General features: G+C 34.3%; 1 protein-coding gene across 1 annotated transcript; it reads left to right on the top strand.

Moving 5' to 3' along the window:
- The first annotated feature begins 17,373 nt into the window (after positions 1–17,373).
- On the top strand, positions 17,374–32,779 carry LOC149961086 (uncharacterized). Its single transcript, XM_090167583.1, has 6 exons — positions 17,374–17,391; positions 17,868–17,983; positions 18,157–18,223; positions 29,868–30,035; positions 31,755–31,966; positions 32,683–32,779. Exons 2-5 carry the CDS (start codon positions 17,979–17,981, stop codon positions 31,815–31,817), a joined length of 303 nt encoding a protein of 100 aa, XP_090023709.1. The 5' UTR covers positions 17,374–17,391; positions 17,868–17,978; the 3' UTR covers positions 31,818–31,966; positions 32,683–32,779.
- The last annotated feature ends 39,310 nt before the right edge of the window (positions 32,780–72,089 follow it).

Genomic DNA, 72,089 nt, shown 5'->3' with positions numbered 1-72,089 from the left:
TCATTAGAAATAGATTCATTTGAATTGAGAAGCCAAAGAGCCGTTCTTTTTCTTATGTATATCGTTTCTCCTTGAATATTATAAGACGTAAATGGAAAAGAACTTTCCAATTTAACTTCAACTTCGGAACTTGAAGTATGCAAGTTGAGTTCGTATTGTGGTAGGCCACTTTTTCCATCGCGTTGCTTCTTGACAAATTGCCCAACCCTCGACTCAACCTTTCTCTCGTGGAAAGCAGAAATGGTTTCTAAGTCTTCGGCAATTTCATCATTAACGTCAATTAAAGATTCCGGCATGTCTCTGTTGTCGTCCACGGGTTCCTCAGCCTCCAAAATTTCTGATAGTGACAGAGACTCTGGAGTTTTACGCAAGAACACCCCAGTCAATTCCTTATCTGTCACTTTAAGTACATCAGACATTCCAAGAAGACGGACCGATTCGATGGCTTTTAACCTCGCATCTTTAATGGTTTGTAAAATTTCAGAAGCACTGGGTATGGAGATAACGTCGGATGTCTTTTGTTCGACAAAGCGACTCCAATCCTTTTTTTTTTAGGTTACTGAAATATACCCTCGCTCGCTAATTGAGCTTGAACGTCTAATCGGTGAATTTGGTTGAGAAACTCCAAAAGTGAAAAATTCGTTACTGTAGAAAATACCGTAGACATGCTTTTGCACGAACGAAACAACTTTTCACAAGGCTGGGAGCCGGTAAGGTAAGGACGCAGCTCGTTTTTACACTCGTTGTTCGTCAAACATAGGCAAACGAGATTATGGGCGTTTAACTCAATGCAAGTATAACAATTAAGAGTCAGAAAGTTTTCGTTAACATTATAAAATTCCGATTTTTCAATCCATAGTTTCCAAAATCTAAGGAAAAATACAGTCCACCAAATTTCACGTATTCTTTCAACGAAAGACGTCGCTTTGTTGAGGAATGCGCAAGTTACAGTTCTCATTATCTTCAAATATATAATTGTGGGTTGACTATTAGGAACTTTTTCTTCTAGAAGGTTTTCAGTATTTAGAGACATTATACTCTCGACAGCGGCAAAATTCTGCTTATCCTTCGGGTTACAATATGCCAACAACAATTTTAAATGAGAAATTGAGCAAACGTCTTTGCCCATTGGTAATATTATCGACGGTTTCAATAATCTGCACCGTAATTTTGTACCCACATGTATATGGTCTTGAAAATAAAACGGCGGTTCCAGTTTTACATTCAGAAACCATTCCCAGTCTTGTGGACGAGCTTGTGGAACAAAGCTTGACAATGACGATGGCTCTAACCATTGTCGATGCTCTAGAATACCCGATTCATTGGTCATTGCTTTCAAGAGCCTAGGATCACCGTCGCTAGAAAATGACACCACCGTGATTCCCAACTTTGCGCACTCTGATTTCAGATAGTTCCATCGTTGTACGACGATAAGGTACGTAAACTTGTTGTCAAATCCAAAGACGCATAAACATATCGACGGTGTCCCAGGATGAAGCGGCTGAGCCACATATACGTAGGCAACGTTGGCTTTCGTTTCTTTTGAAAAGTAGTTTTCCACTTCTTCATAAGTGTTGAATAGCATTGTTTGCAAATTAGGGAAACCGTTCTTGTTCAGAGGTCTAACAAATCCAACGCAACTGTTAGTGCACTGATCGTAATCGATTCTACTTAAAATACGAGTTCCGTCTTCACTTACGGCTACGTATTTATGTGGCACTTTATAACGTTTCAGGTGTTCAAGCAACTGGATCGTTCGAATTTCACCTTCTTTTATCGGTCGCCTTTCTTCGAAAAGATACCTTCTTACTTGACGCAGAGAAGGTAAAGCAGAAGGCATATTTTGAGACCTGAATGTATATGCCAACAATCCTGCAAGAATGAAAAACGCAACACTGAACTTCTTTACGCTATCCGTGTGTCACCTTGTTTTTGAATAACAGTTTCGCCAAAGCTCTTTAAGAAAACCACCCATTTTCTGCGGATCAGTTTCAATTATGTGTGTGATTGAGCTACAACTAGCAATTGAATCACTAGCAAAGTTCTTGGTTAAATTAGAACGAAAATCATCGAAAAGGTTAACATTTTCCTTCGCAGAAAATTCTATTTTGTCTAACACCTGATAAAAGTCATTTATTTTCGTTTGCAATGGGTCCATACTATCGATTTCTAATTTACGACGTTTGCGCTCAGTTCTTGAATAATTATAATTTGGTGATTTAATTGCTAATGTAGGCTCCACTGCAGTATTAAAAATTGACGAGTTACCTCCCTTCACAAACGCAACTTCGGAAGTGAGGTTTTCTAGAATCCTCCTTACCGACATTTCTGGTTTTCATTTGGGTAGAATCTGCTAAACTTGAATGTGTTTCATTAGCTGTAACCTCGATTGTAACATGAGTCGTAATATCCTTAATTTTAGGATCGGTAGAATCTTGGCTTTGTCTCTTTTCATGCTGATGGTTAGAATTTATTTGGCCCAAATAACTATTTTCCCAAAGTTTGGTTTGACGGAGCGAGCTTTGTAGTTTGGTTAAATATTTCTTTATATGTCTATAAAAATTTTAACAGCTGTACCCAATACCAGTAACAGTTTTATTCAAAGTTAATTAAGCCCCACAATCTAAACAATGGATTTTATAGACACCTCCACCACTTGCGAGTTCAAATTCGAACTTGAAAAATTAACATTTTCCAGTAACAATGACGTTTTGTTGAAAGCAGCGCTCTGTTTGTACTTGTTTACTTGATCGCGAAGCCCTTTAAGTATCTCCAAATTTGAGACTGCCGGTGCATTTTCCTCAGGAGTTTCCTCGAGAGTTTCTGATGTTTTGTTTGCCTGTTTATTTGATGTTAAATCGATTATCGAGTCGACTACAGTGATCTTGTCCAATTGATTTGCAGAGGAAAAACTACGTTTGCGCTCAGGCCTAGTAGCGAGACTACTACATGTTTTATTATTTAACGGGTGTAACATGTTTTCGACGTTCAGCTTCTTGGTAAAAGACTCCAGCTTATCAAAGTGCCCAGGAAGAAATCGAAATTTCTCTTTATATTTAATGAATCCACCAAACATTACTTTAGCAACAGATTCTTCAAAGATTTCATTATTCTCCTTAATAAATTCTTAAATTTGCTGAATTTTCCCCTTCTCGGTAAGTTTTTTAATAGAGTCTGATGTCATACGCTTTAAAAATAAATCCGAACTGGAGTCTTGATTGTCGTTTACAACTTGTTTTTCATGTGGATTCGCCATGAAGATGGAAACTGTCAAACTAAATCTACTGGAAGAAAAAAGACGTCAGGTAAAAACATTTTTACTGAAGTCGAGCGACCGAGGTCCTCCGAGTATTCTTTACTATGATTTGATAAAATATAGGACTTGCGTTTGATTTAATTTTATGTGCGGGTGGTCAAGAATATAAAATACAACTACAAAACGCAATTTCCATCATAAAATACCTAAGATGTTACTATTATAACCGCAGTTTGAGGTTTCAAATATTTCCGACAAAAGTGTCCTAGCAATGGGTGTTTAATCACGATCAACGTTTAAATAACGTCACAAATTGTAATTAACTTTTCCTAGGAACTCATAAATTACTTAGAATCTTCTAAAGGCTAAAACGCTCAAATACGTACTTTAAATGAAGTGATTTCCTAATGTAATTGGTGACTCGTCTAAAAATATACCTGGGTGGGAAACTCATAGCAGGATATTAAAAAGAAACATTTCTTAATAATTGAGAATAGGGAAATTTGAATGGCTTAAATCACCTCTATTCAAAGTCATCACATATCATTAGGTAGAAAAGCTTTGATACATTTTTATGATAAATAAGAAATCAATGAAATAAATAAGTAGGGAAAAACAATTACATTCAACCGTTTTACTCAAATTTGTTATTGAATAAATAAAAACTAATGCCAAAAGACCAAACGTCTGTTTTGCTTTTGAAACTCAAGCAGAAAAATTTGGGAAATAGGGTGACGGCAACGATCAATTTATCTTTGTGAAATCTGGCACTTAGCCCACTACCACCGCCCAGAAAATTGTAAAACACAAAACATAGGCGCCATATAGCGTCGTACTAGAAACAGCGTATCTTTCGTGTACCTTCGTCATAAGCGTTAACCAATTCTAATTATTATTTTTACTTCCTTTCTTTTCCAAATCATAAAAAGGCTTTAATTATTATTGATTCTTAAGTCATATTTTATGGTTATGTTAGTAAAGAAAATAAACGAGCTTTGGAATAGGTACGTGAAGTTAATATTTCTCACTGCAAGTTTTAATATCTCTTGGATATACCCCTCTTTGTACTTAAATATCAAAGTTTGTAGTTTCGTTGAATGGATATACATAGATATATATATATACATACAGGATGTTACGGATAAGAGTACCGAAACTTTCTATATGTCTTCTATGGGTCTATATGAGTAAAATATGTCTCCTAAACATGGGTCCTAAAGTGCTTCGTTCCAGAGATATGGACTCCCATAAAACCGGACACAGCCCTAAATCTGGCACAATATTCTTCCTTGAACCAAATTGTTTTCATTAAACTATCAATTGTTTTTTATCCGTGAGGCTCGAAACTTTTTTAACAAGTAGCAAAAGTTCATTAATGTCCTTTTAGAAGTAAAATGATTTTGAAGGCAAAGCCATTTTAATTTTATTGACTAGGTTCCAAATAAACTTAAACATTTTGTCGTTACGAACGATTTTTATTATCAAAATTTAAGACACAAATGTCATAAGATTTCTAAAGGAATGCTTTTAAGTTTGTCTAATTCATTCCGTGGTTAATATGGCACGTCCAAGAACGCTTATTGGGTTAGAAGTTCAAAGATTCAATCGTTCGTCTATTTGGTAAAACCAGCCGAAATATTATTTGTATCTCTCTCCAGGTTACATGGAAATCATAAAAAAAACAACGTTAAAACTTTGTATTTTGTACTGTTTTCAAATAAATCAGTATAAAATGTCTGATTATTTGGCAGACTTATTTACTTTTTAACCACAATTGCTATATTGATGGCACATTTTTCTAACGCTGCATACGCGGATATGCACTGGATGTACGGACGAGCCGAAGAAAGAGGAGATGTGTCCCGGAAGTTGTATCAAGAACACTACCCACTAAGAAGGGTACCGAATAGGTGAACTTTTGTAGCTGTAGACGGGCGCCTACGAGAGAGCGGGCAACTTCAACCGTGTCGGGAGAGAGTGCAGAACATTCCACTTGACGTGGAAGAACAGGTTTATAACTACTTTTTAGCAATGAGTTTTTTAATATTTTTCTGTTAAAATGTTAGGTACTTACAATTTCCGATTATGATCCGGGAATATTCAAGTACCCACCAAGTCGGAAGACAGGTACGTGTCAATCATGTTATGGTCTGGAGAGTTCTACGTGGTCCCCCTTTCCATATTCATAAAGTCCAAGACGTGAGCGACGCCGACTATCGTAAACTTTTTATTGTGCAAGAAGTGGATGTTGTTTTTTTTAAGTTATCCTAGACGTACCAACTTCTGTCAGTGGTTTGGGGGCAGAGTACTGAATGACCCACAGTTCGCAAGTATTATACTAACAGCCCATGAGGCGAATTTTTCCCGGAACGGCATAGTCAGTTAGCACCATAATCATCAATAGGGCCAAAATAAGCAACATGGAACTATAGTCGCAACTCACCATGAGCGCTTTAGCCTCAACGTTTGGTGTGGCATTGTCGGAGACTATCTAGTTGGACCATATTTTCTTCCGCCTAGGTTAAATGGAGAGTCATTCCTACGATTTCTTCAGAAATCGTTCCCAGAGCTATGGAAGACGTCCCGTTGGCAACTAGAAGTGCGAATGCGGTTCTTGCACAATGGAGCGCCACCACTTTTCAGCCGCGCAGTGCGAGATCACCTTGACGCAACATTTCCTTTAAGGTGGATAGGACGAGGAGGAACTATTTCGTGGCCGCCTCGATCTCCCGATTTAAACCTTGGCGATTTTTTTTGGGGATATCTGAAGGACCTTTTTTATAAAACAGATGTCCGTGTCATTTATGAGCTTCATCACCGTATTATTGATGGATGTGAGACTATTCGGAATAAGCCTGAAATCTTCGAAAAGATTCGTCAATCATTTTTTCGGCGTTGTCATTTTGAGCAGTTATTGTGATGTTTTTCAATTTATTAAAAGACAATAAATATTTGTAACTGGTTTTTGCGTATCACTGCCGAATGACGGATTATTTACACTTTTAGCTTTTAAATTTATTCTACATAAACACCAATTCCCCCCATACCACCTACAACACGTACAAGCTTCAACAAGGCTGACTATCCTTGTAGAATTGACGTTTGTCAGTGCCCCAGCAAACCCAACATCATCCCTCCGGCGTCCTATGGACAGTACGTCGGTATCTTGCATTTGTCCGTATGATGTCGCGAAAACCGGATGAACATAGAGATATTGACGTAACTCAGAAGTTAAAAGACGAGCAAATGTCTGATTTTCTCAGAGTCAAAGTACATCCCGAGGACAAGTACTAAGACGTCCGTCGGGTTTTTAGTGAACATTAGGGTGGCCCGAAATTTTTGTGTATTGATTTCCTTAACGCAAGACCGCTTAAAATTTGTGTAAAAGATCGTACATTACCAAAATACTTATAAAAATTAAATAAAACTATATCTTTAGGGTTCTACCGACCTTCAAAGTTTTGAAAAATTTTAATTTTTGTTGTAATAGTTATGAAAACAAAGTGTTTTTTGGAGTCATCTGAGAAGCTTTTCGACGTTGCTGCTTGTAAATGCACCTCATTTGAATCTGGTTCATGTTTACAACCTAAGAAAGTTCCCATCTTTAAAAATGTTTTTGTTGGATCAAAGGAATGACAGGAAAATGGTTATAAGCAGGGTTGATAAGAACGAAACGGCTAGATTAAAGAAACGACAGCAGAGACAAGTTGAAGAGTCAATAAGGGCAGCAAAAAAGTCAAGTTCTACTCAAGAAATCGATTCTGTCTCAGCTAATTGTGATGAAGATTCGGTGCATGAATCTTCCCCAGAAACGTATCTGATAACAGAGGCATCGCCGACCAATACGCCTTCGACAGAGACACCATCGACTTCAACGGCAAATCGGAGCACATTGTCAATGCCAACAGTTGCTAAGGTCTGTGACAGATACGGATTATCGACGTGATCTGCTGCTGCTGTTACTTCTGCGGTTTTGGCTGATATCGGCTTGGTTTCTACGGAAGATTTAACTCTGGTTATTGATAAAACAAGATACACAGAGCTGTGTCTAAAGTCCGGAAAAAAGCTTCAAAAGATATTGGAGGTATTTTTATAAAAAGCATTAACTTTGATGGAAGAAAAGACGAGACTCTGATAAATGAGAAAATAGGGGTTCGTTACCATCGCAAAGAAGTTTCAGAAGAGCACATCTCAATTTTAGCAGAACCGGGATCAACTTATTTGGGACACACAACGCCAAGTCGTGGAATTCTAACTTCGATCACAACTTTATGAGAGGGTCAAGGTTGGAACCACGGTGTATTGTTGTATGGTGGCTGGTAGTTTGTCTGAGTTGCCGAGAAATGTGGTCGATGCACTAAGCACGGATCAAAAATATCTTTATGAGAAATGTCAAGCTGTATCAACTGGTTTCTGTACTCTTGAGCTGGCAAACCGCCAACCTGGAAAAATGGTGCATTCGAGATGGCTTACTTCTGCTAATCGTACACTCAGACTTTACGTAAGTACTCTTAATCCATCAGAAAATTTGCAATTGCTTGTCAACTTCGTGGTTAAAGTATAAGCTCCAATTTGGTTCCTAATCAAGCAAAAGACGTCATTTATGGACGGAGCCCAACATATTTTTCAACTGATTATGTACTCTCGATTTGTATCAGAAAATCTGAGATCTGTTGTGGAGTCTGTTATCGAAAGAAACGCTTTTTTGCGCCCCCGGAAAACCTACTGGTCAGTTTGTTGTTTGATGATAGAGACCACATTCGGGAGCTGGCATTGCGAAGAATAATAAAAGCTAGAGAAGTTAAAAGTAGCACTAAACGCAGGATATTTAAACCACCAAAAATTAACTTCTCTGCTAGAGATTACACCGAAATTATTCTGTGGCACGAGTGTCAGGTTACAGCACCGCAGGTTCTTCGACATATTTCTTATGAGGACCTGCAAATCATGGCAAAAGATAACAGCTTGGAAATGGTTGACTTTCCTTGTCACACACAATCTGTGGAAATATGTGTGAAACTGGTAACAGAGGCCTCACAAAGTGTAGCTGACGCTACTTCTAGAGATGGCGTTATTAGAAACAGGTTTCAATCTCGAGCAGAAATGACAAATTTTTAACACAAAAATAAGTTTAAATTTAAAAATAAGTTTTTGCCATTGATTATTAGCTATTTTTGTTGTTTATTTTGTTTTCTTGTGCTTTGTTTAATTAATTTCACTAATAAAATACCTTTTGAACTTTATTTATGTATTATTTTAGGCATACGGTTTGGTGTGTATAAACGTAAAATTAACATTATTTCAAACTGCGGTAGAGCCCTCAAGATGACACGCAATTCTACCATTTGCGTAATCTATGTAAAATTACGCAAATTTTGATACCTCTTGAGGTAGTGTAGCTCGAAAATAACATTTATCATACATGGACGGGACATCCTAGTGTACCTTAAGCCAAAAGACGTTCGAGAGTATTTTGTATAGTTAAATATCAGCTTAATCGGGACGTATCCAGGACGTTCATTTGATGTCTGGTATTTCTCTTAGCCGTCTATCTACAGACTCAAACGCCAGTCGATCTGACACCATTCTTTTAGGAATCTACTGTCGGTTGAATCTTGGAGCTTTTAACCCATTTTTCTTGAGCCCGTCCGTGCAATAAGCATTGTAGGACCAATGTGCCATATTAGCTATAGAACGAATTAGACAATTTTAAAACCATTCTTTTAAACTTTTTATGGTATTTGTATCTTTAAATTTAATAATTAAAATCGTATCACTAAATTAAAATGGCTTTGTCTTCAAACTCATTTTACTTCTAAAAGGACATTAATGAACTTTTGCCACTTGTTATTAAAGTTTATCGCCTCACGGCTAAAAACAATTGATAGTTTAATGAAAACAATTTGGTTCAAGGAAGAATATTTTTTGCCAGATTTAAGGCTGTGTCTGGTTTTTTTGGGGTAGTTTTTTGGAGCCCATATCTCTGAAACGAAGCACCTTAGGACCCATTTTTATTAGACATTTTTTACTTATAGAGACCCATAGAACGCATATAGAAAGTTCCGGTACTCTTATCCGTAACACCCTGCATATATATATATATACATATAAAACACCACTCCCCCCAAAAAAAAACGAACCAACCTACCTAAAAACTAATTTAAAGTTAATTTAGTTATTAGCTTGGTTGATTGGGGAGTTGTTTTTTTGCGCTCATCCCGACTTCATGTTTTTCTCGCCCACGTTCGACATTGCTCGGTGGTGGTTTTTTTTTACGTGGACAGTTTTTTGGTTGTCGGGTAGGGGTTTGTTCGCAAGCATTTGATATTTGGTTCCCTCTCCCCTCGTTTTCCTTTCGTCGTTTCCCCCCTTTAATTGTTCATCACGCTTATTGTGAACATTCCTTTTTTATGACATTCCCTTTTAAGCTTTTGTAGGTTTTTCCCCTTGTTGTCGCGTGTTTATGTCTCGCGCCTCGCGTCTTTATTATATTCATAAACGTTTTCCAATCTCTTTGTCGGTTAGTATTTATTTTTATTTCGCCTTGAAGGCCTATCGGCTGAAGTACCGTATATTCTCCCCATTAAAGCTTAGTTTTCTTCCCCACTTCTTTGGTCTCATTACTTGTTCGAGTTTTTAATATAGACTCTCTTGACCATTGATGGTTTTTGTGTTTTGCTCTAAAATTTACAAATTACGAAGCTCCCTTTCCAAATAATAAAACCTAAAAACGTTTGAACTTTATTTTCGTAAGATTTTGTGAAATTGCCTTGTGCGATTGGTTGCTGTTTCATAAGTTGTTTCAACAATCACTTTTATAAACGAAATCAAATAAATTATGATACGTAAAAAGGCAATAAAATAATTACATTTTAAAATACAATGTTTTACAAGAACAGTCGGAACACAAAAACAATTCATTTAACCGAAAGTTTATTATTTTAGGAGTCCTTAATTTAACACTTCTTAAAGCTAAAAAAAACCTGAAACTTTTATACTTTAATTATTGTTTCTAAATCTGCGTTCGGTATTGTAAACGGACAGTCCAATATTGTAAGTTAAACCACCGCAATAAGACCTCTTCAGCTATGACACTCCATAAATTGGCTGCAATAGTTAGTTAACTATAAAATAAAATATTTTATCAATTTCGTTATGAAATAAGAGTGTGACAGAACATTAAGGACCGAAACAGTCAATGCGAAAAACGAAGCTCTTGCGTTCGAGTTCCGTCATTGTCCGGGGATGGAAATCAGAATAATCAAAAGTCGTTTATATTTGCAAACTGTATCGGGGAAGCGTAACTGGTTTTCGAGTTAAGACCATGGCTGAAGAATAAAGTTAGACATTAAGCCATACCCACCATCAAAAAGCTTCATAAGAATCAATTTAAATTATTTTAAGATATACAATCCAAAAGAAATATTTTATTAACATCAAAAATATTTGTTGGCCATAATATTTAATTAAAACATGTAATCAATATCAATAAAAGTGGAATTTAAATACTTTAAATAGTGAGATAAAATGAAATATGCTTCAAGTCTTTTTTAAATTCTTGAAAGGATGTTTAACGAAGCAGCCCAAAGAACCTTAATATTCAACGCTAGTTTTCTTAAGGTTCAAAACGCTTCATTGGATTATCATTTTATATATTTATATTGGTTATTTTATTGTTTTATTCGTGTTGATAATGTGAGGGATAATTCTTACGTTGATTTTAATCGGCTTAGTTGGGTGCTCGTGGTGAGCTCACGCAATTTTTCACTTATAGTTTTTTATCGCTTTAACTTTTGTTTCCCGTATATATTCGATTGTTTAAGACCTATAATACAATGGGTTGAAGTTGGTCGTAAAAATAGTTTATCGCACGTATATATTTAAGTTTCGTGAGCGTTTTTATAATTGTTAATTTTGTATTTGCTATTTTTCATTATTGTTGCTTTGTTAATTTAATTACATTTTTGGTCTAAAGTTGGTTTTTTCTATTTCTATTTGAAATTTGTTTAAGGCAAAAACATTTTAATTAATTATAATAAAAATATTCTACTGGTCGGGATAGGACCGGGATGACGTTGTTAGGAAGACGCACTGAATATGGCGGGATATAGTTGAGTGCCGTGTCCAGTAGTAAAAACGCCCAAGGGTAAACTCTGACGAGGAGAGGTATATTTTGGCTTGCAAACTTTTTAAATCTCCGTTAAGCCTAATACAAAGATTTGCATCAAGAAATATATCTACTTAACAAATTAACGTGCCTTGAATATAACTTAGAAATACTTATCACTTGAAATAAACTAAATCGTGTTTGAATAGTTGGATATTGCAAATAAACAAACCAGCAATTTATGTTTACCCTCATATAAGCAAAATATCGTGGGAAATATTTTTATAACTGGTTTTTTTAGGAATTGAAGGTACGGCATTTAACATGGTATACAATATTTCGGTCAGGGGAAAGCACAAAAACAATCAATTGGTCGAACAATTAAACTTCGAAAACACCTGCAACGCGACAAAAATTAACCAATCCCTGATTTCAAATTGTTAATTTTATTAATGTGGTTTTTTCTCCGAATAATGAGAAAATAAACGATACACTTAACGGGTGGTTGGGCATCTCTTTAATTAGGTCGAACATACATCGCAATTAGACTCACTCAAACGGTTCGATATGTGTCGAGGTTTTGGCTTTTGCTGAACCAGAAACGCAACAACGCATCGAACTCGAAAGAAGTCTAAAATATCTATTTAAAAGCGACTAAAATCGAAGACCACTTACCTTCAAACTAGTCGGTACGTATAGAGATGTAAGGTATTATGGCTAACAATTCTAAGTAGGATTTACGAAATAAAGCCCGACAGGCACTGATAAATAAAAATCGAACCTAGCTTACTGGTTTCGATCTAAAAAATATCCAGAAACATTTTTTTAAAAATCGTCGAAAACTTTGAAGAAATAAGGCAGCTATGAAACCGTCCCCAGTTGACTGAAAAGTACAGTCAAACTAAATTAAAATATTAACGACAAAAACTCATAATAAAGTGGGTTGAATAAAACTTTACATTTCGTAACCTTAGAAAAAAACCACGTATCGTTTGAACTGTGATAAAAATTTGATTTAAGAATTTTAAGGAGTTGAGCAGAGACGAAAAATGTTTTTCGTGCACATACTCCAGATAGAAAGCTACAGTTTTTGGACGGGTAGAATATACATTACTTTTTAACGCAAAAATTACGTTACTCATGCTACGCGACTAATAATGCATCGATTACTTCGTTTGAAATGAATAAATAGTGTAAATAAGCAGTTTGGAATGAAACTATAAGTCTATATTTGCAGTAGGCTAAAGAAAGGACAGAAAGACGTTAGGTTTTTCATATGCAACAGTGTAAGGCTAGACAGATATACCCATTTACTGTCTTGCCTTAAACTATTATCTTTAGAGGTTTGGGTCCAATTGCGCAGTTCCCATTTGCGCAGTTTCTGTTTAAGCACTTTTCCATTTGCGCCTTTCCCATTTACGGAATTGCCATTAACGCAGTTTGTCAATTGCGCAACCATTTGCGCAGTTTTTCCCGTTTGCGCGGATTATTATTTGCGCGGATTTCCCATTTGCGAAGATTTTCATGATTTAAATATTCATTATTAAGCCTATTTGCCTTGACAAAAGGGTTAATTCTGGCAGATACTTTTTAACATTACCTTGTTTATTATCCAGCTGCACTGTTGGTCTATGTTTAATATCCGATCGCGCTGTAAATACCAAAAAATTTCTTGTTTTGCTAAGTTGAACTATCATTTATTGAATTAGTCGCTTGAAAATATATAGCCAAATGCGAGTACGTTTTTAAAGATTTTGCTGTGAAGAAACAGAAGTCGCGACTCACGAGTAGCTTACCAAGATTCTAATTAAAGTCATGGTTGCACCAAAAACAAGGTTTGTTAATGTTTTTAAAGTAATTGATTTTAAAAGTAAATAAAGAAATTTCAAATTGAGTGAATTGAAAATAGTGTTTTAAACGTTTTTTTTAGGAAAGCACTTAAGCCAAGGCCTAACATCAGTACAGCCAGAATTAGAGAAATAATTCCCAAAGGAAACTGGACCAAACTTCTGAAAGATATCCCCAAAGATTTTTCGAATGAAAAGATAACGCAACATCATTCGAAAAGTAAAAAGCACAAAAATAAAAGCTACATGATGTTCAAGTCAAACCGAGTCACCAATGTTTTCCTATCTAACCATATTAGTCAAAAGGTATTGTACAATAACGCGAAGTTCCGTGCTTCGTACAAAGCAAGCAATAGTTATAACTGTTATGTTTCAATGAATGTTAAAGGGAGTATTGTTTCGGCATTGTGGGAATGTCCTTGTGGCCAGGGAGGTGTTTGTATTCACGTTGCGGCTCTTTTGTGATACATTTTAGATTGTACGGTGGAAGGGCTGAAATTTGTACCAAAATATTTGTTATGCACTGATAGGGCACAGAAGTGGGGACATCTGAAATCTATCAACCAAAAATTGTCAACCACATACTTTAGCTCCCTGAAGTTCTGCAAACACAAAATTAAAAAAAAATACAAAAGAAAGCGTAGAAAAACCTGCTTGGAAAATTATTCGTCCTTTTCAGAAGAGCCAAATCCAATCACTACAGAAGATCCAATTATCAAATCTGTCGCAACCTCAATGAAGGATCTTGGTATTAGGCCAATGTGGGTGAGAATAATGGAGGAAAATAATTATCAAGCTGTTAAATCTGAAGCTAACAGTTACGCTGCAAAACCACAAAGCGAGATTGAAGATGTGGTGAAGCCAAGTTTCCACGCAAAGAATTACCAACCCAGGTCATTACTCTCGGTTTATCAAAGAATTTAATACCAAAATGTTGTGAAGTAGATTTAGACGAGACAAAAAGCGTAGAAGAAGCCACAAGGGATCAATCGGGATGCCAGTTATGGGACAGTGAACGATTAAAACGCTTAACAGCATCCAATTTTGGTAAAATTGTAAAACGCAGAAAAATTGTTTCCCCAGAATTTGTGAAAAGTATTACTGGTGGTGCTTCCATTAGTCATCTTATATATGTGAAGGAGGGAATCAATAATGAAGCAAATGCAGTGTCAAAGTACTGTTTACTTAAAAACCAAAAGATGCATGTATATCCTGTGGGCTTTGTTGTAAATCCTGGCTTCCCCAGATAGACTAGTTTTTTTTTAAGAAAAAAATTAATATGGCCTTCTTGAAATCAAAACTTTCTCTAAAGCCAAAGAAAAGGGATTAACTCTGGATTAAATTTCTGCACGAAAGCTAACAAAGTGCCTCAAAAAATATGCATTACTTCAGGAAAAGTTACATTGAAAATAATTCATGATTATTATTTTCAAACTCAGGGTCACTTAGGGATAACTGGACTTTTATGGTGTGATTTTTACGTTGACATAGGAAACGGAGGATTTTGGGAGATAATATTATTTGATCCAGATTTATTCTACAATACCATAGTTCCTAAAACTAGATGAAATTTTCTTTAGTCATTTTTTCATTAATGAATGAACGCAATATTCCTTTGGGATATTTTTTAATTACCTGTTGTAAATAATATGCTATTTGAGTTAAATATACATGAATGAATTTGCTAAGTGAGATTTTTCCAATATCAGTATTAAAATGAAATTTGCTCAATATTACAAAAAAAAATTTTATTTCTTTGGATCTAGAAGGGGTTCGGATATGAAATTTATCAAATAGCAACATATTTTCCAAATTTTATCAAGATTATCAACCATTGAATTTGATAAGGCAAATTTAAGTATTCTGAAGTCCTTCAGCACTTTCAACAAGAATTCGTACGGAGCCTATCCTTCGAGTTATTATTTCATCACTTTTAGACAACTGGGGCTTTCCTCCGAGGAATGGTGGTATGTTAAGCTCAACTCTCTTTTCAGCCAATGCTTCTTTGATTAAAAAACCTCGGTCAGCCATAACTGAGTCCGCTGGTTCAAGTAAGCTTACCAGACCACTGCCTTATGTCAGTTCTGTATTAGACATTCGGCCTGGTGCTAAATGTGTGACAAAAGATACAAATCCATTTGGAGTTATTCCAATTAAGCCTTAGGCGGTATTGTGTCTTTTGTAGTTTTAATAAGTGTCACTTTGCACTGAGTAGTCATCTGGAGTCTCTATGAAGAATTCCGAACAATCGATCACCAACCGTGTGGTGGGGAATGTAAATGCTCTTGGCATAAAATCATCCACAATTTTCCTTGATGGCCAAATAGGTACTTTTGTTAGGATCTTATGGAATAAATCTAGCCAATTTGTTTTATAGTTACTCGTGGTGGTTTTAGAAACTTCAAATCGATACGATAAATCTTCATTGGCTAATCCAACCATAAGTTTGCACAAAGTTAAAAAACGTTTTTCTTTCAAATCGAGAGACATTGGTCAACCAATTGAATTTTTGCTGCCACTTGGTCTATCAGTACTTCTTTCGTATCCGCAACCATTATTATACACTTTAATATTAATTAGTTCTGGCTCAATACTAGCATACAGAATATTAAATTAAGGACGCAAACCCTGTGTAGTATTTAAATATTTGTTGGTTTTTAGATATGTTAGATATTATAAAATGAGTTTCTTTTTTAGAATCTTTTTCCATATTCTCACGTTGTAAGCGAGCAACTTGAACCCTAAGTTTAATATTTTCTACCTTTAAGGTTTCAAAATTAATTTTTAGATTTGAATATTTTTGCTCCAGGTCCTGTTGTTTTGCAAGAGTGGAATTTAATAGTGTTTTTGTTATTTAATTGAGAAACCTCATAATTGCAATAGGTGTGGTCTGTAACGAATAGGCAAATTAGTTAATCATCCCTTTAATTCCAAAATGATAACAGTCATTATTTACGTGAATGCTCTACAGGTTGCAAGGGCTCTTAGTTGTAGAAGTTAGATTTGGCGGGAAGCTCTCGGTACTCTGTACTCCAACAGTAACTTCAGAAACAATATTCTTTAGGTTCATTGTCTAGGTTCTCACATGAGAGTAGCAATGTTGGTGGATAGACATTCTTGCCAATGAATATAGGTAACATGTCTTCCTTGTTCTTTCTACCACTATTATTAAAATGTAGTCCACATATTACACTATTGTTCGTAGGTTGCCAAATCATCACAATCATAGCTACTTTGAATTCGTTTTAACCATTCTTTTCTTAATATCTGGTCTTCAGGGAGTCGATAAAGACTAGCTTTTTTCTCAACATGTGAACGCTGACCACGACTAGAGCTTGAACAATTTTTAACGCAGCAAACTGAACCTCCTTTTCCAGTTAAACGATTAATTTCTAATTTTTAAATCTTTTAATTACCGTATTTAATTGTCCGCTTCTAAATAAAGCGGTTGCCAAAGTCACAAATTTACAATCCTACAAGGCTGCAATAGCTGTTAAGCAGACGAAAATATTCTAGTTTACGTATTTTATATTTATGAAAATATGTGTAGTTGGCGCCGCGGCTAGTTGTACGTCACGAATAACTTTCCCCTACCTTCCTCTTTTTCGAAATCCTCTAGTATTGCGGGTTAGCAACAAACTTAGGCGAAGGATTTTTATCGGCCTATTCGCAACCTGGCTACTTAGCATATTTCTCCAACTTTCCGTCCTTTTTTACGTCCCATGTAGTTGGGCTTCGTTACTCCTGAAGGGAATCCCTCCTATGCTCTTCAAGCTCCCACTGTTTGGTTGAAAGTTGATTCCTTAAACGCTTTCATTATGGTTCGCCGTGACCGTCTCCTTGAAAGCGCACGCAATGATCTTCCCGATCTTTATTTTTTTCTGAACCAATGTTACAAGCCCTCTCTCATCTCGTTTATGTCGAAGCGGTGCTATCCTCTTAGCGGGGCGTTCATCAATGTGGGTTTTTCAATGCTCGTCTCAACGGGTATACCCTCTCGAATGCAGCTTGCGCTAAGTACCTGATAGCAGCATTTTTCTATTGTTAATCAGTTACAATTAATTAATCCCATAGTTTGTTTATAAAAACGTTTTTTTCTTGAAAACGATTAAATAATATTTCGCTCAATTTGCAGGTTCAACGAAGCTATGAACCAAACTTTAAAGATTTTATACCGAGATGTAAGTTTCCAATGATAAAATTAAGGAATGTGAAAAATAATTGTAATATTAATTAGATAATGAAATCAAATGCCCATAGAAATCACGTATTAAAAGTAATGATATCGTTTTTCTGATCAGACAAGTGGTTTTTAAAAATTTATTTATACAATAAATTTTACTGCTGATAATTGTTTGGTGAATTTCTAAAATAATCAATATAATTAAGTTTTTCGATCAATTACTTTTCACTAGTGGGTCTTAGATCACTAATATCTGAGAAAAAGGTTTTGTATAAAATAGAGCCAATTAATATAACTTAGAATGTCCGGTAATTTTTTAAATCTGTATTTTATTTGAAGGAATATTAATCTTTAATAGAAATGCTTTTTAACTTATAAGGAATAAACACTTAAACGACAATTCCTACAAAAATAGGCATAAACATGTAATGTGATGTTTGATACATTAACTTCGTTTTGATTTCACGTTTTCAGCTTCCATCTTTACTAGAATTTGATCGGGATATAAACACATTTACTAAAACGTCATTTAGCGCACCCTTTATTTATACAGATGGCTTTCAATATATCTTACGTCAAATTAATATGAGGTAAGAAGTTAAGCAAGTGGTTAAATTAATTAAAAATTAATTTTGTTTATTTTAATTGTTGATTTAACGCTTACGGTTAAATATGCACTTTGAAAACATTATATCTCACAAAACCCAGCATTTTAAATCTGATTTTTTTAAATCATGTAATAATGTAAATACATTTTGGTCAGTTTTGAGGTTGTGCCTTTCGATTTCACACAGAACTGGAATTATTACAGCAATATGGCAGCTGCAAAAGTAAGTAACGTTTACGTTTCCAAGATAAATAAGAAACAGTGGTTACGTTCAGTGTAGCTCAACGTTAACAACTTTTTTTCACTGAACGGTTTCTGTTATTTCCGGTTTTGACGTCACGTAGGTAACGTTAGCTCAACAAACTCAATGATTGAAAGAGCAGGTTTCTTTGTTGTTTAACGGAATCGTGACGTCACAGCACACGGGAACGCTAGCTGCGGACGGCACAGCAGACGATATTTTATAAAAATTACAACAATCCAATAAAATCGTTCAACAGGACAGGATAAAAAGTTTCAACGGAATCAACGCAAACGTAAAACGGTGTAAGACCGTTAAGCTTCACTAAACGTAGCCATTGACGTCGATAAGATGTTTTAGAAGGCTTATATGCAGCAGAGGATGATAAAATTAGCGAATAAGTAGATAAGTCCATTATGAAAGGGATAATAAAACTAAACCCTAAACAAATTTGAAGAAATTTAAAAACTTACTTGAAATTTCTTCAAATTTGTTTAGGGTTTAGCTTTATTATCCTTTTTATAATGGACTAATCTATTTATTCGCTAATTTTATCATCCTTTACAATGCAGTCCATAGGTGGTTCCTCTTAACTTATATGCAGCTGACCGTGATAAAGATTTGTTTTTATATTATTATCAATTGTTTCATTTTTTATTGGTAGGCTCAGGCATTTTTAAAACTTTCACTGTTAAATTTTCGGTCTTTGTTTGTTAGTAAGCTAATTGTTTCATTGGTTATTTCCTGAAAAATAGAAAAATATTTCATGAATTTGAAAAATTCACCAGTATTACCTTTTTCATTGAGGTAAAGCAAATTATTAGACAAAAAATTTCTAGTGAATAGTATAGAGATTCGGTCTACTATCAGAAATTGCACATTTCAATTTAAAAATAGACTGGTAAATCTTAAATAAATAAAAGTTTAGCAAATTAAATTAATTTTGGACCAAACCAGGAAAACATTTTTATGAAAAGCAACTCTGAACGATTTTGTGGTATTTATGATAAGATCTGTGTTGATTTTTTGCTCATAATGTCATTTCCCTTACAAAAATAAAAGGCTGTAACTTGACTGCAGATGACATGCTTTAAGACTGTTGGTCTGTAATTAAATTACAATTTGGCTAAACTGAGCTGCAATGAATTTCAGTAGAATTTCAGTGTCAAACATGACGATTGTTTTTTTACTGCATTTTTTTTAGATGCATAATGACTTTAATAGCAGCAATTTTACCATATTAGTCCTTTTTATGGTGACTGGAATATTACTACAATTGCAGATTATTGATATTGAAATATGACTGCATTGTAGCTGGAAAAACATATTATCTTTAGAAGATGTAGTGTGACTGCATTTAGTCTGCAATTTGTAGCCTTAATGCGAGCTGTAATATTATTGAATGTTTGCTGCAATAGAAGTACTTTTCTCAATTATTTCAAGTTCATAAATGACTGAGCTGAAATGAAGTTACAATTGCAGACTTACAAATGCAACTATATTTTGTCTGTAATTGAGACATTTATATATTAAAATATCCAAAATTAGTAATTTTAGAATTTAAATAAATTTGCGACTTAATTACTTTACAATAGTAGCGCATATATAAGTTTAGAAAAAGGGCTACCTTGTTTATGGGATAGCAAACAGTCCTGTTATTTAATTGTTAGAAATTCAACTATATGGACTGATCCAGTTAATTTTACAAAATTGGTTATGGTTGTTTGGAAATTATTCGTTCAATAGCAATCCGCAATCAACTATTTCAACCCATACGGTTACAAAGTCGTGATTTCCGGAAAGGTCTCAAGCCCTAACTCCTTACTAAAGGATCTACTATAGCAGTTTTTTAACGCTGAATCAGGAAAAAGTATCACTGATTTGGAATTCTAAATAGGTGGCATTGTATCCATAACACCAGAATTTCGTCAAAACTTTAACATTACCAGCCTTTTTTTCTTCGGTGAAATATTTTCAACTTTTGTCAGAGTTCATATCTTAAGTACATGTAGTCTAACAATGATTCTATGGGAAAAATCGTCGAAAAATCTACCGTTCGCTCTCCAGAGGGCGTCGAATGGTGGAAATACTAATAACTATTGCTTTTTAATTTTGAGTAGGTGGTGCTGTATTGATAACATTGGATTTCCTACTTTTCTACGGGGAAATACTATAACTTTTGCCAGTATATATATTTGCATTGAAGATTAAGTAAAACAAAATTATCGGTTCTCTCTTGGAAAACTAGTTTGTTACACTCGATAACTTCATAAGCCTATTATTTAATTTTATCTCGAATATATTACGGGGCAAGATCAATTTAATACATACCTGCAAATAAGTCCATTATAGAGATAATTTGCGGCGCTTTCGACTGGCGACTACCATTTTTATTATTTTCTCCGTTATGACCCCCCCCCCCAAGTCACCTTCACACTGGGTAACCCCCAAATATCACCTTTAGTAGGATCTTTCAATAGGATGAAAAAATAATATTTTTTTTCCCACATGAGCGATTGTAGATTCTAAGCCTTGCCATTTTGCCCGTGTACTTTTCCTAATTTTGATCCTTTAAAGCTTTTAACTCATAAAACATAAAAACTAATTAAGCTTACCTTTAATATTTGTGTTCTCTGAAATACAAAGGAAATGAATGGTAATTATCACAAAGCCCTAAAAGTTATATCCCTCGCTACGACTATTTTTTTCAATAATAGAATAAACAGTAGGAAAGTAGATACTGTATGGAAAAACGCTTTTCATCAACAGGGCTACCAGAACATTTTTACGAGCTTCAATTTCAGACGCCGCAAAAGGTCTATAATCTAAAGTTAAAAAAAGATTTATCAATATTTTTGAGAAATACTCATTTTTGATATCTTTAATTTAAATAATATACTTCTACTCGAGCTTGCTGGCACTTTACAATATTTATCTTTGCTCTAAAGGTCTTATTTTTCTGCTGTAGAATATTTTGTCTTTGTTTAATAATAGTTGTTTTCTAGAAGAGCCTAAGTTAATTAAAAAAATCGCATTTAATAAAAAAATTAACAATATTATTATTATATTATTCCCGGGTAGCAAAGTGAACGTTGCTGCATGGTTGAGTTTTGGTTTTATGGTTGATAAAGCATTTTTAGTTTATTATTAACTATTCGTCTACGATGATATTTAATAACTGCAAAAACCAATTTCCAGCAAGAATTTCATTATGGTAAAAAACGAGGTTAGTTTATTGATATAAAGTCAACGTTATTTATTAGTTATTAACTCAACTAATATTTATCTCATTCAAACGCGTAGCATTTTGGCTTGAAAACTTGTTATTCAATTACAATGTATAAGCCATAAAATACATAATACTTATTATTCGCCCTAAAACCAAGATTTTGGTTATTTGTACCTTCGAAAAAGTTATAACTACAGAAACTAGTGCATATTTTATACTATGGTAAAAAAATTGAACCATGGACACTGTATCTCTGTCCATGATTGAACGCCAACGTTTCGCGGAAACTAACTCTTCTTGAACACAGCCAGCTTTGATCTCTAGCGAACAGCGCGTGATCAAAGATGGCCGTGTCTGACCGTTAACGACGAGCAAACTGAGCAGCATTTGAAATAAACGGTGTACACTTTAGACGAATAATCGAAATGGAAGAGAAAGAATGGTAAATAAATTTAAAATGCTCTTTTTATTCACTTATTTAGTTAGGAGGAAATATAAAATTAGTAGGTATTTGTTCAATTGAACAATAACTTTACAAATAACCCTAGGCGACATACCCGGCCTACGCTTACAATCATTTTGGTTGCTTTGGCAACATGCATGCAGGAATGAGGGAGGCCCAAATTAAACTACATGTGTTGCTAATTAACATAGTTTTAAAGGTTTTTTTCTGTATCTAGTAATATTTATAATAGTTTTATATTTGAGGTGTTGTTTCCATTTGCTTTTAAACATAAATTTTGGGCTTAAGAATACTTATTGAGTGTATTCAAAGTGAAATTTTAGGGTATTTGCCTGTTAAAATGGATCAAAATACACTAGGTAAAGCCTCGATTACAATTAAAAATTTCCTAATTAGTTGTAAACAAAACCTTGCCAAACAAATTGCATAGTGCGCAAACAAATAATTGTGTGTTGGTATCATGAATTATAAAACTATCATATTCACACTTCGCAATTACAAATTGTTTACAACTAATAATTGTTGAGCGCAAACGCCCCTTATGGCTGTTGTCATCTCTTTAATGAAGTGCAATCGCTTTCAAAAAACCCCACTTAACTTTATTTTAAATATAATTAAAGTTTGGTTTTGAAGGTGAATTGTTATGTGCAATATTTTCTTTCAACAGCTAAACTGATTTTTTATTTTATTTTATGGATTTATATTACCTGGAATTTATTCCAGAACAGGTTTTTGATTCAGAGTACTAGTTCATTTATTCTTGCTCAAGCCCAGAACCTAAAATTATCTAGAAAAATGATAAATATAGATTTAAAGGAGTCAAGATGAACAGGTAAATTAGTTCGTAAATTCAATATTGTAACGAAAATGAAAAAAACTGAAATACAACAGGAATATCTTCATATCTGCGAATACTTTCCTAACTCAGAGCCAAGACCTCTTTTTATAAATTATAACCCCAGGAGCATTTTCGGGGCAAAAGATAATCATTGCGTACGCAGTTTTTCGAAGGGTTGGCAAAACCACCGTGTGACGGTGAGCGTTAACGGATTGATTTGCGGTTTGGTTTGGTTGGTCTTTTTTCGTCAACGCTCACCGTCGCGACAGTTTTAACTCAGTTTAATTGGATATTTCGTTATTGTAATATTTATGTGTAGGTTGTGAATGTTGAGTTCGTATTGTGACGGTTGTGGGTGTTGAGTTTGTACTATGATTGTTGTGGATGTTGAGTTCGTGTTACGACGGTTGTGGGTGTTGAGTTTGTTGTGATAGTGTTATGATGGTTGTGGATGTTGAGTTTGTATGGGCGTTTTCTCTCCAACTTTTTCGTAATGACTTTGGGACAGGCCGAGTGCTGAGTGTTATGGAACCTCTCAACGTCCAATGGGTCTGCTTCGTGCAAGAGATGTACTCTAACCACTCAGCCACCAACGCTTGTTATCTTGCGGTGTTTTTCTAAAAAACAGCTTTGGCGAATGTCCTTTACAAAGTTATAACATTAGGTACTATAATTTATTCTACATCATTTTAATTATTTATAAGTTATATTAATCTTATATTTAATAAAATATTTATAAATTATATTAATCTTATATTTAATAAAATATTTATAAATTATATTAATCTTATATTTAATAAAATATTTATAAATTATATTAATCTTATATTTAATAAAAATATTTATAAATTATATTAATCTTATATTTAATAAAATATTTATAAATTATATTAATCTTATATTTAAAAAATATTTATAAATTATATTAATCTTATATTTAATAAAATATTTATAAATTATATTAATCTTATATTTAATAAAATATTTATAAATTATATTAATCTTATATTTAATAAAATATTTATGAATTATATTAATCTTATATTTAATAAAATATTTATGAATTATATTAATCTTATATTTAATAAAATATTTTAGTATATTAATGTAAAATTTTATCGTGATCAGGAATTGAACTCGGGTCGCATTGTAACAATGCGGATAGTTCACCGCCGAGCCATTGACTTCCTTAGGGAAAATATTTAAGTAAAGGAACCATTATGATAAGGCGGGTTTTTTTCTAAACGGATTAATACAATATCTTTATATATTGTTAATTGAACTTTTTTGTTTATTCTTTGTTACGGGTTTTTGTTTTGTTTTAAATTTTTGTTAAATTCTTAACAAAATTTCGTTAAATCACAAAAAGTAGTTCATTGTTACCTTTTAATAACGCTTTGAAAAAGGATAATTATTCAAAACTCCCGCGGAAACTATATCAAAGTAATAATATAGCGCCACCGTGTGGAGAACTATCAATCAATCCGGGTAAAAAATATAATCTCTTCAATTTTTCGAACTTTAGTCAAATCTCGGCGGGTCAAACAAAACCCAAAATAAACGTATATATGGCCGTTGCCGTCAATTTAGAAGATATAGTCTTTCTTAGTTCTTGGCTGTCAGACGAACTACTTCAGGACGGGGTCCTGATGTTGGTCAAAAGTTATGAGGTAACTTTGCGGTTTTAATTAGTATGTTCGGTCTTCGGTCAAGAAAAGAGTTAAATTGTGTTTCGCGTTTGGATAGTGAGTGAATGGACTTAAGTGTATGAACAGTGCGTGTTTAAGACTGAAAGTGTTAAAGCAATTGTGAACTAACTCAAGTCAGCTGTAAGATAAAATTGATTGTTATAATTTTTGGAATTGGAATAACCTAATTATACCCTTGAAATTATCAACTCCACCTGTGAGGCTAATTAAGTAGATTGGAAGTAATTAGTAGCCAACAGCTCTCAGCTGTTAATTAAGACAGAGTTACAGTTAGGTAGTTTGAATTTAGTTAAAATTTATGATATTTACTTAAGTGTAAGTGTGTTTTGGTTTATTTTTCAATCACGATGAATTAAGACAAATCTAGTCTTAGACACTTGAGTACCAGTTCTGTACAATTACGTAGAAGCGATATATATTGTTGGGTTATTGATGAAAGTTAAATCTAGAACGTTCCATAGACTGTTCTGAATAAAAATAAACATTTATAATTTTGCATAATTATGGTTGCCATTTTATTTTCTAATCACTCGCCCACAACATTACAGTTCTGGCAATCCCGAATCAAATAAATTTTTGATAAAACGGCGACGGGAAATTATTCTTTTAACAAAATTTCGATAAACTATCGTTTAATTAAAATCGGCCCGATTCTGTTAAAATTATAAACCAAAAAGCGAACGGTCGTTATAATACCCTCTGTAGATATTTCTTTCATTAAAATTTGATTCGTATTATATTCAACTGATGAACTTGTACTGTAAAAAGGGTTTAATTCAATTGTGCATTGTTATAGTACGTCTAACTCACTGTTGTAACTACTTAACTTATGATATTCTGAATAAATTAAAATTTGTCGTTTCGTCTCAATTATTATAATTATAATTAAAATTTTATACCGGGCTGGATAGAACTGGGATAACATTTTTAACAAATAACTCCTAATTGCGGAGATATATCTTTAAGGGTTATCTCGAGAAATTAATACCACTAGGGAGAATTCTTCCGAGGAGAGGTATATTTTGGCTTGCCAACTTGTTTGGGTTTTACGAGACTTGATATTTTTTAGTTTATACTCATCTGTTCTAACAAAATCTTGATAGCCTCGATCTCTATTCAATACTGTTTGATTTCTATTGATATTTTTGTGTAACCCTTAAGTATTCAAACATATTGTAATGAATGTGGCCTAGGTCGTTTCCGGAAATAACGACTTTGGGGGCCTGAGGAGCGGAAACGGTAGATTTCCGGAAGTTTAACCCCATTGAAACGTTGTTCCGCACAACGAGTTCTATCAATTACTAAAGTTTGGCTAAAATTCACCGAAACCCATTTTCAATGTAAACCGTGCGGGGTCCTTTTTTAGAGGTAAAATATTAATAATATAAATAATTTAGGTTATTTCATGCATTCGGTAAACTTTTACAGACTGTCGGAAACACGGTCATCGCACGCTAAGTTGCTCATGGTAACAAAAAATTTTAGCTTTAGTTAAATAAACACTTGACAGTAAACCTGCCTTCAAGATAAAAGCAACTACTATCCTATCAAAAGCATAGGCCAATTGAAAGTCTTTAATAACCAGGGTTTAATGCATGTTGGGAGATAATTAAAAAAAATACAATTTACTCGCCAAGTTAGCAGTTGGTTTTGGTTGATTAATTACTTTGGGAATTATGAAATATAACCAGATGGTGATTCTAATATCGGAAACACTATACAGCGTTACTTTCTAACATTATACAGTACAAAGTTACTGTAATAGGACTGCCAATTGCCTTCGGTTTCCCCTTTCCATAAAAACGTACGATTATAGTAAGTATAGGGAGATGTTTGCTTGCATCTAACCCGGCCACCTGACATTTAAGGGCATTATAAGTTGCTAGATGACTTGGGCCTAAGGTGGTGCCAGCTGATTATGATTGCCACTGTAATAGGTCTGTAATGAGTTAACACTGAAACTCAAGTTTACTATAATGATGTTAATTTGTGCCTGCAAATACACTCTGTAAAATACAACGCGACTGAAACTGTAAAAGAGCTGCAATTTGACTGCAAAATAACGTAAGTTGGGCTACAATGTGACTGTAACTGTAAAAGAGCCGCAATTAACCTGCAAAATATCTGTAGAAGTGCTGTAATTGTATTGTTAAGTACCTGTACTATGGCTACAATTCGACTAACCTTAGAAAAGCTGCAATTCAGATGAACACAACCGTTGCTGCAAGGAAACTGCAAACGAACTGCTTTGCATCCACATTGCAGCCTTAAATTTTTGTTAGGGTTGGCTGCAATTTATTTTGTAAGCTCCCTGCAAACATGCAGGAATTGGCGCGTTTACAGACATTTTGCAGCTACTTTTAGTAGGAAAAGCAGTTTGAAAAATATTCTGGAATTTTGCTATTCAAAAGCACTATTTCAGCACAAAATATTTTGTACGGGATTCTAAAAAATGTCATTTTCTCAAGTTTGTTTTACTTTCGTGAATAAACGGTCGAAAAAGACGTAACTGACCAACGTCTTAGATGTTAAGCAAATGGTAACCTATCATTTCTTGTAATGATTGCTAGTAAAGCGTCAGTACAGCTAGAGATTGGGGACGGTTAATCGATATCAATGTTTAAAGTTATTTTTTCGGAAAAAAATTGTGAACAAAGAAATTTACCGGTTAATATTTCGGAAAATTATTAAAAAAAAATATCGATTAATTTTACAAATTTATCAAAAAATTAATCGGATCATACAGAAATATAAATTACTTGGTCAAAACGTTTTACGAATAATTTGAGAGCTTTATCTATTGAATAAAAGTTAACCATCCTCGACCTCTAAGTTCAGCACCACTAAGGATACACACATAAATACCACGTAGATCTTCTATCAAAATAGATCTGCTTTAAAGCAGATAATTTTATGACAAGTGATTATGTAGAACGAACAGAATATAAATCGCATTACTACTAAGCAGGAATAAATTGATAAATTTTTAAAACTATCTTAATGTTAATTTGGAATTGGTCTAACTACATAATCATTATCATATTAATCATCAAAATTAATACCCAAGGTATCACCTTAGGCCCAAGTCATCGAGTGACTTAAAATGCCTTTAAACAGGTGGCCGGGTTACAATGCCAAGGACTAGGAAGGAGGGTGTTAGTGATCCTCTCATGCCACGCGATACAACAGCTCCCTACATTTACAAATTACCTTTAACCTCCACAAGTCTACTCCGCCAACCCACTTTCATCATAAGAATTATCTATCTTAAGTTGGACTGGGTGGTTATTGGGTACTTTCCAGAAAAAATGTTCTGCTATTTTACAAAATGAAGGCACACTATCTTTGCTACTTGCTCACGTCTTCTAAAATACAGAGCTTTTTTGTGCTTTACAACCTATTTGATCAGCCTAGTAGTTGTACCTCACAATCACATCGTGTATTTATTAACGTTCTTTATTTACTCTTCTTCCATAAAATCATACTACTCGATGAGCTAGCGAGTGATACCCGATCCGAATCATCTTACCCTTTTTTAGTCCCGTATGAACGAATTTAAACACTTTGTAACGGGATTATTTTTATCCCATTAACAATTTATTTATGCTCCGGGTACTCGCATAACTGACACTATTGGGGTTAGCGAGTTAATAACTTTTACTTGGCTCAAAAATCTTAGGGACGTGTTTCGGCTTAACTACGAAGGAAATAAAACTATTCATTGAGAATTGCCATAGGTAAAATTTAATAGTGACTCCAGAAATTAATTTCATTCAACAACAAAACAAGAAATGGCACAAAGGCCGTGAAAAGGTTATACACTGAGATACATAACAAATTAACCCGTAGGGTTAATGTCAGAGGCATATAAAAATGGTAACTTGACCAAAATACTAAAATAGAATAATTATTAAAACTACACTAACAATGTTCTACGCCCGAAGGCCATTGAAAGTTTTTGGGAGCCGTATTATCGGCTTATACCCCGATTACGCACCTTACCATAGTTTGTGGTTAACGCGGAAGTAGCGACGAATCGACATTCTGAGTTAAAATTATACTCAAGTGAAATTAAAGGCAGCGTCCAACGAGGTAGTCCGTCGAGATGGAGGATCGCTGGCTCCGGTTATCGCGGACCGCACATAGTTAAAGTTGGCGTCGAGGAACCGCTACCGAGAAGCACCGGTGAACACTTCGATGTCTTTATTTTAACTCTATTTTGGAGCGGTTGGTCGGTCTCTCTTGGAGAGAGAGAGAGAGAAACTCCAACTTCAGTTCTAGTTGTCGTTCACTCTCGTTCTCTTTCTCTAAATCACTGCTTTCTGGTTTTAATCAAAAGGGGGCCGCGACCTATTTCATCCGGGTCGGATATAGTGTCACTTGGACCCAATAACCTCTTGGCATCCATATTTGAATTGCCCAATAGGCCGAAGTGGGATGTACCAAGTCTAATGACCAAGGGGGCACTAAGTTTTGATAACCCCCAGGGTCAGAGGTCTTGACACTTTCGCTGGAAGTCGGTAAGGCCTGCACACCTCGCGCAAGATCTAAGGTCAGAGACCATAAATAAAAATAAATAAGCACTTTAATTTTGACACATTCATTTTTAAAAGTAATATAACAAAAAATACTTTAACATGAAAGCATCGATACCGATGCACACATTACTGGTTTTATAGCAATTATCAATTCTTGGAATAAGAGTTCGAAATTAATACTGAAACTACGAAACTTTATGGGACTAACATTTGGGAACGGGCGGCTTCTGACAATGCCTCAAAAGAAAAACAGGGGAAGAAATATCGGACCAAGGACACAAAAAAGGGTCGGGGAATAGAGACTATGCGCACTAGTCTTCTAAACCAATTTAGGGACGACTCTGCTACAGTGCCTGGGGCACCTTCGCGGAGGCCAATTGAGAATATAACAATCGTCAGAAAGAACGGCCAGCATTCAAACTCAGGAAAGATATTGTAAACGAAACTTAAGGGGGAGAAGCGTGAGAGGTATAATTGTTACTAAGAAAACTTAACGAAAGAGCAATATATTTCAAAACTTAATATTTGGGCATTACAACTTAATGGTGCTTTACCAACTATCTTAAAACTAAATCATACAACATGGTCATGAACACAGATTGACTGTTGCATGTTTCGGTCTTTTTTCACATGCCGAAAAACAAGAAATATTAAAATATTGGCTATTATAAAACATGTTTCCTTTGACAGAAACTAGTAATACTGCTTACGCCTAGAGCGATGTAGACAATAAAACCTTAGAGAGTTACTTACTTACTTGTCATATTTTTGTAGAGTTTTACCTCTAATTAAAATAGGCTATTATGAATATATAATAATCGAAGATATCAGAATATTTTCTTTGAACAGGAATTGGACTTTTACATGTCTTACTATTTTATGGGGCATGCGGACGTAAACTACAGTCTTTGGTCGTCAACTTTACCATTTATTCAACAATCAACTGCGATATTTTCAGGAAAACCTATGGGTTATCGGTCGAACGCCTGGGCGATTTTCACCTTGCTTCCTTGTCAAGTAATATTATAAACTCAATTTCATTGTCATTGATAAATCCATAACATTAAAGGCACTTACAGAAAAATATCACTTATTCTCCGGCAGTCTGGAAGTTAAAACTTTTGAAATACGTTAATTAGATATACTTATGAAGCTCCATTGTATGCATCTTAAAATTCTATATAAAAATTATAATTATTTTTAACGCACCACACTTTAATTACTTCTACGTATAACCTCTACTCATTCCTATTTATGAGTTGGTTTTGCCGCAGCATGCCAGCTGCCAAAATAATAATGGCCAATAACTGGCTGCTTTGGCAGTCGATTTACAGCCACTTAACAGTAGTGTAATCACTACTGCTTAAGAGCTGCTTTTGCAGTCCGTTTTCACCGACTAAACAGCAAAAAAAATCATTGCAGTCAATTTGCAGCGCCCAATTTAAGAAGAAATATTACTATAATTCACTTGCAATTAAGTGCAGTACCATTGAAAGAAAATCCAGATGAGCTTCCAATTAAAGCATACGAGCAGTCACAATACAGCTATTTTTTGTAAGGACAACCGTTTCAAGGAGGTAATTAAGGGAAAGTCCATTGTGCTCGAATGGAGTTATAAGACGCAAATTTTAGGAAGACAATGAGATATCGTGTGGATTTAATTGTCCTTCTTTGAAGAAGCATTCTTTAATAACACATTGTGGATTCAGTCATACTCTCCAAGTGTAAAAACTTAATTTCCACTAGAATGATATAGCTTTTTATTTCGGAAAGGGGAGGTTTGGGTACTAATGTTATGTTTAGTTTGTTTGTGCAGATTAGGGCAGAAGATAAACGTCTCTATTTTCATGAAAATGTTCGCGAACAATACCTGTTCTTAAAACATATCAAACGGTGATAGTAATTATAGCTGATGCTAAAAAAACCAAGTGCTACAGGGTAATCATTACTCCATCTATAAGAAGTTATTAATTTCCCATAATAATAGGCTTTTTATTTATAAATTTGGTTTCTTTCTTTATTTAGATCATATTTCTGGAGATACTTACGATATTTATTGCTGCAATAATCTGTTGTGTTGATGAGTTTATCCCACGATAAAAAACACTCAATAAGACTAGATCATTTCCGAAGACAGATTTTGCGCAACATTTAACGGACTGGACATATTTATCACTTTTCCAGTGTAAGCTTATTCGTATCAATTTAAACCATAGTCAAGGATGACGACTTTATTGGAATTCATGTTCTAGCGCAACATATTTTATATATTACCCTATATAGTTTTAAATTACGTACTGTTATAGATTAATGGGGGGTTTCTCTTTTCCTTAAAAATTTGTAGAGGTTAACGGTAATAGTAAAAGTAGAGAGCTGTTTGCTCGCGTGGCATGAAAGACTTTCCAACACCTTCCTTTGCATTGAAACCCGGCCAACGGTTTAAAATAATTTAATTCGGTCAATGACATGGGCCTTAGGTGAAGACTTGGGTATTAGCCAAGCTAATTATTATTATCATTAATCTGTTCGAACAATAACTTGTATCTAGAGTATATCACTAAAATTTATTATTCAATAGATACACAACAATTCCTACAAACGTTTTAAGTGGAGCTTCAGAATTATTTAACAACGACGCCTAATTACTATAAAAAGAGATAATGAACGCGTTAATATATTATATAAAGAATCTTTATTGTAATTTGCGTTTTAATATAATATTTCACATTTTCGCAGCCAGTCCAACAACACCGAGAAGAATTGCGGGACGACTTATCTTCTCGGGGTGGAGTATCGTAGTTCTGGTCATCAGTAGCGTTCTTGTGTCAACTCTTGTAAAAGAAACCACCATGCAAGGAATGCCAATTAGAATAGATACTTTGAGAGATATTCTTAAATATCCAGACCTCAAGCCAATTATAGAAACATCAATGATTAAAGATTTTACGGTATTTAACCTTTCCTTAAAATGAATTTCGCAATTTATTCAAGCATTTAATTAATAAGTTATAATCATTTTAGTATTTATTTAATCAGTAGTAATTATTTTAATATTTATATAATCAAATATAATTTAATTAGTTGTTATTAAGTTCATATTATTGTAGTATTTATATCATTGGTAGAAATTAAATCTAATTATTGTAGTATGTATTTAATTAATAGTAATTATGTTCAGATTAATTTTATTAAAAGAAATGTTTTAGTATTTATTTAATTAGTAGTATTTATGCTCAAATTTATTTAACTTGTATTAATAATGTGCAAATATAATTAGTAGTAATTTTTGTAGTATTTATTTAATAAGTAGTAATTTTGATATTAGTATTTTTATTATTAGTTATTATGTTAGTATTTTTATAATAAGTGGTAAATTTGTTAGTTTCTTTAAAATAAGTGGAAAAAAGGAGTAAATATTTTAGTATTCAGTAGTTGAATGTTTTTTTACGGAAAACTTATCTTTTACTGAGGCTAAAGGTACAAGTATAGATTAGTTATTTTCCCTCCATTCGTCTTTGGGTTGTTGAAATTGTTTATTTTAATCATACATTGAACTCTATTGTTCATTATGTACACTTGTTAACCGAATGCTTTTTGAGTAGAAAATTTAAAAAAATTATAAATCAAATTACCTATTTCTAAGAAACTCTTTATATACATACAGGGAAATTTTCGAGAGGTCAGTCGGCTAGTTGGAGAGCAAAGCCTTCGACATAAAACAGTAATGGATTTCACGGCTATGATTGATTGGTTAGACTCAGTACGAGCTGGAGACTCAGTGATCCTTGGAATGGACTATGGCTTGTTGATAGCTCTTCAAATAGTTAGTAACTCAAATACACCCGAATATTACATTGGAAAGGAATATTTTCATGAGCAATATTGCGTGTGTCTTTTTACAAGCGACTTATCTAAGGAACTCAAAGAATTAATAAACTATAGGTAACGCAATTCGCATCTACAATACCTAAAGCTTAGGAAATTGGCATTTTCGTCAATCGTGGATTTTAAGGGTTCCTGGGTTTATGCTAATAGATGCGTTTACATTTGGAGGAAAATAAGCAAATCTGATAAGTTAAGTAAATTTGGGTTATGTTATTAAAAATGGTTGAAAGTCGGTTAAAGTGCAAAATATTTTAACGGACAGTGAAAGGCCATGTCCAATGGCGGTTAAATCAAAGTTTTTTTCCATGAATCACTTTAATTTTTATATTTTCGATTACCGTTATTGCGTAAGGTATTTCAACTCCTTGATCATAGCAAGAATAGTTGGTGCCTGAGAGCACTTTGGTGATGGATTTTGGTAATATTCTCAAAAGTCAATTTAAAATCGAACAGCCAAAAAAATAAGATATAGATGAAATTTTCCAGTTAAATAAATTGATAAATATTAAATATATACTTTTCTTTAAAACATCTATAAAGTATAATTATTTTCCATAAAACAAACTATACGATATCATATTTTTACAACATAAATGTGTACTAACAGAATTCGATTAATATAATACTAATATTTAAAACATAATAATTAAAGTTTTATTCGCCTTAAAAATACTTTAGGCCATAGTTTAAAAAAATAATAATAATAATAATTTTATTTATCAGGAGAGAAAGTGCTATGCACTTATTGAATCCCGAATACATACTGTAGTAAATCCAAATAAAACTGGAAACCCAAAAACCAGAAATAAAAAAGCAAAATAAAATAAAATAAAATAAAAACAGATGAAAAGAAAAATACTCAAGTGTTAGTACCAGCCACGAAACTTGTCAAGACGCGACTTAAACGCATGAACAGCCGAGTTGACCTTTACTATCGATGGCAGGTCATTCCAATGGTTAACTACCCTTTGTGTAAAAAACATCTTCGAGAGAGGCTACCACATATCTTTTTAAAGATTGTAGGAGATTTGCGCCCTGACCATTAAACATCAAAAAAGTTTCAGTTGAGATGACATAATGACCATAAATAATTTTAAATGCTTCAATCAAATCAGTACGCAGTCTTCTGTCCTCGAGTGACAGAAGCCCCAAACGCTTAAGGCGAGTTGGGTATGGTAAGTTTCGTGGCTCGCCTCTGAACCCTCTCTAAATTGTCAATATCACACAAAAGGTGAGGGGACCAAATACTGGAGCAGTAGTCGAGATGAGGGCGTATATAAGAACTGTAAAGAATTTTAAAGGACTTGACACTAAAGTGTGAAAAAGATTGACGTAGCATATACAGTGCCCTCATCCCACGAGCGGCTGAAACACGACTATGAGTGTCTCCCAACATATGACCAGAGAGCATAATTCCAAGGTCTCTTACTACAGAATGTGTCTCTATTATCTGTCCCCGCAACCTATATTGGTGACATAGGTTTCTATCACCAGAGTGTAAAACCATAGATTTAGTTAGATTAAAACTCATACAATTGGAAGACACCCAAAAGTCGAGTGCGTCAATATCACTTTGTAGCGCTTGAGCATCAGTTTGACCAGAAATGCCACGACCAATTTTATTATCATCCGCAAATAGCTTCAGAAAAGTGTTCTTAATTACAAGTGGCTGGTCATTAATAAAGACAATAAATAGTGTGGGTCCCAACACAAAAAAAACTGGTCACATTACACCATGACGAAGAAACACCGTTTACCACAACATGTTGGTTTCTATCCCTCAAAAAATCCGCTACCCAATTGACAATAATGGGGGAACATCCATGTCAACCAGTTTACGGATATGTAACGAAAGCGGTACGGTATCAAAGGCTTTCCGCAGATCTAGATAAATAATGTCGACAGAGTTCCCATTATCCAGGCACTGCGTGACCTCTTCAATAGTAGATAGTAAATTCGTAAAGCATGACTTTTTCAGTATGAAACCGTGTTGATCGTTTGAGAAAAAAGACCGTTCAGTTAGGATAGATACCAGCGTATCCCTAACATGAGATTCTAATTCCTTACAAGGAAGACAAGTCAAACTGATACCACGAAAAGTATCTACCGCACAGGAGCTGGGAGACATTTTGATTGCTGTAATATTTGCTTTCTTCCACAATAATGGAAGTCGACAATTTACTATAGAACAGTTAACAATCTTTAGTAATGGGGTGGCTAAAACGGCAGAGCCTTCTGAAAGTAATCTTGGGTGAATGTTATCTGGTCCAGGAGATTTGTAAATTTTTAAGCGACTGAGGTATTTTCGGACTGCAGCATAAGTTAACCCAAAGTCAATGGGAGACAAGTTATTGTAGTTTGACAGGGAAGTTTGCTCAAAACAGGAGAAAAAGTCACCTTAATACACCACCTCGGGATGCGGGTCACTAATGAAAACTGAGTGGAAAAAATCATTTAGCGCCTCAGCAATTTCCATTGGATCCCGAAGTGGCTCACCATCCGCATTTTCAACTATCATTAGGGGGGCTTAGGCTTGAGAGAGCGCGAAATGTGCGAATAGAGAGCTTTAGGATTGTTAGGAATATCTTCAATTAATCGAGCTTCATATCTAAACTTGGATGAACGTATGTGCTGCGTTAGTTTGTTTCGTTTTCGCGCGAACTTGTGTCTGGTTTCTACTGAGGGAGATACGCGATATGTCCTAAAAGCGTCGCGTTTCTCCAAAATTAACTTTTCGGTATCAGAAGACCACCATGGTTCTCTACGTAAACTTGTACGAGCAATAGAGTAAATTTTCACCGGTGGTACCGAGTCATCACTCGCTTCAGTTACAAAAGATACAAATATCTCCAACATTTCGTCGATAGTGGCATTATTCATTGACTCCCAGTCCTTTGCGATAAGGGAGCTCTAAAAAGCTCATAATCACCACGATTGTAGGTAAATCTAACAGGGGGATTAGTGAGAAATTAAAATCACGCGACACGAACCCAAATTAAAATTTAGACAATTTTCTTCAGTGGGAAAATTAGTTGCACGCTAGACGCGGATGGAGACGTGTTGTTAAAGTGAATTAGTGATCGGTGATGTAGTTCTTAGCTGCAGACTTTCTTATGTTGTTGAGATGTTCTCTGAATCTATCAGCGAGCCGCCTCTGAGTCTCACCAATGTAGAGAATATCTAATACTTATTGTGAACATCCTCCTTTTTGACATCCTTTTTAGTAGGTTTTTAGTGCGTGTTGTGTGGTCGTTTTCGTGTTTTTCTTTTGTCGCGTGTTTTTATTTTTAAAACATTCCGATAGTTAATTTTAAATTGTAACTTCGCCTTGAAGGCCTATCAGCCGAAGTACCGCGCATCGCTTTAATTTAATAAATAAATATATTTCAGTTTCCCCAATCGTTGTTGGTCTTTTTATATCTTTTAAGAAATGAATAACTTTCCCTTCCTTAAAAATCCGAAATGAGAATTGCTTGTGATCGGATATAGATGTACGTTTTGGTTAACTCACGATAAATCATCCGATATAACCGTATTCCAACACACAGACTATTTATTTAAATAACGTGTACATTGCCAAACGAACGTAATACTTATTAATAGAAATAAACGAAACTTTCAGAAACCAAAGAGTCTTACTAACTGTTACGTCGATGGGGTAGCATCATACTGTTATTAAAGCAGCCCTTTATACAATGCCCGCAGCCCACAAAGAAACAACGATCTCATAGCGTAAGAACCTTTCCCCTAAGCTCGTACCGATAAATCAACAAGCTAGTTTACAAAGAAAAATCACGCGTCTTTTGGTCAGGCAGCATAATTAGCAAACTTTAACGCAATCACTTTTGATAATGGCAACTAAAAACACCTGCGTTTGGTAGTGGTGTTAAGTAACAGTGATAACGAGTATAAGCTGCGATCGTTACAGTTTCGTAACCATTATACGCAGCGATCGTTACAGTTTCGTATAGACTTCAAAACTGCGGGGGGACTAGCTGCTAGAAGGGCTCTTTACGGTTTTTTATATTTTAATTTTTTATCGAACTACGAGAAGGGGAGGGGGCATAAGCGACGACCTTCGGGAACAATATTTGAAAATATACCACAAAAGGTTTATCCACTGAATCCGAAAATTTTCAATAAACCTATATACGCGTTAGCTTCCAATTAAAATTTTTCGATGTCCAAATATTTAATTAACTCACATTTTATTTAATTCCAGCACTCAAATTTATGATAACTTTATCGAAATTTGTTTATATACAAGCAAATTTACGGCTTTTAAAACCATAATCTTATCAAACATTCTTATATTACTTACATTTACCTCAATTTGCGTGAATATATCCAAATTTAATGTTATTTACATGTATTTTGTCACTTTACTTTAATTTACCCCATTTTATCGAATTTAATGTTATATACAAACATTAAACTACTTTACAGAAATTTACCCAAATATATACCATTTAATGTCATTTAAATTAAGTAACTTTACTTGAAATAACAAAATTTTGAAATTTTAATGTCCATTACTTCAATTAAGCTACTTTACTGGAATTTCACCAAATTTAGCCTATTTAATAGCATTCAGAAATTTTATTTCCAAAAACAAAATTTAGTTCCTTAATTAATATTTACCGAAACGCATATGCACAATCCCATTTTTACCCATTTCAAATAATAAAACCCAAATTTGCTTATTTTCCCCAAAATTTACAAGCGTCTACCATTAAATAAATTAACGCGAATTGTCCAAAGCTAAATTTTTTTAATTAGTAATTTATTTTTCAATATTTTAGAAAATTACAAATGGGGACCCTTCAAATCTGTGATTTCCCCACATTTTTTGAGGGAAGAGGTTCTAAGTTATCACAAATTTTCGGGGTTGTGATGGCAAAATTAATAGTTAATGGGTAAGGATATGAACACGTTTTCGTATTTCACTCAAAAGCTCCTTTGTTATTTAAAAATAGTGTGAGTATATTACTATTAAGCATAGCTGATTTTAATTAATTTAACCTTGGATGAATAATAGTGTTACCAAGATCAAAGTTGCAAATCGTGCTAGCATCAAAACGCGTACTTAGGCCTAGAATTTAAAGCACGAAGTTTCCTGTTTGTTACGGGAGTTTCAATAATTTCCCGCTACGCGGGGCGGGGATCGTAAGAGCCATTTGTGGTCAGAAAAATGTCGAAGTGATATATCCAGGTAACATAAATATGAATCCCAGATTTGACCCTGACCTAAGTTTTTTATCAGGTTAACATAAATACTTGAATATTTTAAATTAAGCCCTCGCACTGCACAGATATTTTTTGAATATCTACCAAGTGTACCTTTTCAAATAAAATATAACACTTATTCTTTTGTAGTATTGTATATTTTTCGCAAACTGGAATCATGGAATACAGCAGAGAAGCTTTATTTCATCAATGCAAGAAATTAATTGTGAAGGATACGATAACTATTGAAGTTTTATCAATGGATAAAATTTACCACGCTTATGTATTTTATATAGTAGGCATAGCTTTGGCATTTAGTGTGGCTTTTACAGAAATAATTGTTGGAATGGTTTAATTTGAAACCGAAAGAAGATTTTAAGTAAAAACAAAAATTGAAAAGTTAATGTAATTATTATTTTAGATTTTTTCTAATATTGTGGAAATTCGGATATTCTTTATAAATTATCTTTGTTGACTTATTGGAAAATGTATTTTATAGTTTCTATTATGTTGTTTGTAAAATTCTTTATATTAATAATTAATAACAAGATAATATATATATAAATTGAAAACCTATTATTATCCATGGTAATAACGTAATAAAAAATATTTAGAAAGATAGAAAACACATGGTTTGTAATTGAAACCTTTTTATTACGAATGTAAATAACCGAACCAAAATGTTGTATAGAATTTACACTGCTCAGTTTAATATATTAAGTGCTATAGAAACTATAAACTTTTGTGTAGAAACTAAATTTATGCATGTGTGGAAATGCTTTAATGTTTGTGTGGTAACAACGTAAATTTTGTGTTGAAACTAAATTAAAGTGTGGGTGGTACCTTTAAATTTTGTGTGGAAACCTTATTTGTCTGGAAAACTATTGGAGTGTATGGTCTCTCGTTTGGTGCTTAATAAGAAGCGATATTGAAGGCTATGTAGTAATTCTACAGTAGCTTGTATAGAAATTATATTGCAGTTTGTATAAAGACTGTATAAACTGGAGGGATGTACGCGTCAAAGATTTGTAGTTAAACTAAACAATATCCAAACATATAAACCCAAAATTCTTTACTCAACAAATAAATACACGTAAAGGTTTCATTGAATTTTCGCTATTTCCTTTATTTCATTGGCAAGATATTCAGTCATTATTCGATTCGGGTTACTTTATACATTCGACTCGTTTTTCGAATTTGTCGAATAAAGGCGACTCGCAGATAATCGTTTATTTTGTGGCTGTTCTCTATAACTATGGAATTTTACTTTATATAAAAAGCAATGCAAATTTAACTGAGACATTTCACAGAATCTTTAATATTTATCTATAGAAACATCTTTTAAACAGACAACTCAAAACCCCACATAATAATCGCCAAGCCATCTCTGTAGAATTTTCTATAAACACTCAATACGGTATTAAACACCACTGAGAACCTATTGAGTTCTATAAGAACCAAGAATGTATTTATTTATTCTAAGGGAGAATGAATATGTCGAGATTATTTTTCGCGTTTCTCCAATTCCACCCGTTGGGCCCCCCCGGTATGCTCCTCCGCTTTAATAAAATCAAATAATACTGCAATCTCATTGGTTCTTAAAAATTACGTTTTTCAACGAGATTAACGCTGCTGCGAGGACGCAAAAAATAAGACTACCTCCTCCCCCCCCCCTTAGCGTGACGGGGTTAGGTCCTCAACGTGTCCGTCGGTAGTCTCGAAATATTCATTCTCCCTGAGCATAACTAAATACATTCTTGTAAGAACATAGTAGAAAAAAATAAAGCGATGTACTCTTCTGACACAAACTGGATCTACCCTGCGTTGACTATTGGCCGTATTTCTTATCAATAATCCTGATTATTCTTTAACGTTATCTCAAGATAACACTGCTTTGCTGACTATACTTCGTTGAATTTTAACTTAAACATGTTATGGGCCCAGCACTCTTCCACTGCGCCACTGACGATTCGTACGTTACTAAGCGAAGCTAACTGGTGGGACAACCGTGAATCCGGGTTCTGGTATTCTGTCAACAACGGTGAACCTGGTTTCCGATTGCAGTTCAAGATGGATGGAATTCTTCACACTGAGATTAATAAGTTGAGCGGTTTCGAGAATTGGAGCATTTTCTGTGTTAATTCGTTTAAGTTGAGCGGTTCCGAGAATTGGAGCATTTTCTGTGTTAATTCGTTTATTCCATCCAGCCTGGCCCATCCCGTCAGTCCGTTCGTTCTTTCATTCGGTTGAACGCTAGATTAATTTAGTTATTTTAATTTGTTTCATAAATTGAAGAAAATTACCAATTATTTTACGTATGTGTTTGGTAAACAAGATCCATGCAAAAATTAAATGTTATATTTCTGGTTATCTATCTAAGAATACTGGGTGTCCTGAATGGTTTTGACAGGGCATTTTTTGGGAATCATTTTTAATATTTTTACGTTTTTCAAAAACTTTATTTCGTGGCCAGCTAGAAGAAAACCTTGAATAAGAAAGTCGTAGAGAATAATCGAAAATGGAAAATAAAGTTGTCTTCAATGGAAAGACCGATTTTTTACGGAGATACGAGGTGACGAAGAAAACAAGCTACTCATAGTAGGCAATAGTTTTAAGAGTTTGGAACGACAATGTCAGAAATGACTTAATTACTGTTTTTTTTTCCAACAAAATGATACTTTTAATCATCCACAAATTAATTAAGGCCTACTAATATAAACATTTCCCTTTGCTTTTGTACAGAAGTCGGTTTTTAATTAGTATTTAAAGCGAAATTTTTCTGTTTTTCAACCATTCTCTAATGATTTTGAAACTAATCAAATATTGAACTTCATTGTCGTGAGTTGTTATTTGGAGATGCTGATCGTAATGCTCATTGAGTAAGTGATTTGTTAAGTGTTAACTATCCTGATCGATGACAAACCCACAACACTGTTCTTCGGGCTGTTCGAGACTTCAACGACAACGGGGACACCAATCCCGGATTCTTTGAAGCAGGTCATAAAAACCGAAAAATAGAAGACACCATTGTGTCTTATTTTACTGTGTATCGTCTAGCAAGCCTTAGTGGCACAACTGACGATCTTGGTTTGCCAAGGTAATATACGTGTGGAACAGTATTCGTAATCACCACATTCAACCGTTTCGAGCAACACTCCACTCAGCTCAGAGATATATATAACACCGATATGATTTATGTAATTGGTAAATGATCATTTCTGATGAAAACCCAATTTTCCTCAATCAACTTCTGTTGACCGACGAGTGTTTTTTTCGCAAGATATGGGCCGTTCAACAAACAAAATAACCACAAATAAGGGATAAAAATTCACACTGGGGTTTTGCTAACCATCACGAACTATAATTTAATCTAAATGTTTGGGCAGGCTGGCATGAGGATCCAGTTATCTGCCCATGTATTTTCCAAATCGTCTTAATGGCGCGTTACACGATGTTGGTATTAACATGACCCCATCAACCTCGAGATGTTGTGTAGTATCTGAACAGTGAGTTCCTTCAGAGTTGGATGGGTTGAAACGGTCCCATTCAATGGCCTCCAGGGTCTCTAGACCTAACGCCGATGGACTTTTCTTGTGGGCTTTAATCAAAAAACGGGTTTACGAGATGTCGGTGGCCAGCATCGACGATTTAAGTTGACGAGTCATTGCAGCCTTCGGACTTCTCACTCCTGATAAGATAATTAAAAAAATAATCAGCTAGGCTAATACCCAAGGCACCACCTTAGGCCTAAGTCATCAAGCGACTTTTGAAGCCATTAATTCAGGTGGCCGGGTTACAATGCGTAGGAGGGTGGTGGCAAGCCCTGCATGCCACGAGATCGAGCCAACAGCTCCCTACACTAACTATTACCGTTAACCTCGACAAGTTTTTTATGGAAGGGGAAACCGAAGAACTCGGGGGAAAACCCCTTAAACCGGTGGAGAGAGAACTTGCAAACTCAACGCAGAAGGAGTTGTTCCGAGTTTTCACCCAGTGCCACAAGCTGGGATCGAACCCGGCTCCTCTTGCTGCGAGGCGAAAGTGCTAACCACTCCGCCACCTCAGATAGCACGCTCGTCTCGAGATATGGCCCATCGTGCCGAAACCTGTATTGCGGATAACGGAGGAATCATAGAACCTCATTTTTTTGCATATAGATGAATAAAAATATCCTTTCGTTTAAAAAAAACATTAGCGCCATTTCAAATAACGAGCTTGTTTATTTTCCATAACCTCGTATTTCCGTATCACTAAAGCCAAATTTATTATACACTTTTGATAATATCTACAACTTTCTCATTGAATGTTTTCCTCTAGCATATTCCCGCCACAAAATAAATTTTTGAAAACGTAAAAAAATACTTAAATACTGAAATTTGAATGTAAGGCGTTCCCATATTAAAAATATAACACTCAAACTTTCACCCGGTCAGAGCAATTCTGGACGCCCTGTATGAAATGTATTTGTTACATGTACCTTAGTTTACTATCAATTTACCAAACAACCTTCAGAACTTTTAAACTACCATCCTCCAAATAATTATGTGCAAAGCACTTCCAATTTTACTTGGCTTCCTTACATTGCTAACGTTACCGACTCTAATAACCCTCATGGTTTTTATCTTGAAGATAATTTTGTCAATTTCTTATATATATTGTTTTTATTAGTTAACGAAAAACCTATCGAGAAATATTAAAATAGTTAAAATATGATGTAAACGACCTATCAAGAAGTCATTGAAGAATAACCCTTCAGCCCTAAGAACTCTAATACCCTAAGCTAAAAGAAGTCAGACTTGAGACAAAGAATGTTTTTTAAGTATTCTAAACGACTCTGCAACTCAATCTTTGGACTTTTTGCTAACCACCATAAGCTTTCCTATCCTACGGATATTACTAAACTGGTTTTTGATGTTAATATCAGGAAACCCATGACGATACATCTTTGCGGTGACTTGGTTGTGTTCCAGAATATCAGTCACATAATCCACTTTTTTCAATCGACATCAAGCCCTGGCTTGGAAAATGCATAAATTTTGCTACAGAAGAATACACAAACTTGCCAACCACACGGAGTATAATATTCTGCTTGACGAAATGTTTTTCTTATGGACCTTTACGCACCTAAGTTTTTATTTCACACCATTCTATTTATGGAAAAACATATTTTAAATTTAAGACTTCCAAGAATCTATTTTCTTTTTGCGCCTCTCATTGCCATTATCCTAAAAATGGTTGACAATCATACGCACCTATTAAGCACCATAACGAACCATTTTAAATAAAAAATGTTAAGTTTTCAAATTAGTGCGCCAGGTTTATCTCACTGCCCCTGTCACCTATTCCGTTAAAATAAGTGCCACAAACGTACCCATTACGCAAAATTGATTTTGTTGATCTGGCGGGGGTCAAAACGTCCTCCTTTTTTCTTGTCCCATATTTAACACCTTAACAGGTTTATAAAGGATGTTATTCTACACCTTAAAAAGCAGATTTCCTGCTAGGGTGTTTATTTACACTGTTTGGGGTGCTTATGTCCTCCATTTTGGTTCCTTTGTTATACAGTTTGTGCTATAAAACTATTCCCTTCAGGGTTATTATCTACTCCCTTTAGGGTACAAGACTACTCCTTTTAGGGTACCAAACGACTCCCTCCAGGGGACAATAAAAATCCATTTAGGGTGTTTAAATTAACATTAGACAGTGTTTTTACAGATACCACACCATTAATATACCATTTGAAAACCCTTTTTTTCAAGAGTGTACGACATTTCGGTCCTAGCAAAAACACCACATCGAAATAAATTTCAATGTGGAACTGAAAAGGGCTTAAGATTTCTCTGGATTTTTACGTGCATACTCCATTGGCTCATAAAATACCCAAATTGAATGTTTTTGGTATACGACTTAAAATCCAGGATTTACTTCACGACTTTCACTCAATTTCGTTAGGATTAGCATTCTTGTGTCCAGATCAGGAAATGACTTTAGAAAATCTTTATAATAATAATAATAGTAGGCCTAGGTCATCGAGCGACTTTTAAAGAACACAACCAGATTTGAAATTTTATTCTTAAATATATCTTGGGATTAACAATGTTTTAAACTAATAAATATTACAGAATGAAGACTTATTGGCCCTATTTATTAAAAGGAATTTCAACGAAACCGCGTGCCACTATAGGTTTTCATTTAATTATTATTTGATGAAGCTTTGAAATGTAAAACCCATCAAGGATTGTCTTAGATTTAAGTAATAATATGATGAAGGCCTTCTATTCAAAAAGTGTTTTTCTCTTGAAAACAAGAAACTATTGAATTTAAATACCAAGAGTGAAGTAAATTTGCTACATGGGCCTGAACTTCTACTATATAACGGAAAACCGTCCTATTTCAGTTGGCTTTGCTTCAGTTAGAGCTTTCTTGGCCCTCTGAGGGGATAAATTATATATTTATGATAATTCTTTCGAACCGTTATGAAATACCAATATTTCATTTCCATAATATCTGTTTGTGTTTTACTGTAAGTATTAAAATTTTTCAGTCTTTTTTTCAAATCCATTAATTATTATGGAAGCGCCTTCTGTGGTAATATGCTAAATAATAATATGAAACGTATTATCATCCTATAAAATTGGCGATTAAATTGAAGATTAACTATTACTTCTTTATTATTACCAAAATATTTCCCAATCTGTTCAAAATTCCGCTTTTGAAGAAACTAACCTTCTGACTAACACGATGATAAATATTTTTATTTAAGTACCTATAGCGAAATTTTATTAACTTTTTAAAAGGGGTGTATGATATAACAATTTGCTATATTCTTGACAATATCCAAAAACTCACCTCTTCGAAATGATTTTATAACGTCAAATATAAGAACAAACTCCATAAGCTTCAACTGTCCGATTAGGACGAGTTTTATTAACATTTTTATTTGAATTATATTCTTTATTATATGTATAATTACAAACTCCATGAGCTACTAGTGTCCGAGCATTTCTTGATGATTTCTGCCTGATTGTAGCTTTATAACTAGTAATTTTTCTGGAAAGTTTCGATTAGGACGAGTTTTATTAACATTTGTATTTGAATTAAATATTTTATTATACGTATAATTAGGTTACTTTCATCTTTTCTATCGCAATATGACTAAGCCCACAAAAAACTCTTTGATATGGTTGTTAAATATTTTTCAAAATATATGAGATAACGGAACTCTTATTATCTGCACAAGCTTCACTTTTCTAGATTAAATTTCCGTTATTTAACTAAATATCCATGGTTTGTTGTCATCAATGAATTATTGGAGTTTCATGTTTTGATTTAAGTGACGTAACATACACACAATGAAATATAAATTATGTTTTCATTATATTACTCTCAAAACAAACACAAAATAAAAAAAACATTAGCGTCTAGATACTAATTTACAAGGTTAATGACTTTGTTATTAAAACTGGACAAAAACTTACATGTAGTTACTATTTGTAGTTTGAGAAAAATAAAGAAAGCTTTACAATATCCTTGTGTTGTAATTGGTAAACTTCCAATTATGTTCGTTTGGAAAGTACAACAAACAACCACCGGGGCTGGGTATGATAAAAAAAACCCCAATGTTTTTAAAACACATATTTAAGTTACAATTTATTACGCAATTATTGTAAGCATTCCAGTTAGAAACGATGATACGTATACACCACCTGAAAAAGCACACAGGACCAAGTCTAAGAATTTAATTTAGTATAGTTATATAGTTGCATATTCCAAATCGTCTTCCGGTCCGAAACAGTCCTTCCGCTTTCAATCTTAACTTCATAATTTTAAGACGTTGATGCGACCATTGAATAGCAACAAGAAGTGAGCTGCGAAGAGAAACTGGTAATGGTTTTTGTTATATTTAAAGCGATTATACAGTTTTGGATCTTATGCTTGCTCGTTTTTCGTCCTTAGTTCATCTTCAAATAGTGTAAGAAATATCTCTTTACAGAAGGAGACGTGGGATGTCGGCTTGTTCTTAAAAATGTCTGACTATATATTTTAGCTATATTATTCTTCTAATTCGTTAAATAAAACAACACTTTGATGCATATAAATATAAATATACGTTTCATCAAACTTTTATCATCAAGGAACCTTTTTTGTTATGGTGTGTCGATAATATTTGGATACTGCTTGATATTGCGGGTCATATCTTATTACTAATGGTTTTTATGTCGAGGCTATTCAGATGATGGAAAAGACGAGACAGTAATTAAAAGTAAGAGTGTTTATTTAGATGAATTGGTTACAGAGGAATCAAACAGTTTACAGTCAGGCTTCATTGAACGGACTAATGTTTAAAACGAGGTTCATGCTTATACAGGGTGTTACTGATAAGAGTACCGAAACTTTCTATATGCATTCTATGGGTTTGGTGTAGTTTTTTGGGAGCCCATATCTCTGAAACGAAGCACTTTAGAACCCCTGTTTATTGGACAGTTTTTACTCATAGATACTCATAGAATGCATATAGAAAGTTTCGGTACCATTACACCCTGTATACTCAAAGTTAAGAATCTTCAGACTTTATACATAAGGTAAAACATACAAAACCTTTGGCATTTATTATCTCAAAACTAGAGAAGTGATGCATGTGGAAGCGACGCTTGTGGTTTTTATCGGGTGGAACGGAGCCTGCATCGTTATAATTTCAACACTCACCCTCGATTAAGAATTCTTCATTTATCGCTTTCTGCTACTGGGCAGAGTAGATATTCGTACGTCCTTTTCCTGCTGCTCATGGTAAAGGGTCACAGATCAAGCAAGCTTTTTGTTCGCCGAAGGCCATTTGAACGGTGTTTAGGCAGCGGGTTCTTCCAGAGGTGGACGGACGGGACTGAGCTGCACCTCTGCTAAGGAGTTGGCGAGTATGGATTTCCCGTTTTTGAGTACTTGGTGGGTCTGATTTTTTTGGAATTGAAGACATGACGGGTTTTAATTTCACTTCTTTTGAGGACTTGACGGCTCTTGATTTCATTTCTTTTAAGGACATGACGGTTCTGGATTTCACGTTTTTGAGTACTTGGCTGGTCTTGATTTCACTTTTTTGAGGACTTGGCGGTTCTGGATTTCAGGTTTTTGAGGACTTGGCGTATCTTGATTTCAATTCTTTTGAGGACTTGGCGGGTATTGATTTCAATTCTTCTGAGGACTTGATGGTTCTGGATACCACGTCTTCTGAGGACATGAAGGTTCTGGATTTCACATTTTTGAGGACTTGGGGGGTCTAGATTCCACGTCTTTGGGGACTTTGTGGGTTTGGATTTCACGTCTTCGGAGGAATTGGCGGGTATTGTTTTCACTTCTTCTGAGGACTTGGTGGTTCTGGATACCACGTCTTCTGTGGACATGACGGTTCTGGATTTAACGTTTTTTGGGATTTGGCGGGTCTGGATTCGACATATTTTGAGGTCTTGTCGGGTCTGTATTTCACGTTTTTGAGGACTTGGCGAATCGGAATTTCACTTCTTCTGAGGACATGACGGGTCTGGATTCCACCACTTTTGAGGACTTAACGGGTTTAAATTCCCCGGATTTGAGGACTTTTATTTATTTATTTAATCGTTTAAAAAAAGAGTGAAATCATTCAATTAACCTTAAAACTGGCTCAACCTAACCTTACCTGGCCTAATCGGATTGTTGACCAACCGGATTTAAGCAGCCATTATTTTAAAATGAGTTTTTCATACAAGACACTGGTACCCTAGTACCTAAATAACGTTTCCTAATCACGGTAAAAATTTGTTTATAATCCATAGATACTCAGGGACTCTTTTTTATTTTAAAAATGAAGCTGGACCTTATGAATTGTTTCGCTACGAAATGTAATAGTGGTTTTGGACTTACAATGGGTCTGGATAGGCCCTCTGATGCATCGAGATAAAAAGCCTTAATCACGGGAAGCTATAGTTACCGTAAAATATCAGCAATACCTTACGACTCATTATAGAACTTAGGTCACACAATGTCTAGCATTTTCGGTTTGAAATAAAGCTGAGTTGTTTTGACCATTAGGACCAGGTGATAAAATTGTTCATTTAGACGATTTCTGACAGTGAAGGTTAGACCAAAGTGAAGAACCAGCGAGGTTGAAAAAGACGGGATTTAAACTTTGATACTATTTAAAAATACGAATACAAATAGGCAAAAACGAGCTTATAACGTTCCGGTTTCTTGTTCGGTCTTTGTTCTTAAGAGTCTGTTGAGAAGAAAGTTTTTAATACTGTTTTTAAATATTTTTTGTTTTTGGAAATTTTAAGTCATTTTATAATTTAACTGTGTAAGCAAATGGGTGATTTTAATTTCATACATTAACGACATTGTTAGCAGAAATATTTCAAAAATAGAAAACACAGTGATAAGTAAACGGAATTCCAAACACATATTCCAGATCAAAAGAGAATTAAAACGGTTTTAAAATTAACAATATATTTATTTAAAAATCCAATGTTTCGGAGGAACTGTTCCTCCTTCTTCAGGGATTTTTACAAGTCTGACTTGTAAAAATCCCTGAAGAAGGAGGTGGTTTATATACACTCCTAAAAATCTTGGGTTGTTTTTGACCCAAATTCGGTTGTTTCTTTACCCATTTGTTAAGTCAGTAATAACCAAACAAAATATTGGGTTGTATTAGATTTAACCCAAAATGGGTTATTTTCATTACGCTATTTTAGATTAAATTTTTAAGTTAAAATACGAGTAAATAATGCTAGTTTGAGTATTGTTTAAATTTAAAATAAGAGCCATTTTACCTAAAAATTACAAGTTTCTAACATATAATATTGAAACACCTTTTAAAAGCCGCGACCTCCATAAGTATTTTATGGACAGGGCCTCCAGTAGTCTAAATCCGGCACTGCTTACAGTCTTCCATAGATGCTCATATCGTCTTCGTCGCGTGGGAACTTTAAATTTGATAGTATGACCCAATTTTGCGTTGCTATAATATTATCTTAAAAACAACCTAATTTTACTTGACCCAAATTTTGTACTTGAAGATTTTCAACTACATTTGGGTTATTTTTAATTGAAAAAACCAAAATAATTTAACCCAACATTTTTAAGTGTGTACAAGCCATTTGAAGTCGTTATCGCTTAAATTGAAAGAAAAATTTAAAAATCAACAACAGCTTTTCATATTTTAATATGATTCCCAAACATTTATTTAACATGTAACCAAATAATTTTAATCTCGGCGTTTTGTTTAATGCGTGTATTTAATTGATCCTAAATATTGTATTATTACGTTATTTGTTTGGATAAAAATCGATTTTAGATACTTAGGTGGGCATTATATAATGAACCGAGCCCAGTGGATGTTGAAGGTCATTTAAAGTCTGTTATTGAAGCTGTCTTATGGAAAATGAACACAAAGTAACTTAACAAAAACATCTGTTATTGTTTTGCAAATTAATTTATCTATAACTGTTATTTATGTATACGCACCAATTTGGCACGTTCTTATATCGTTTTTACCTCTTTCTATATTCAGTTTTTTTATCTGCTACTAGATTTTACGTTTGTTTTCTATCTTCTTAGTTATGTAGGGAAAGTGACCGAGGGTACCTTCGATTACGGCAAAGTGCACTGGATAAGTTGGATTTTTACTACGAAAAGTATGTTTCTAAAGTTTGATTAATATTCAATTTAAAATAGCATTTAAATGATCGTCATAGTAGTTTTATCTTTTAATTATGATCAGATGACTCTTGTCATATCTTACAACTTTGGTCATTAACGAGTTTTGTACATTTAATTTAGGCGACAGGAGGCTTACATTGGATTTGCAATGCTTCAACCACATACAGTGAATATAGAATACCTGGATTTCACCAACACAATGTTTTTGGATTACTGGATTATTATTAGCTCTACGAGTTGTGTAGAGTACTCAGGCACAGTAAAGTATTGGGTCAATGCCTTTAATTTAAATGTAAGATGAACATTTTTTCTTAATGATGTTTATATTTCAAATTCAATAAATAAATATAAACCACTTTTTTAAATTTGAAAGTTGTTTCGACTGTTAAAGGTTAAAGTTCCCATGATCATTAGATTTGAAATAGCCACGGAAAATATTTTTTAAATTTAAAAATATTTTAAATTTAATTTGACAGTATAAATTTTCTGATTTTAGACTTAAGTACAAATCGTTAATCATATTTTAATAGATCAAATAGGAAAATGATGGTGAGCTATGATTTATTTAAGAAAACATGACGTTTATGTTTAAAAACTTTGTTCAATGCAACATTTAAGTCATTACAACAATACTCCTTAATTTAATTTTTTTGAATAGCTAATAATGATTTACGTCGATTTAAATATTTTAATATAAATATAAATTTATTCTATCAAATTCGTATATGAGGTCATTTAAATAAATGTTGTAAAATTTATAGTAAAATGGGTTATAGAAAATGTATTTTGGTATATGGTATTGTCAAATTATTTATTTATAATACATAATAGACTGCTAAGCTACTGTTAGCTATTGTGCAATCTTACAGGTTATGGTTTATGGAGATATGACAATAATATGATATAGAAGGAGAAGAACAAAAAATAGATTAAACATAATAAAAAAGAATAAATGTGAAGGCAATAGTACAAACCGGGGATAATTGGGAACAGGGCGGGGTAACTGACAATGTGAGAGTTTATGAGATGGTTTATGAGACGGGCGTGAGGTGCAGTGGAGTACTTCGCTGGGTAATTTATTTATATTATTTAATTATAATTAATAATTCTACGGACGGAAAAGTACCATTGACGGGTGGTAGTACGGACATGTGGTTTGACTATCTTGGCATTATGACCTCTCGTTTTTCGAAGAGTGGCGAAGTCGAAGAAGGTATCTGCCTTTAAGGCAGGGTTACCAGTCCAGAGATTCCAGAGTTTGAGAAAGTCGTTGATAAAATGTCGCAATAGTGGCGCGTTAATTTTCCAAGTTTGGAGTTCCGTATCTCAGGCGTATCAGTTTCAAGACCTTTCGTTAGCTTGGTGAATCGGTTGTGCGCTTTGGTCAGTTGGTCTATATCTCCAGCCATCTGCGGGCTACAAACCTCCGAGGCAAAATTTATTTGAGGAAGCATTAGTGACTGGTATAGGGTACGTATCAGGCGCGGGGACCGAAAATAGAAGGAGCGCCTGGTTACGCCCGTCAAAGAATTTATTTTCCTGACAACCTTTGTCGTGTGATGGGAGAAGGTGAGTGATGAATCGACCCATACTCCAAGGTCGCGGATGGGTGAATTGGGTTTGGAAAGTGACATGCCGTTCCTGGTTGAAGGGCAGATTTTTGCTACCTAGGTGGTTTACTCCACTTTTCAGGGCATGGTAGGTCATACCGTGGTCCCTTGCCCATGCACTCACAGCGTCAAGTACCTCTTGGAGGGATAGTTGGTATTGTGACGTAGCTACATGGTGGGCGAGTTTAGTTTCGTCAGCAAAGATGTACGACTGGTAATGGAGGACGACTTTCACGCGCTACCTTAGAGCGAGAGTTAAGCTAATCTGAAAATCCCTATAATATAATAATGAAAATTGATGAAAATAGAGTTAAAATTTGGTCCTGAGTCACCTTAATTTAAAAACACTCAAGGATTCTTATTTTGAATTTCGTTCAATAGTCACGTATCTCGGCTTACTTGACATTTGCTCTCAGGTAGCGTGTGGGCAGTAGCGGCGCCAGGATTTTTGGGGAGGTAGGCCAACCATTTGGAGACCTCACCAAAATTATGGATGCCCCCCCCCCACCACATTTTATCCAAATCTGTCCACGTGGATTATTTAATTTTTTTGAAGCAAGTGGTGAAATGTTTGGGTAAAATGGGTACGCGACGAAGCAATTAGAGTTAATTATGAATTCAAACATGTCTAAAAACAGAGTGTTTGTTGATCCTTTTTTGTGTACCGATAACACCTAACAAATGAGTGGTTATTTACTTTTTTCTACGACTGAATTCTAGTCTATCAATTTACATTCATTCCTTCGGTACTTCGCATGTACATCCCTTACTTCAGAACTTACGAACTTTAAGAAAATCAATATACGTAGGTACACTAAGTAAAGTAAGTTTAAGAACCATTAATTTGTAAAGATAAAATTAAAGATACAGTTTCGATATAGTAGCGCTCGCGAAAAGTTATAACTAAAATATAAACTACTGTCAAAGGAAATTTACTCGTACCTTTGAAAGGAATAAAAACAGCAGTGTTCTTAAGCCAATCACTCGCATTGAATATTGGAAAATAAAAAATAAATAAATAATTTAGCAAAACAAATTAAAAAAAATTTTATATTAAATAATTTGGAGGCCCATATATTAAATTTTGTAGGCCCCTTAAGACGACTCTTGAAGGCCCCTACCAAAATATCAAGTAGGTCCCGGTCTGTTGCTGGCGCCGCTACTGCGTGTGGGCAATTAGTTAATGAAAATGTAAGAGAGAATGGGTCCAAGTACGCATCCTTGTGGGACACCACTTGTCGGTGTAAGTGGTGCGGAAGTACAGCCCTTAACGACAAAGCATGATGGCGACCTGTGAGGAAACCACACAGCCATTTTAAGGCATTGCCCTGCACACCAGCTTCTTCGAGTGAATCAATTAGGCCAGAGTGGAGGATAGTGTCAAAAGCCTAGCGGAGGTTCAAGTAGATTCCATCTACTGGCGACACAGAGTCAAGCCATCGAGTCCAGTCATTGGTAGCCATCAGCAAATTCGAAGTACACTCTGTTTGAAAAGTCTTCGACAGCTGAAATTTTTGCCCTCTTTTTAATTCTGCTAGAAAACTATAATAGATAGAACGATGAAACCAATTGCAACTTTTATTTATTTTTCAATATCTTTCGTTATTTATCGGTTTCGTCCGCCAAAAATTAATAGTTTGGCGGGAACCGTCAAAACTCATTTTTGACACCTTTTTAAATATTGGTTCTACGGCACTGACTCGCGCGTTTTTGAATTCACAGTGGTCGGTTCATATTTAGAAAGTGGAAACATTATCCCTCTACAATCAACGGTTGAGAAGTTATCGCGTTTCCAAATTTTCGTCGAAGTTGCGTTATTTATAATCGCTTGATGCATTTTAGGTGTTTCCTAGTTTCGACGAAAATTTGGAAACGCGATAACTTCTCAACCGTTGATTGTAGAGGGATAATTTTTCCACTTTCTAAATATGAACCTACCACCGTGAATTCAAAAACGCGCGAGTCAGTGCCGTAGAACCAATATTTAAAAAGTTGTCAAAAATGAGTTTTGACGGTTCCCGCCAAACTATTAATTTTTGGCGGACGAAACCGATAAATAACGAAAGATATTAGAAAATAAATAAAAGTTGCAATTGGTTTTATCAATCTATCTATTATAGTTTTCTAGCAGAATTAAAAAGAGGGCAAAAATGTCAGCTGTCGAAGACTTTTCAAACAGAGTGTACAAGAGTGTTAGGAGCGAAATCTGTGTTGAGAAGGGTTAAGGAAATTATTGTCAGTCAAGAAGGTTCGAAGCGGATCATCAGCCAGCCGTTCTGCAACCCTCGCAAGTAGACAGGTTTTGACTATTGGGCGGTAGTGCGATGGGTTGTTACGTGCTCCTGCCTTGTGAATAGGTGTGATGGTAGCATACTTCCAAACTTGCGGTACTACCCAGGTAGCAAATATACGTATACTACACGTGTTGTGACAAAGTGTGTAGCACGTGACCGAACACGTGGCTGAAACGATGAGTATGTCCCACTAAATCGCGTGTTTAAACACGGGTTCGTCCACGTCCCCCTCACGTGTTGGTCCACGTCCCCCTCACGTGTTCGTCAACGTCCCCCTCACGTGTTCGTCAACGTCCCCCTCACGTGTTCATACCCTTGGTGAGAAAATATATTCCCAACATCGTGTAATTAAATTACTATACATATGCATAATTTTCCATTTATTTAAATTTCACAAAAATATATTTAAAATTAAGCTAAAAGTTTACAATTTTAATCTTAATTTTAAACAAAAAACTGAGCTACATTAATTGTCCCGTGAATAAAACAATGATCGAGCGAAGCATTCGTTCCTATTTGGAACAAGTCAGTATCAATGAATCACTTGAGTATAGCCGTTTGTTCCGCTGAGTTGGTCCCCAAGGTTTTTTTTACTTTGATCTCTTTTACAAATGCGGTTATACGCTTGCTTCAGCCATTCTTTTATAATAGTTTCTATATCAGACTGCTGAACGTTTTTGTACGATGCGTTTGCTCTCACAGCACCTGTATTAGAAAAAAAGATTAGAGAAGTACAATATACAATCCATTATTTACGAAAAAGAAAGCTTACTTATAACCACATCTTTAACAGCTAAATCTGAAAAGGCCATTTTCCCATGACCTTTCCAATTGAAGTGCTGAGCTAATTTGACATTCATCAGTGTACTTAAAATTCGTCTGGTAGCATCTCCAATGTTTCTACCGCCTAAGCCTCCGAGGAAGGAAATCTAAATTTGTTTTTTAATAAAGTATCTAATAAAAGTAACATCTAATTTAATGGGATTATCCTTTAAATAGATTTCTAAGTCGTTAAGTGATGCATTTGAGTCCACAGGTAAATTAAGGTGATCTACATCAATTTTTTAGTTTTTTGGATCCTTATCTAGTAATAATTTATTCAGCATTCTTGCATTAGATTTACCATCTCTTTCGATAACTTCTAATTTTCGGAGAATTGTCTCCACTAAGGAATCTGATACTAAATATTAAATAAACTAAATTGTAGTATTGTTTTTAATTAAATACTAAATAAGACAAAAATTATATCTACTTAAATGATCCTTTTTGTTTTTACTGGAGCTCTGTGATGAGACTTTAGGAGTTTTTTCTGAGGTCTTTGCTATTTCCTCTGGACTTTCTTCACTGTCATAGCTTAGAAAATGGCTAGACCCACTCTGTCAGAAGCTTACGGGTGTTTGAATTGGTAGAGCTGCGTCTCGATCACTAATTGGTGTGCTGATGTTATCTACTACAAATTAATGGCACGTTTGACAAAACTTCAGAATATGTTAGATTATTATCTTACATTCAATATTAGCGTCATTAACATATTCGCTATTAGTTGATTTATCATGATTGTTGATCACCAAAGAAGGGAAAGAAACCGTACTGGAGCTGAGTATTGGAATCACTTCTAAAATTTGAAAATTAAGTGTTATGCCATTTTGGGCTGTTCACAAATTAGGTAACGCAAAAAATAGACTCTTTCGACACAGCGCCCTCCCTCCCACCTCCTAACACTGAAACAAATGGACAGACCTCCTGTATTATATAACACATACTCCAGCCCCCCTCGAGTATAAAAAAACCATTAATCTACAAAGTATTAATCTATTTCTGTACTGTTTTGCTTCTAAAAAGGTAATTACATTATAATAAATGAGAAAACAAGTACTAACTTGCTACTGTAAGGGAAACTGATTATTTAAATGTTGAACATTTCGTTGAACTCTCCTCCTCCTGTAACATTTAGTAACACTCTACTTTTCGGCGTTAAGTAATTTGTGCCCCTTTGATCATTTGTGTCGTTTAAAGGAATTGGTAAATATGTACCAAATGATAATGCTATTTAATTTTCGAAAATTTAGACTTACTAGATGATGGAAATTGTGGTACTGGAGGCAAAGTTACACGTTTGAATTTAGATGAGTTTGAATCTGTGAAACAGTGTAAAAAAATTAACTAACTAACACATTAATATACTCAGGGGGGGTGGCTTGCAGAGGGAAGTACAAAATCAACTATGCCAGTTATCATAAAAAACAAGCACCCAGATAGTTTAATAAGGAGTGCACCATCCACTCTAATAGTCTCTGCATGAACCCAAAAGTGGTAACCCTTCATTGTAATAATGATAATGTAATTTTGTATCATACCTTAATTCATCACTACTTTCATCGTTGGATCTATTCAGCTTTTCTTTTCCATCACGAGTAGCTGTCCCTCTTTTCCTTTTCTGCCTCAGTATTGTCAGTTCCTATATCCGACCTCCATTCACTTTCAAGGGCTTTTTTCTCAGCAGTTTTAAAATTATCTAAAAAATTAAAATTTTTAATCAGTACAAGTATAGGCCTCATATTTCATGTTTTTTTTTCATATATCACCTGTCTCGTAAAATACACGGCTTATACGAAAGCTATTTCATTTATTTGTAGGCTCTTCTGCATTTAGAACTGCTTTTAAAATTATCTCGCTAGAGCGATATGGTGGCCTATAGCAATTTTTTCCACCATTTACTAATTACACCACATTCTGTGTCCCCCGCTGATGTTTTTTCATCAAACTCAACAACCATAAACATGTTTAATGATCGTTGAATTAAGATACCTAAAAATCATTATGTATTATGAGAATTTTTTCATTTAAATTAAAATGCATACAAAGGAAAGCCATAAAAATATTAATGTACTTGATATTAATTGTATTTGCAAAAATTTTTGGATTAAAATATTATTAGACAAGCTAACTTGTGCATAGTACTAAATTTAAAAATAGTAACCACTGTTACACAATAACACGTTTATTAAAAACAACCCGACGGAATATGTCAGTTGTTTTGGATTTACACTATACGCCTGACGACGGAACGTGCGAGCCGTTCCGAAACAGCTGTAGCGTTGTTTTTAATAAACGTTTGATTGTGTAACAGTGGTTACTATTTTTAAATTTTCAACTTTTTGGAGGCAATTATTAAGTAATGAAAAAACTGTGCTTTACTGACCTCCACTCTCAAATGTTATGCAGAAGTGGAACAGACATACCAGAGTCACTTCTTTGTGATAAAAAGTAACATTTCTTTTTAAATGAAGTGGCTGGCCACGCTTTTAGTGATGATAGGTTTGAAAGTTTTTCAATGCCAAAATTCGAAGAGTTACAGGGGTATTTATATGCATCTGACACTTCTTTGTAATATTTACCAATTAGGTATATATTAGCGTGGCTTTTCACTATGTTATATATCTTCATCACTTTATCGTCGTTTAGTTTACAGCAATTGTCACCATCTTTGCTTGTAAGAGTAAACCCATTGATAAAGACTTTCTTATATTGGACACCTTTATAATTTTGCAATGTTGGTCCATCATGATGTTCATGTTTAAGCTCAATGCGTTGTGGATTAAATTATGGTTCTGGATTTTGTTTACTGTTATTAAATTCTAAGAGTCTATTAACTATCTGTTGTAATGGTTTGCTTGGGCTACGAACTAATTTCTTTAATTGACCGAGATAAGATTCAAATGCAAAAGCCGAAAAGTTGTCAAGTCCACCATATAAACGGGCATGTCCACATATATGGATCAGGTTATAAAAGTTATAAACGTAAATGCCTTTTCCATATATCTGTTTCGAACTACGAACATACAAACGGAGAAGCGACTCAGCATAATTTATACATTCTTCTAATGGGGTTTCATGGCATAAAAGAAAAATTGCGCAATGTAATAATTGAAAGTGATCGACCAAATAATCTGGTAATATATCCCTGAATATAAAAAACCCAGTGTATAGCACAAATTGTCTGAACTCCGTCGCTTTCCACCTGTCAATTTCATTTAAGTTCCTAGGTTTACGAGAAAAGTCTACGGGTGTTTGAACAGAAATTCCTAACATTTTAGCTGATAATTGATCTATCACAATTGATTTTTGCTTAACCCTTGATTTTGGCTTCATAAGGCTAGATATAATGCGACGCGTAACTCCCAAACAAACCAAATGCATATAGTCAATAGGAAATCCATTTATCATATTGATGGGTAATTTTAATAACGGAGAATTGATATCCCCAACATGATGCTCCTTTTGAATTTTACTCCTAAAACTTTCATCAGTTCTTAGAGGGGCGTCAAGGTCCGGAAAAATCACTTTATCGTTATAGCTACCTCTGTGCTCACAGTTATCACATCCGAAATACCCACTGTGGTTTTTGCAACATTTTAAGTACGACTTGGCAGGAGCATCACATATAAAAGGTCCCAATACAATTTCATACGCATTGTCATCTAAAGTTATTCCCTCGTCTAAGAGCTTTAATGTTTCAGTTACAAAATGTTCAAAATACATTTGCAATGATTTTGGTTTACCATTTCCGTAAAATAACCCAACTACAAATGGCTCATTGGTGATACTGTTGAATTATTTGTCTAATTATTAATTTTGTTTCGATATAATGTTTAATTCGCAAAAAATTGGTCAAAATAATCTAGATTGATTTGCACTTTCACACATTTTTGTCGAGATAAATTTACAATTAACCACAGCTTATTCCTCCCTCATTCAGATTCAGCTCTGTTTATTCGTGATTTCTCCGAAGCTCTGTTCACTGTCTTCATATTTAGTAAGACCATGTTTTTTTATTACTTACTAGCATTTCGTCCTCATTCACCTAAAATAATTACAATCAGTACTTTCCATCTACTTCCTAGGAAGCACACAGGCCTATAAGGGTGAAATTTATCGTTCATTTTATTTTATATTTTTATTTTCAAAATTACTATTAAATAGTTGTGTTGACAAAGAGTTACCATTTAGTTGAAATAATTCCAAATGCACTATCTATAGCTCTCTTGCCTTACTTATAGACGATAATTGAAAATGCGCCTTCGGAAACTCAAATTACTGAATTGTTAAAATAAGGTAGATAAAGTTTGATTTTTTTAATTCGCTAACAGTAGTAAAGTAATTTTTATTTATATTAAATAAATATGAGGTTTTCATTATAAATAAAATTTACTTTACTTACGAAAAATATTCGCATTTTTTATTTAATTTTACTTTATCAAACATTACGGGATAAAGGGATTGCTTTGAAAATAATGCTTTACTAATACAAAGGATAATTTTATTTTTGAAAGCTTTTATCGTTAATGGTAAGTTTCTTCCAATTTCCAGGAATGCCTAGCAAAGATAACAGTTAATTTACCATGTACGAAATGCATTGTATCATTTCACAACTGCAATATTTATTGGAACGGGAACGGGAGTGCATTTACATTTATGCATGTTTGTTGTTAAAAATTATATCTTCTATTTGCACAAGAAATTTTGTGGAATATAGTGATTAATAGAAACAAAAGTCACCGGCCCTAATTCCTTCTGAACCAAAGAGAAGCTCGGCGGGAGTCACTCACTCAGATGTTCTTTAAGATAAGCTTACGATTGTTTTTCGCGGTACATTGGTTAATTGGATTATCTAACTTACAAAATCAAAACGTGTTAAATAAAGAAGTTTCAGCTACGTAACTTACATAAATAGAAACCGTTACCTGAGTACTTCTCGAATACGTAGGTCTTTTGACGCGGATTTAACAACGACTCAATCTTTGTCTGTTATTTCCGTTTCGAAACGGGTTTTCAGTCAGTATTCCAACTCTTTCCTCGAGGACTTTAATAGAGGCACCTTCACTTCAACCAACTGTTTTTAGATGTTCATCAGCTGGCCAATGACCATGTTGGCCACTGGTTACTTGGCCTGAAACACTTCGGTGGTTTTTTCAACGGTTTAAGCAGCTCCTTAATTTTTTGGTTGTTATTTTCGTCTGGCAGAGACCAATCAAATCAAACCTTATATAACTGGTTCAATAGAATCGTGGTTGCCCACAACTTTCACATGTCAGGCTAAAATAAATCACTGATTATAAAAGTAAAACAAGTTGGCAAGTCAAAATATACCTCTGCTTGGAAGAATTGTCCCTAGTGGTATTAATTTCTCGAGATGACCCTTAAAGATATCTCCGCAATTCATAGTTATTTACTAAAAACGTAATCCCAGTTCAAACCTGCCCGGTATAAAATTTTTATTTAAATAAAAGAGACGAAACAACAAAGATTAATTTATTTAGAGTAATATAAATTAAGTAGTTACAACAGCGAGTTAAGATGGTTAATGCAGTTCATCAATTGGGTTCGTTTGTTTTTATTTATAATCTGGTAGTGATCGACTCATAGACTTCCTGTTGACCTTGTGGCACATACCGCATGAAAAAGACCAATACCGTACAATTTCCATTATCATATAATGACTCGCACACCCAGGAAATCAATGACTGCATTAGGAATCGTAGATATCCAAATATTCACACCCAGGAAATCAATGACTGCATTAGGAATCGTAGATATCCAAATATTCACACCCATAAAAAATGTATTACAAGAAGCGAAAAACTTACCATTCACAAAGCACAGAAAACCACTTGACTAAACGACAGCTCGTAGATAAATAAATGACCGAGGACGGCTTTTTATAAATAAAAACAAACGAACCCAATTGATGAACTGCATTAAACATCTTAATCAGTCGAGAAAACGTTTAAAATAAATTACGAAGTAATGACGACCCAGTTAAAGTGTAAGGGCACGATGTATACAACTCAATATTTTATTCATAAATGAACCATTACGCTAAACACACAATAGATAAAAATATACGACTGAAATAACGAAATAAATTACAAAAAATATAACGCAATCAAGAAACAAATTCCTTCAAAAATTTAGAAACCGAACAATAGAAAATGTACTTATAGCAAGAAGTACGACACATTACCATTAACAAACAGGAATTTTCGACGTTATTATAATAAAACCGGATAAGCTAAAGAACACGACGTACGCACTTAAAAGTTTCCTCCAAAACTGAACGTTTTCGTGGAAAAATAATAAGCTAAAAAAATTTAGATAAAAATATAAGATCAAAGATTAGACAAAAAACAACATTATATCGATCAGTAAAGATAACTTACGACCCTTCCTTTGCCTAAAAACCAGATAAATATTATATTAAAAAAAGCGTATCCGAAAAAATATACCTACTGACACATAAAGAGTTTAACAACGTCATTGAATAATATATTACAGATTTATAACATAACGTAAAAGGAATCAATAACACAGCGGCAATTAATCAAAGTCCTAAAACCGCGTTGCCGGTTCAATTCCCGACGAAATCAAAACAAGTACACAAAAATTAAAAAACAAAGTTCAATAAAAATATCCACAGATATTGTATTCATCCGTTTAGTAAAAAACCCGCCTTATCATAAAGGTTCATTTAGTTTAATATTTTCCCTGAGGAGGTCAATGGCTCGGCGGTGAACTATCCGGATGGTAACAATGCGATTAATATAATTTATTAATATTTAATTTAATATAAGATTAATATTATTTATAAATATTTAATTAAATATAAGATTAATATAATTTATAAATATTTAATTAAATATAAGATTAATATAATTTATAAATATTTAATTAAATATAAGATTAATATAATTTATAAATATTTAAAATGGCGTAGAATAAATTATAATACCTAACGTTATAACTTCGTAAAGGACATGCGCCCAAACTGTTTTTTTAGAAAAACACCGTACCTTAACAAGCGTCGGTGACTGAGTGGTTAGAGTAAAACTCTTGCATGCAGCAGACCCGGAATCGATTCCCGGCCGGCGCCAATAAATCGCAAATTGACACTAAGACGAATACCGTGAACAATTGGTGGAAACCCTGCCATTGGACGTTGAGAGGTTGCCATAACACTCACCACTCGGTCCGTCCCAAAAGTAAATAATAAGAAGTTGGAGAGAAAACGCCCGTACATACACAACAAACACAACAAACACAACAGACTCAAAAAACACAACCACAACAGACTCAACACTTACAACCATCATAAAACAAACACATAAAACTCAACACCCACAGCCGTCATAACACAAACTCAACATTCACACCCTACACATAAACATTACAATAACGACATATCCAATCAAACTGAGTTAAAACGGTGAGCGTTAACGAAAAAAAAACCATCCAAACCAAACCGCAAATTAATCCGTTAACGCTCACCTTCACACGGTGGTTTTGCCAACCCTTCGAGAAACTGCGAACGCAGAAATTTCGAGAAAATGCGTACGCAATGATTAACCTTTGTTCGGAAAATGCGAACGCGTTTGCAGGACAGACACTAAGACAGACAGACAGACAGACACGGTGATTGTATAACCCCGACTCGGAGAGGTAAATAGGTAATTTACAAAGTTGGTTCAATTCTTAAACAAGACGCTCTAAAACCATGGAAGTTGAGTTCCACCGAACTCCTCCGACGGTTAACAGGCCTAGTCGCTTTGGCTGATTTTAGTCTGGGGCCGATGGCCCGAAGGCCAACCGATAGAATGGGGGTCCAACGGACCGAAGTCCATCCAATCGAAGGAAAGCACTAACCGACCGAAAATTAAAAATTACTTTTTAATGAGTTAATTGCAAAAGGTTTCAACGGACCGAAATATATATTTTTAAAAAGATGAAAAAAAATCACATCGAATTAAGGTTTTTTTTATAGATATATATATATAAGTCACGGACGTATCCAACGGTGCCTACGCGCCTTCGGCGCGCGTATATAGCCTAACCTTTGCGCGCTCCGCGCGCTTACATAACCTAACCTAACCTAACCTTTTGTATGTGCACTTCGTTTAAATTTTTTTAGTATTTAAAGTGCGGAGCCACCAATATCAAAATAATTATATCAACCTACATAAGTAATTAACTATGAATCGTTATAGCCTTGAACAGCGGTATATGATGCTAGAGTTATACTACAGTGATGATCTTCAAAACGCACGTCTAGTAAGTCAGTTATTTCAAATGTTTGCGCCTGACAGTCGACCAGGTCACTACACTATTCACCGTGCTGTTCTCTCCTGACCATCGAAAATGGCACCACAATTTTCAACGTGCTGTTCGTGGCTTTGAGGATTCCGCGGACGGCGACATCATAACATAAATATTGATGAAACAGGCATTGCCTACTTTTTCGCCTACCCCGGAACAAGGATAAGAATGGAAACTCCGATTTGAACTGTTCAACGTATTATGTATGTAGTGTCCTTGACCATCATAACTTGTATACATACCTTTCCACTCTCCACCAAGCACCAGGCAAATAAGATTGAACTTTTGCAACTGGTTCAGTACCATGGCCGATGCGAATGAAAATTTCATCCGTTTGCTACTCGTGTCCGAAGAGTGCTTATTCTCAAGAGACGGCCCGTTTAACAGACCAAACAACCACATGTACAATTTCTCTTCAACGTCTGGCCTGGTCTACTAGGATATAGCGTTATTGGACCATTTTTCTACCAAATCAACTTAATGGGGGAAGTTGGAGAGTAAACACCCGTACATAAAAAACGCATACGCAACAAACTCATCACCCACAACCGCCATAACACTGCTTCAAATGAGGCTCAATGGGCGAATGTCGTAGCAAGATAAGTGAAAGAAGCCAGCACTTTGCAGTGGCGACAAGACATTAAATGTAAACAAAGTCTTAAGTTCTATAGCATTAAGGTCGCCCCTCAAATGGAGTATTTTTATGATGGCTCTTGGGCTAGTGTTCTTCTATTTGATGCCCGGTCAGGGGCTCTGTTAACTAGAGCACGTCAGTTCGAGCTACAGGGACTGTCACCTAGCTGTCGCTTATGTTGTGCTGTAGTAGAGGATATCAATCACATACTCATTGAATGCCCGGTGCTTGCTGTTGATCAAGATATTTTTGTCTGGCGTGAGGATAATCTTGCAACCAGTATGGAGACCCTGTTGGCTTTGAAGGAGGAGGAGGATGTACGGATCTGGGAATAGTTAAACATATTCTAGTGACTTGGAAAAACGCAAAGAATGCTTGGAGACTTCTTAATAACTTCCCCAATAACCACTTCTAACACTAACTCTAGTCTTAATTATCGTAATAGTCATATTAAAACCTTAATTCTTTGTTTTTTCTCCGATTTATTTATCTCAACTATGTTGTATTTTTGTGTATCATTAATTGCTTGTGTTTAACTATCGCGTGGCTGTGCACCCTTAAATAATGGTGAGCCACCTTGTTACAAAAGGGTTGTATATCTTTTTACGGGCCAATAAACAAATCTTAATCTTAACATTCCCACACTACACATAAACTTTACAATAATAAAAGTTCCATTGAAACTGAGTTCAAACCGTCACGACGGTGAGCGTTAACGAAAAAAAAAACAACCGCACCAAACCGCAAATTTATCCGTTAACGCTCACCAACCTTTAAACTGCAAAAACGGTTTTTCGACTTTGCCCCGGTAACGCCCACAGACAGACACACACACACACACACACACACACACACACACACACACACACACACACACACACACACACACACACATACACACAGACACTATGATTGTAAAACCCCTCCAAGGGGACATAGTCCCCTCGGAGAGGTAAAAACTCTTGCTTTAAAAGATTTGAAAAGTGAACCTTTAAATAAAGAAAAATATCATGTAAATAATCGGAAATAACCTAAATGTTCTTTTATATTTTAATTTGCGTCATTAATCTTCATTGTTCGTTTAATAAGAGTAAAAATTGATATTGAGTCAGTCATTTGGAAATAATTTCCAGGTTTTTAAAACTACGAATATAAGGATTCTTATGAATTTAATACCTATAGAATCCTAGATATTGTTATAATCCTAGTCCACACATCGAAAATTAAATAAAAGAACTACGAAATATAATTCTGAGAAAAAACTTTTTTTAGGTTGCCGTTATGTTAAAGCAAATAATTCAGATTTCAGCGCTGATGTTGTTCACTGGATTAACTGCACCAATGACGTTATCATTAATACTAACAGAATGTGTTATAGAATAAGATTAAAGCTTCTTTGTAAAATTTAATTCGAACAATTTGAAAATGTGTTTCGGATCATTTTGTCAATAGGTAAATTTGTTTCACCTTATATTATCTTGAAACTCCAGGCTAGTGTAAATGCATTCATGAATTTATCGAAATATAACAACGTTTTACGGTTTACTATAAAACCTTTTAATGTATATAAAATACAAAGTTAATCGTTAGATGTTTCGGCTCTAGGTGAGTACGCCGCCGTTGTCAAACGTTAAAACAAATCTAATGCTCCAAAATACAAATATGCAACATCGGGGAGGGAGGGATCCAGGGTATATGTAGGTCGAAGAGTTACACAATTATACGGTTAGCAAGGGGCATATGAAGAAATTGGGGCTTCACAAAGTATATTAATTTTATTTTTAAAGTACAGAACTCCAAAATGTCCAGGCGGGGGCCTAAATCTCCTTTTAGCATGGCATTTTTGTTTAGGGTAATATTGTACGATTCAACTATGTTTAAATTCTCTTCGATTTTTCATTTATAAATAAGTTTCACAGATTCATTAAAGTCAATGACATGAGACGGGTTTTCTTTCTAGTGTGAGGCATAAGCTGATTTTTCTAAATTTAGGTGATTTACATCTTTGATATGTTCATTGATTCTGGTCGCTAGGCGTCGTTGGGTTTCGCCTATGCAGCATTTCGAGCAATTACACGTAATTTTATAGACTCCTGGATGATCCAAAGTTCCTCGTTGGTCCTTTACGTTCGTGAACAGGCTATTTATCAAGTTCTGTGGTTTAAGTGCTACCCCATCAGTCTGTTTCCCTAGTGAAAACGTTACTTATGACCGAGGAATAAATGGGGTTTTTATAGTGTACCGTAAAACGTTGTTTTATTTCGATAACTTCGGGAATTGTTTCATATTTTTGAAATATTTGCGCACTAAAAAAGTTGCATTTAATTATCTGCATTTTACCAAGATCTTTTTATTCTAGCAAATATAGAGCAACTAATAAGGTTGATATTTTTAAATAATGTTACAGATTTGAACCATTCTAACATAATATTCAAATTTTCTTGGGCGTTTTGGTCTTTGGGGATATTTATCGTTTCGCTCTTATTAATCTCTTCCCTGAAAACTGAATTTTCCACGACGTTGTACATTTTGATAGATAACATTTCGGACTTATTAGCCAATGTCCACAGATTGAGACCCTTTATCTTTAGAGATACATTCATCGGGGATTTCATCGAGGTAGGTCTATTTATATTAATGGTAGTGTAAACTTAGTTTATTTTAAGACAGTTTTAATAATGTCAAAATAAACTTAAAACATTTACATCACTTAAATATTCGTAACAAATTTATAAATCGAAATGATGTATAAAAGGACTTCAATGGTTGTAAAGTGACGTTCAGATTATACAACTTGCAACGGCCAATTCGTTTGGCCACCAAACTTGTCCAGCTACAAGCAGTGTGATCAGCAGACTTTGATATACTTTTATTTTGACCAACGCGCAAATTTCTCGGTCAGGTGGTCCATTTTATGGGTGAGAATTAAATTGAGGTACACAACTTTTTGAAATTCTACCAAAGAAATTAGGTTCATCCGTAACTTCACTGGAAAGGGAATTTTAAAACATTTGATGTGTCACCTGTTAACGGTCTCATATTGCAAAAATGAAATAGCAGACATTAATAATTTGGACAGGCTCAACCTTATTTCATAGAGCAAATATAGTAGCAGATGATAATAAAAATAAGATTTATCCAAATGGAGGTTACCCATTTCTATTTAAATAAAAATTTTACATAATCGCATTGATGGCGCCACAGTATCGAATGAACAAATAATTTCACGATTTTCTGTCTTGAAATTTATAAATTATATCCCTTTTATACAGAATTCAAATAAAAAAGAGAACATCAAATTGGCGGAATACATGAGCAAAAACAATTTGTGGCTGAATTTGAATGACGCCGGAGAAGCTTACTTTCTATTTGGAGAAATCGATGCTTTTGCAGTATTTACGACAATGACAACATTCTTATTACTTTCAACCGAAGATTTGAACATCAAAAAGGAAGACGCAATCTACTTTGGAAATAATTTATTCTTTAATAGCTTTGCTTTTCCCGTTATTCGAAATATAAATGGCGCCTGTTTGGAAAAACCAAGTCAGAAGCAAGTATTATATTCGTTTTATGTTCTCTCAATTTGCTAAGCTTAAAGAACACTTAAAACTATAAATAAGTTGCCATAGATTTTTTAATTTAGCTTTTACGAATAATTTATTTTAAAGATCGGGGTTCTAATAATAATAATCAGCTAGGCTAATACCTAAGGCACCACCTTAGACCTAAACAGTGTTTCTTTCAGAAAAAATTCTTCCGGGGGTTTCCCAGACATTCGGAGGTGCCGGTATCCATGGCAGTGGCGTTGGAAAATGGGGAAGCTCCGGGGGGCGGTAGACCTTTTCAGAGGGGGTAAAGCCTCCCCGGAGAGATGCCTGAAAGAAACACTGGACCTAAATCAACAAGCGAATGTTGAAGCCATTATTACATATGACCGGGTTACAAGGCTTAGGAGTGTGGTGGTAAGCCCTTCGTGCATCGCGAGCAAAAGGCTCCCTACACTAACTATTACCGATAACCTCAATTAATTTTTACGGAAGGGGAAACCGAAGAGCTCGGGTAAAATTATGTCACAGATACTTTAATTCCGAGAAGCAATTTTTCGTAGAAGAAAATGAAGAGTTGATCATGGGTTGGGTAGAATTTATATCAACAGCAGCAGTACTCGTTGTCGGTATTACTATTGCGGCGTCTGTATATATTATCAGTGTTCTGTTTCTATGTTTCAGTGATCAATTCCTAGTAAAATACCCTCATTTTAAAGGAAAATGATTGTTTCGCCGCTATTTAAGTCATGTTAGTGCTGTGTCTGATATAACTTTTGAGATAATGTTTTTTGAAATATGTTTCATCTTAGTCTTTCACAAATATTTTGCAAATAAAAATTAAAACAAAATGCAGATGTAGCTTTTATAGATAATAACCAAGATCTCCAACCTTTATGAAAATATTATTGTCCCTATATTTAGTTCGCAAAATAAAATTTTAGTGGAAATTCTTATGTTCTAATTGACATGTGAAAATCCATTATTTATCAACCTCTAATGACCATTTCTTTCTATGTTTTCCCAACTATGAAAGTTACATCCACAACACTCCCTTTACTGTATAAACGTTTGAACCTAAAATTACCTCATGTCGTCTTGTTAAATTAATGAACATTTTAATTTATCGAAGCCGGAAAAGAGAAGGCGATATTTAATTAAATCACAAAACCTCCTTTCTGAAATATTAACATGCCTGACCATGATTATAAACTTCCATTTAAGTATATTTTCTTTTAACACTTATTTGCTTATTTACATTACATATTAATGAATTGATACTAGCTTTTCATAGGTAAGGGTTCCCAGTGGAAAATATGAAGCTGAATATTACATAAGATTTATTTTAAAAGGTATGAAAATCCTCGGAGAGTTTTCTAATGGAAATTTGGCAAAATTGTGAATTCTTAAGGCTTGGAAATAGTATGAAATATTTTGTAACTATTATATAAATACATAAAACGCTTATTTACACAACAATAAAACGATTTTCATAACAACTGATGCCAATTATTCGTAGCTAGAGTTCTTGATGCCAAAATCACTATTTATTTGCTCTTAATCTCTCAATTTTCACTTTAGCCCGTTGCTTGCACATAATTTAAATTATCTTGGTTGTAGTTTTTAAAATTAAATCCTCTAATCTGTTACGTCAATAATAAAGTGTCGCTTAAATCACGCCACATTTTTATTTATTTGGGAACATAGTAAACATTGAAGGAAACACGTTTTAATTGCCAAGCTTTTCTGTGAATAAGTTATCATATCCCTAAAGTTCTGTTCCGATATTTTTAACTCATACGTAACCAAAACCACTCGATTTGGCTGGCGTTAACTCTTTCCCACCCATCACCGTCTCTTTCTTGATTTTACTTTTGCCAAAGCAAATAAGTTCAAAAATTATTGTCGAGATATAAGAGTTAATGTGAAAGATTGCATTGGACTGCCCACGGGTACATACCTCAGTGTTATTTCTATCGATATGCATCGAAATATTTTTGGCATACATTCCTAAACAAATTCCAGTAAAAATCTATCTCCGCCTTTTTCCGCGTTAACCATATAATTTTTTATTAGATAGTTTAATTATCCCATAAATCCAGAACACCTAATTTGTATTAAAATTTTTATCTGTCTGATAACTGCTGCAGCTGCAAGTAACCATGAGTTTAACAGCCAACCAAATTGGTTAAAGAGTTTCTCGAGTTGTTGAAGACAATTCTTATGTAAACAACAATAAGATAGTTAATTTAAATTGACCCTTAGTATTCTTAATTTTCCGAAAAATGAAATGCGGAAAAATTTAAAAATTGAAACAGATTACTTTTTTAAGGGAAACGTTGCTTTACTGCACTTTCGGAAACACCTGACGCTACCGTGAAAAAGACTCGACCTTCAATTATCAGACTCTAGATTCGCGACACGTGTAGATATTTAGTTTTGGGTTAAAAAAATTTTCGAAAATGCCACGAAATTTAAATTTGCGAATAATGGATTAAAACCTTTTGTTTTCGGTAAAATACAACATATTTCCCGAAAAAAAAGCATCAAAGTTTGAACCAAATTTAATCTAAAATTGGACACATCAAACGGGAATCCAATTACAGACTTCTTTGGATTAAATTTTGGATCCAATTGTTTTCTTTTTGGGATCCAAGGGTCTTGATCAAATGAGATTCGGATCCAGTCGGGATCGAATGAGATTTCGATCCAGATGGAACCCAAAGAGATTTGGATCCGGTCTGGATACAACTAGATTTGGATACCGACTGGGACCAGCATTAAAAGTACGGAATCTGGGCAAATAACAAGGTAATTTAAGTGGAATGAATTATATTTAAATAACATTAACAGCAGATACTACACTTGGCACTTAACCGAGATAGTAACTCACAGTGATGCCTAATTGATTATTTATTTAACTATAGCCAAATTCGTTGAAACATGTCTTACATACATAAAAAACCATGCCAAGAAACGATAAGGTACAATAGTGAAAAGCTAAGTTTTAGGCCAAAAACCTAGGAAATCTACAATATCTGTAAAAAGTCGTCAACCTTGGCCTAAACTAAAGAAACTGATCAAAAAACGGCACGTGAATCAAGTGCTCCAAGTCCTCAAAACGCGGTTAACGAAAATAATTGAGATAAATATAGCATAAAAATGAACAATTTTACACAATGAATTATTTCCCCACCCAAATCCCTTGTTTTTACCCCTGGTTCCGCTTAGATGGTAGATTAAATAAAACAAACAAGTGGAATTGGCCAGAACCGAGTGACGTCACAGAAACTTTGAGAAGGTTTACTATTAGAGAACCAACTAGAGTGTCGAAGAAAGGGAACAGACTTAAAATAAGACGACGCGTAAGCCAAAACCACCTAAACTAGGCTACCTTTTATAGTATTTCTTACTAACCTTGGGCGTTACTGTCTAATCCGCCAGTTTCAAATCGTCGCGTTGTCCATTTCAAAATTCGTTCTAGTTACATTCTGATTTCTATGCTGAAGAGTTTTATCAAAATGTTGCCAGTTGTTCGATAAATTTAACCATTGAAATAAAAATATATTTACCGAGATCGATATTGTTCTCTCGGTCTCGCCAGACATAAAAAGTAGTCATCTAATCTCCTATCGCCTTCTATAATTATGTTTATACCATAGTGTTAGACACTCCATTGATATCCGCTATGGTGTCTCCGTTGGGACCACTTTCTAGAAACACTTATGGCGGCTGTCAATTTTCATTATACGGTGCCGTCATCTATTTTAGAAATAATGTATTTAAGCCACTGGCTTAAATTATTCTCAGTGTTTCTAACCGCTGGCGGTAGATGACGACACCGTACACGATTCCAAGCCTGATTCTAAGAAAGTGTCGCGGCGAAATATCAATTGAATGCAAATTTGATACAATTTTATTTGATCAAATTAATTTGGATAAAACTTGGATCAAACTCTTAGTTAAAGATTTTTTTGGATCTAAATTTGATACAATGTTATTTGATCAAACCTATTTGGATAAAACCTGGATCCAATTCTAAGTAAAATTTTTTTGGATCTAAAATTGATACAATTTTATTTGAACAAATTAATTTGGATACAAATTTTATCCAATGCTTTTTGATCAAAACAATTTAGATCAAACTTGGATCCAATTCTTAGTTAAAAGATTTTTTGGATGTAAATTTTATACAATTTTATTTGATCAAATTTATTTTGATTCAAATTTGGATCCATTTCTTAGTTAAGATTTTTTGAATCTAAATTTGATACAATTATATTTGATCAAATTAATTTGGAACAAACTTGGATTCAATGCTGTTGGATCTAACTAATTTTTGATCAAACTTGGATCCAGTTCTTAGTTAAAAGATTTTTTGGATCCAAATTTGATATAGATCAAGAAATAGTTGATCCTTATTTGATCCATTCAGGATATAGCTTGATACAAATTGGATCCAATGTCCAAAATTGGATCAAGTCAAATCTAACCATTACATAAGAACAAGTAATTGTGGCTTTGACGGGTGCCGTACTCTCATTTTCTTTAATTTTATTTAACTTAATGAAAGCATTCTGCGGAACCGTAAAAAAATTGTCTACAAATATAAATACACCTTTGATTGCAATTCCACAAACTAATATTTCCAATAACATCAACACTTTTCTTAAAAAGTAACTTTATTAAAAAGCGTTTTGAAGAACATAAATATTGCTGAAGTTGTAAATAATTAAAATGAAAATTCATTTGATTGACAAAATACAGGCCGTACTCGAGTACAAAGTTGTAAAATCTGAATCAAAACATATTTTGATTACAAAATATATCAACTAAAAAACCATACCAACCACTAACCTTTGACTGATCAAACCTCCTCTTTATAACACAAAATGTCTAAAATTTGGGACAAATATTTTTCACTTAGTTCCCGTTTTAGTTGTTAATACCAGAATCGTGTTTAAATTAAAACCAGTTTCGAATAGTCCAGCACCATAACTCTTATTTCAAACGCACCAATTTGAAATACAATGAAAGAA

This window comes from Leiobunum rupestre, chromosome 1 (genome assembly GCF_980474605.1).
Source record: "Leiobunum rupestre chromosome 1, qqLeiRupe1.1.hap1, whole genome shotgun sequence".
Taxonomy (NCBI): domain Eukaryota; kingdom Metazoa; phylum Arthropoda; class Arachnida; order Opiliones; family Sclerosomatidae; genus Leiobunum; species Leiobunum rupestre.
This window is presented reverse-complemented; position numbering and strand designations above follow the sequence as displayed.

Coding starts and splice junctions, on each gene's coding strand:
- LOC149961086 (XM_090167583.1), top strand. Junction 18,224..29,867: donor GCAATATGGCAGCTGCAAAA/GTAAGTAACGTT, acceptor TTCTTTGAACAG/GAATTGGACTTTTACATGTC. Junction 30,036..31,754: donor TCACCTTGCTTCCTTGTCAA/GTAATATTATAA, acceptor ACATTTTCGCAG/CCAGTCCAACAACACCGAGA.